The sequence below is a fragment of the Corvus hawaiiensis genome, chromosome 3, assembly GCF_020740725.1.
Source record: "Corvus hawaiiensis isolate bCorHaw1 chromosome 3, bCorHaw1.pri.cur, whole genome shotgun sequence".
NCBI classification, from domain to species: domain Eukaryota; kingdom Metazoa; phylum Chordata; class Aves; order Passeriformes; family Corvidae; genus Corvus; species Corvus hawaiiensis.
Genome location: NC_063215.1, coordinates 25,642,316 through 25,703,263, shown reverse-complemented (window position 1 = coordinate 25,703,263; position 60,948 = coordinate 25,642,316). Strand labels below are relative to the sequence as shown.

Below are 60,948 nucleotides of genomic sequence, written 5' to 3'. Positions count from 1 at the left end.
TACCTCCATTACTGGCTATTGCTCACTATTGGGTTTATTTCTCCCAGTGATTATTTTAATTTAAAAAGGTATTTCTTGAATTTTGTAAAACTAAAGAAATAAAACCATAGGAATATTTGCATCAAAAATATTTATTTTTGAATGAAAAATATTTTCATAAAAATTACCAAATATTTGTCTTGATAACCACATTTCACCACTATTTAGCTTGATAACCATAATCTCTGGCAAAAATTAGTTAAAGCTCTCTAGCTATCCTTAGACTTTCAAATCTGATATAACATCTGGTTGTATTATTTGTGTCTGAAAGATATGCTATTTACTCAACAAAAATTGTCCAGAGAAAACCCAGAATCATTTGCTAATGAATGTCTCATCTTTTATTTATCTTCTCCACAGAAAAAGTACTGCTAAGTTAAAGTTGTGGTTAAAAGAAATTCCTAGAAATGTTGGAATATTTTAATTTTGGAGATCTAGGTGAAAATAAGAAAAGATGAAAAGAGAACAAAAGATATGATTTCTTTTACAAAGACAAAATTGAGGCCAGAACCTCCCTTTCTAGCATGGCACAGAACACCTACAGCCTCCAAAAACTGCCACTGAGCTTTAGTGATGTTCTTGCCTCAGAACTAACTTAGCTAACACAATTTATCCCCCTGGCAGCGAAAAGAAGACAAATTGTGTCAGCCGGTGGTATTCACCCCCTCTTTAGAAACATGCTACTTAGGATTTTTCCATGAGTATCACTAACACTGATATTTTAGTTTTTTGTTTGCTGGCCCAGGTTAGGAGTACTGTACCCTTTTGCTCTCTGGTCATCTCACAGGGATCTGGGCAACACACTTGACAAGGCATAAAACTTTTGCTGGCCTTCCACAGTGACCCATGAACTTTTATTTTTGAAAAGCATACATACTCCCCTCTCATGCTGTCCAAGGTTTCTTAAATAACCATTGCTTTCTACATTCTTTCTCTTTCTTCAAGGAAAAGCTAAAAATACTTTTGCTGAAATAAAAATATAGCTTTGCCAAATTTGGACATAATTGACATTTTTCAACCATGGGCTGAGATATTTCATGTCTCAAATAAATGATTACTGATAATTATTTTGCAGCTGGGTTGCTATACTAGTTTTTAACTTTTTGACTATTTATTTGCTTATATATAAACAAAAGAAAAACTTACAGTACTTTTAAAATTCCATTTTCCCATATATGTAATGTTTTAATTCAGCAGCTGTTTGTTCAACCATTTCAAACTATATATATAAAAATATATATCTTGTTCCACACTCTTGAAGAATTCTGCATTTTCCATGGTTGAAGAGAAAAATAGCCTTCTAATGGTAAAGGAATTGCAACAGCTATGAAATCAAATCCTGCTGTTCTTTCCACTGTTATTTGGGTTTTATTTTCTTAGAAGAGACAAAATGAAATAATTTCTTGAAATAACACTGACATAAAAGCTATACTTAAAAAATTAAGCTTACACATAGGAATATTGAAATTCCTACTATTTTATTTGATAGCTAAACATTCTGTCCATTTAGATATTTTTCTTTATTCTTTTTTTAATTAAAAAGGAGTATTCTCTTTTTTCTCTTTTATTAGAAAACTTTAATATACAAATGAATGCAAATCCTTTTCTCTCACTTAACACCAATGTAAACTAGGAGTAATTGCAACAATGTCAAGTAAAACAGCTGTTGGGGAAGGCTAAAGCATAAAGTGATTGAGCACTTCATAAATCTGTATTTGCCATGATAGATAGTACATTGCATGACATTAGGTTAAAGGAAAACCTAGAAAAAATATTTACAAAAGTTAATCAAATAACACTTGGTCTACTAATAATTGGCTTTATAGAAACATTTGAATACATGAGGCTGGCTTCTTTCAATGCCAAATCCTTTTTAATGAAAAAAAGTCCTCCCTCTCATCTTACCCTTTCTTTTGAAAAATCTGGGCTGAAATGCAAGCCACAGGGAAATTGTATCTCAGGTTCTGATAAATTAGCCTTTTTCTAACCAATAGACCACATTTTTCTAGAAGACTAAGTCTTCAGTGATGCACCATCTTCATCCTTTAAGGAGAAAAATACAATAGATAGTAGGAAGCCCCAGGCCAAAGAGATCATCCCATAAATAAATATTTAAATTTGTTAACTGATTGTATCTTTAGTATTAAACGGCAGTTGAGAGAGAAGTCACGAAAACGAGAAAAACTACTAATGTTTTCTATTTTAAAGATTTTCAGAGATCTTCTGGAGCAACACTTACATACATCATGGACTAAAATGAGCTACCAAAGTTAAAATGTCCTGTCCTTCAGGGGTGCTCACGCTTGTTATTCCTTTTGGCCTGAGTAGGAATTTTGAGCCTATAGCACCTTTGAGCATCACATAAATTTTATTTAAATGGTTACGTTTTAGGCACTCAAATCTGAAGAAAAAAAAGGCTGTTTAGTGTAATCTTATGAAAACGTGTGACTTTCAGCACTTTGGATTCACATCTTAGAAGCATGTCTGTACTTAGAAAAGTAATGTGGGCTCTCCCCAAATCAATCTGAAGTTCCATAATAAACGTAGAACTTACTACAAGTGGATTTGAAGAAAAAGAAGTGCAAAGTAATGCCAGAATATCACTAGTGCATAAGTAAGCATTCCTTGTACGAGTCAGTCATTTATAGAAAGAGGATATAAATAAATGATGTTTGAGACTCTTTCAAATACTTAGATTTCTCTATATGATACATTTTAGAACATTTCACAGCATCTAAAATATATAAAAATAAATATCTACATTATTTACAAAGTATGATACAATCCAATCTTTAAAAAGAATTGTAAAGACATGTTCTTTAGCTCATACTGAGGTAAGTAGGTTTCTGTAAGACTGAGAAGAAAGAGGATAGGCAGATATTTTGAAGGAATCCCTTTGTCCAGGTGTAGTCTGTACCACAGCTTAAAGCACATGACACTCTCTGGCAGTTGTAGTGTGTTGAGCCAAAATCATCCTTGCTGTAACTCCATCGAAGTAAGTTTAGTTATGCTAGGGACGAATTCAACCCAGTCTGCATTCTCTGTTTTGACAGTGTCTTCTGCAGAAACCCTCATGGCTTCATCTATGTTTGAAGTCATGTTCATCCCTGGTATGTGGAGATGCAGTTCCGCTGATTTCAATGGGCTGAGCATAGCTGGGATATCTGTAGATAAAATAAAGATTTTAAGATCATTTCACTGTTTGTATCAGGTGGCTGACTAACTCACTTACTGATTGTCTCTCTCTGGACACTATGCAGGTGGTAATTTATTAACAAAATGGTCTTTCAGAAAAAGTTTCAAATTGCATTTGAAAATTTTAAGTGAAAACTTCTTGATTGAAGACTAAGGGCATTTCTGATGCATAAATCTTGATTTTTTTACTTTACAACATTTTCATATGTTCTACTACTTATTAATATGCACTACTTAGTAAATTGTCCTGTGGTTCCTTATCCAGATGCCCCTCTGACCAGCAGAGTGCCACAGCTTCCTGTTTACAAGTCAATCATGGAATCATCAATAGTTTGGGTTGAAAGAGACATTTAAAGACCATCTAGTCCAACTCCCCTGCCGTGAGCAGAGGACAGAGAGAAGAGAATGATGATAAATGAAAAGCAAAGGGTAGAATATAATTTACAGCCACACTGTCATATTTGTTTCATATTTGTAACTTTGCTTGTGCCATACATAAAGGAATGGCAATGCTACTGAATTCAGGCAAAAAACTCCATTCCTTCTACAGTAAGTGAAAAGTGGCTTCCCAGCTGCTCCTGAACACATGCAATAGCCTACCTAACAGGAAAAAGAACAGAAAACGTTGGAAAATAAATTAATATGAATTTCTTATTTGATCAGCCTAACTCACACCAGAATGCATGCTAAGCAGATGATTTGAAGTAGTAGTTTATCATCAGGTAGTTTAATCTGTACAACCAATTTTGTAAAATATTTGTTATAAAATATACCACAACTACAGATAATTAGATCAGAGTAGAATACAGCTGTTTATAAACACAGTCCAATGATAGAGAAAATGATTTTCATACTTTCAGGTACTTGTTCTTTGTTTACTTAGGAGTCTAAAAGAAGTAGGGATCCAAAGAAAATATTCGTATAAAATATGATTGCTTTATTGCCTCCCTATCTGCAACACAACTTTTGAAATAAATGTGATTAAATTTTCTTTCATCAATATATAATCAAAGTTATGGCATATTCTATAAAATATTTATTTTAATTTTCTTACAATCAGTTCCTAATTTTAAACACCCTTCTCTCTTTGTGCTCAGATCCCAATATTGATGTATGCACAATTAGAATTCACTTCTGTGGGATCAAAAGGCATAGGGACCAGATACTAACAGTGGTAATAGATGCAGTACCATTTGATGGAATTGTGTTTATGTTGGTCAATACAACGTGTTCTGAAAGTTTTGAAACGTTATCAAAATTGCTGATCTGGGTGGTCAAGGATTTCCGACTCTCTGTACTGGCACGACCTCTGGTGAACCGTTCGTCATGGTGGCTGCGAATGCCAAAGATGCAACAGGAAAATGCTGCTTTAAATTCTTCTCTAAATTTCCCTGTCAACCACAAAAATGACTCATGAAAATAATTGTACTATAAACCGCACTTCATCAAACTTTATAGATTTGGATATAAAGGAGTTATCTAAAGCAAAATTAATGCAAACCACCCAGATGCTCTTCTAATGCAGAAGTAGAAAATCACAGTTTAATCATCTTGGAGAAAGACAGAAAAAAGATAACCTTTCTAAGAAGATATGTGAAGTGTGATGTGAAGAATGAATTATTCTTGGCTAGACAGAATGGACAGACTAGAACGATTAATGAAATCAAGTCATAGATAGTCTGCTAATTAATTACATATGTAACAAAAAAAATAATTGAGCAAATATAGGCTTAAATGATTGAATCTTTACTTGACATATGAAATGAGAGAGCATGGCTAATTTGTGTTTCATCATTAACAGATTTTAAAAGGAGATTCACAATGTTTGAGAGTCCCATGCTTTTGGGGCTCAGAGGAAATTGTACAGATCATTCTCATACTACACACCACAAAAAACTAAAGTGGGCCAATATGTAGTGAGGATCAATAGGTTTTGCCTCCCTGTATTTAGCTGCAATACCACCATTTCAGGTTCTGATTCTGCTCTCCAAGCCAAATGACACAAACTAAGACAAATCTATGCTAGTGAGGAAGCAGCATCCTGGCTGATTCTTTGAAGTTGAACCTAGATGGCACAGTCTGGTCATGCAAGTACTATGAAAAAATCACAGCCTCCAAATCCCAGTACCTGCATATAACATGCCTGTTGGGGACAGCCCCTGGACAGTGCTACCTGCCAGACAGCATCTAGGGAGTGTTTAGAGGAATGGTAATTGTTTCACATCAAAGTCATGCCAGGAACTTCTCTATCACATTAATGTCATGGACAGTCACATTCTAGCACTTGGACTCAGGCCCTGGCAATGTCTAGGTTACTTATAGGTAGATAGCCTGAAGGTAATGAGATACTTCAGGCAACTTCTTCTAGGAAGAGGATCTAGCTCTGACTGGAGGAGCTGATCTGATGTTACACAGTCATTAATCTTTGCTATGGCTCATTACATTCAAATTATACATTAAACTTGAATTCTAGGTAACTGTAACTTACCACTGAGGAAGTTATAAATAATAGGATTGGCTGCACTGTTTGCATATACAAGCCAGTGTGAGAACATGAACCAGGCGTATACAGTTTCTCTGTCATCAGCATGATTAAACATCCCCAAAACCCTACAGAAAGAGAAAAGCAAACCTGAAAGATGGCAAATTTAGAATTAATTTTAAAAGATTTTACAACTTCTAGCCTAATTTTATCTCTAATGACCTATTTACAGTACCACAGAAAGGCTGATTCAGCAGTGCTCTCTTACTTGAGAGAATGAAATCCTTTCCCCATTCCTCAGCCTTCTGTCTTGGTGGTTTAGCACAACAGAGACTTTACTTTGCTATGGTGAAGGTGCACAACTTTTCTACCAAGTAACCAAAGTCATCTGGTGTCAGATAAGCCAAGAAAAGACAGGAAAAGTTGCTTTTGATGTACTCATGTCACTGAGGTTCCTGGCTCTAGGCCCACTCTCCAGTACACTCTCTAGACCATTCTCCAAATCTCTCTGGAATTGAAAAGGCATTGAACAAACCTGAGACCACTGTAGCAGCTTCTGTCCTCCAGGGAAAACTGCATTTCCCAGACTCTTTACACATTACTTCTGCTTTTAAGTGAAAATCTAACTCCAGGCCTACTCTGCTATTGTTGCTGAGGCAGCCTGTGTATTTCCTCTGTTTCAGGTTATAGGTGCCCTGAACCATCTTCTGGAAATAGTTTGCTCCCTACATTTTCTATGAAGGGACTTGAGAATGAAAAGTATTTAAATTAGGCCTCAGGAAAGGGCCAGAATTGAGTGAAATGTATTTAAGCCTTGAAACTATCCCTTAAAAACGAAAACGTTCCAATAACATTCCAATTAAAAAAACACGAATAACATGCTCGTTATTTTTTAGGATGTTCAAATCTTCTGCTATATAAAAACCAAGAGTGTACACAATTATGTACCAAATTAACAGAGAGAAAAAAAGAGAATACAGCTTCATAGGACCAACTGAAGGGTTAGCCTAAGGCCTCCAAACTTTACATGAGTAGCTTAGGTTTGAACTCAGGATTTCACAGTCCTTGGAGCCAAGCCACAATACTACACTCTGCTGCTAACCTTCAGCTGCTGCTTTAGGTGACTGCACTTCCATGGGGGCATTTACAGCAAACAAGCTGTAATCCCATGTAAATGATGAGGTTTAATGAGGAGATAGGCTAGATCATTTTCATGAGGAAGATCTTGCAAATAAGAGTTCCATAATCTGGCCTCTAGTTTAAGTACTATGGATAGGTGATATATAATATTTTCTTGCAATTGTATGCTTATTTTCCACTTCTTTATCATGCAGTAGGTAAACTTATCCTTCAAAAGTATCTTCCAGAATAAAAGAAATCTTGTAACAGAGGATTGGTTTTAGACAGAAAGCTTTAACTAAGTGTTTATATTTGGGGATAAACTTTACCTTTTCAAGACATTGAGGATGCTAATTGGTAGATAGCAAAGTGCAAAAACCAGAAGGACAACCATTAGCATACGTGCTGTTTTCCTTCTTGCACGAATCTGTTTTATTTCAGCTGCCACAGCACTAATCTTTGACTTTGTTGATTGTCCCAGACCTCGGGGCTGTGCTGAGGGCTGCTGAGGCTTCCATTTCTTCTGAACAACAGAAGAAGTACCTGGGATCTAAGGAAGACAAAATAAGGGGCATTTTGAAAAACATTTTTAAAAACTGATTTTGTCTGTAGATATAACAAGAAAAACAGACACATTGACATACACAATGTAAGCTCACAGGGATAAAAAGGATTTTTAAATTAAATTGATTGATGTAGCTGCAAGAAACAAACCAAATTTCAGACACACTAGAGGGACTGCATAAAAAATTGTTTTATACACAGGTATCAACAGATGTCCTCAAATTTTCTTTCATCCCACATACCTTGCCTTGCTTGTATCTTCAGACTATCAAAATTGCCAACCCTATTGCTGCAAATTATGTTGCTATAAAGTTCTACATTAAAATTTTTGTTGTAGAGCAGAGTTTTTCCCATTAATATGCTGCTAATATAAGATACTAAACAGTTTTTCAGTACTGGAAAACAAGGATTTAAAGCCTGCTTAGCTTTAAGTGCTATAAAACTTCCATACATGCAACCTAAATGACGGTGAAGTAGCTAAAGAAATCACAGCTGAAGTGTGGATCTCTCTGCAAAGTTCTTCAAAACTGAGGGAAATAATGGAAAAGTGCCAAGACGCAGTAAGAATTAGATTAGTCAAAGACATGTTGCAATGAGTATGTGTAGCACCATGCTATTAAAAAAAAAAAAAATTGGTTTTTGTTTTCTGTGCCCTCACAAAAGACAAGCTAAGTAAAACAATTTTGCTTCAGTTCTTCTAAATTACTTCCTGCCTGCAGTGAAATGTGAAAGACTGCAGATGTCAAGGACTTTCTCAGAGAATTCTATTACTATTACATCTAAAATGTTTTCAATGTCATACAGTGTGAAAACCTTTTGGCTAGAAATACAGTTTTATTTATGTGTAGTACAATTGTGTGTGGGGTGACCAATCTCATGTGAAATATTTCATGTTCAAAAGTATCTGGAAAGGTCACATTGTCTATTGAAACATTTAAAAAAAAAATAGGGCTCATCCACACAAACTGATCAGAAAAGGATGAAATTTTTGATGTTTATTTCAGAAAAATAAAAGTAAGCTAAAAAGCATGCACATTCATAATTGTTCTAGAAAAGCTACTATGTTGGGGTTTTGGTGGGATTTTGTGGGGTTTTTTTTGTTTTTGTTTTGTTTTGTTTTGTTTTCCTTGTTGTTTGTTTTGTGGGTTTGGTCTATTTATTTATTTGTTGAGGCGGGGGTTGGGTTGGTGTGACTATCTTCCTTGCATAGACAAGCCCTTAGTTCAGCATTTATGTGAAACATCAAATCTGATTTACAACTATTAGAACATTTTGGCAAAATTGCCTTGTAACGGGCAGGAAATCAATGAAGCAAAAGTGGGGATAAGTTGTAACATTTAGTTTTTCTTCTGTATCTGTGGACTTAAAACCACTCAGCCCTTGCACTTCTACTGTGGGTTCCCACGCATTCAGCTGAAATCAGCACCTATCAGCTTCATAATTGCACGTGTGTCCTACTGCAAGGGATTTACCCTACTAAGCTGTGGGGTGTAGCAGAGAAGTGATAGAATGAGAGGAAATGGTCTCAAGTTGTGCCAGGGGAGGTTTGGATTGGATATAAGGAAAAATTTCTTCACAGAAAATGTTGTCACGCCTTGGAACAGGCTGCCCAGGGAAGTGGTTGAGTCACCATTCCCAAAGGTATTTAAAAGGTGAGTAGATGTGGCACTTAGGGACATGGTGTAGTGGTGGACTTGGCAGCGTTAGGTCTATGGTTGGATTCAATGATCTTAAGGGTCTTTTTCAAGATAAATGTTTCTATGATTCTGTATGTACAAGTATACACAAGTGTACACATGGGAGCATAATGCATATATTTGCTTGTTGGTAATGAATCAGTCACAGAGATACTTTTGAAGCATTTGTGTAATTCCAATGTTTTACGAAAAGCTGTTTTGCTATTAGCTGTGAATAAACAAGTACTACAATTTAGAGTTTCTTATGCACCTTTTCTCTATCCCCTCAGATAATTATTAAGGGGTTTATAACCAAAGAAAATTTCTCAAATGTAGTATCAACTTGCAAAGATTGGAAGGGCATACTTCAACTTCCAAAATGAAAATGGATAGAGTTCCTAGTTATTAATACAGTGGGTTTTAGTGTCAGTGCATCTGGACATCATTAAATTGAAGCATACTTGGAACTTGATAATACAAATTATGTATCAACATAAGTCCATTCAGTTCTATTTGTTCAGAAGTTGTTTCTAATCTACTTAAAATCTTCACAAGAACATAGACTTCTAAATCACTGCTTCCTTGCTAATAATTAAATTACCAAAATTTCTAGTATTTTTTTGCATGATTGTTCTTGTCTTTATAAAGGTGAATCGTTAATTCAAAGATCTGCTTGAATTACACAGTGAGAAATTTTAGGAGCTCTTACACAAAGTATGGTAACAATAACTTGTAAATCAATCATCCAATTTTCATCTGAAAATTTGCATACGCAACACATTATATTTTGAAAAAGAACCTTTAGAAAAAATGTAGGGCATAGAAAGCATCTACTGTTTGTTGTGTTTTTTCTATCATATGCATCTTAAAATTTCATTGTACCTTGAACTAGGATCACTACATTTAACTGAAGTTCTGGTAAACAGCATGATTTTTTAATTGAAACTGTTACCAAAGAATACACTTAGAGCACTGCATTCATTTGTGCTACATGACTGATTACAGCACACCTGCTGCACTTAGAAAAGTGCCTGATGCCTGCAGCCAAGTCACGGTTGATAATAGATGTGCAGTGGTTTTAATTTCACTTAGTGCAGCCTCTTATACATAGTGCTATCATCTATGCCAGGCAAAGAGACATCTGTAATTTGGCACCACTGATAGTACTAAGCCTGCAGTAGAATTTTTCTTTTCACCACTGAAAAATAAAGGATCATCCTAAACTTGTCAGCATGCAAGACAAATAGGGAGAAGAAACCTTGTGAAGAACAAATAGACCAGCTAAAACAACTGGGGAGTGGAAGTGGGGGAGGGGGGGGAAACCCAAAAAAGGTTGGTTTTCAGTCATTCAACTTCTGCTCTGCATCTGAGCCAGCATTTTCAAGCTCTGTGTAGGTCAAGAACAACTGCTTTTCATTAACTTAGTTAATTAAGAGCTTGACAGGGTAGGCAGACTGTAAAGAAGGTACAGAAGAGAAGGTTAAGAGGGATTCTGGTGGTAAAGTCATTGGGTGATACAGGACGGATTCAGCAAGGCAGAACATATTAGAGCTATGTTAGACTGAACTTAATTTCAAAACTAAGCAAGAAATCCTTTGTTCTGGAGAAGAGTCCCCTCAAACTGTAAAGGTTAAATTTTATCTCCAAGCTATCTTGTTATTTAATCTTAGCAATCTAAGAAATTAAAAGCAAAAATAATAATTTAAAGCTGACGAGCACAATAAACAGAAATTTTCGTTTAACCTAATCTGATTAGAAGTGACAACAATTGCTGTTATGACTTATGGATGATAACAAAAAGCCTTAAAGTGGATTTGGTATTTCCTGTATATGAGTTACCTGCAAGAGATATATTCTGTCAGTATAAGATCTGATTTTTAATTTTATCATATATATATTTAGAAATCTAAAGTCTATTTGTGATTTCTCTGAGGAATCAATTTGAACTGCATAAAAAATGTTGATGGGGCAGGTATTATCCCCTGCCCAGAACAGCCTCAAATTTGGATAGTATCAGACATACTGGTGAGAGAGAAATTATTCATGCCTGCATGTTGATGGAAATATCAGCCACTGTTAGAGCCACTTGAGAGGGAATATCTTGCATCATTTCTTCAACAGGAGGAGTTTATTGTCCTTTACAAAATGACAGGGCAGCTGGTGGTGGACTACAGCTATACATAAATCCTGGACAGAGCAGAAGACAGCAGAGAGTACCATAGACTGGTGCATGACAGCTTACAGTTCACACTCACAAAATAATTTTGAAAGATTCCTGGAAAAAACTACATCTTTTTTGCCACTTAAAATCAAAGGTTCTTTGTCTGTTTGACTGCTTGATGGGTGTTTTTGTGTGTTTTGTTTTGTATTCCTCTTTTCTTTCCTGTATTTTTAATTTGAAGCTTGAAAAAAACATGTTCACATTAAAAGTCATGTCAATTATTTGTCATAAATTCATATCGAATGTTACTGATAACAGCCAGCTTCACATCAGGCAGTTCCAGTCTCCCAGTTGTGACAGTTGGACCTTCTAGTTTAAATTTTGTTCATATTGGACCTGCCTTACCTAAGAAAAATAAAAATAAAAATAACAAAATGAGGTGGTCAATCTTAAATTTTGACTGCTAGAGGAGATTTTAGCAGTATAAATAAGGTCACTGAAGGTATTTTGGTAAGCATCAGATACAGTGGGGGAGATCTTTCTTCTACCTATATCCAACTTTGCTGTTGCCTTTTGCTTCCTTTCTCTCTAAGGGAAAGTCCTTCATAGACAAGAGCAAGGGGTTTACATTCTGACTGCCTTTTCAATACATCTGAATGCCTATCCAAGGTGGCTGTATACCAGCACGGATGTAAAAATCAAAGTCCTAAGTGACAACATGGGGTTTATAAAGAAAGAGGTTGTACATGGGAATCTACACAAAGGTGAAGGAGCAAGTAAATAGAGCCAGTGCTAAGTGACTTACCTGGCGACACCACAGCTTTCGGAATATCTGCAAATAGGCCAACACCATAAGACACAGTGGTGCCATGTATGTCACCAGAAAAAAGCATGTGTGATACATTTTGGGGTAAACCTCAGCTGGAAAGAGATTCAAATAGGAAAGGTGCATTTAAATATACATACATTTCAAAATCACCTTAAGAAAAATTATTCATAGAGATATGCATGTATTTTTCAACCTAATAGGATATAATGGAAGATGCACCCAATAATATCATGGTCAAGATTGCTTTTAAATCATTTCTAGATACACTCTATTAGAAACATGCTTTTTATCTCAAGGATTTCCTATATCACATTATTGATTTCTTATCATAGTATTACTTTACGTATGAAGTCTTAAGAAGTTTTACTTTTTGTTAAAACAGTGATGAATTCATTTTATCTAAAAATGAAAAATTTGTTATATAAAAATAGGTGAGCAATCATCCAATCTACCTCACCTTGACATATTTAACAGGTTATGTAATTGTCTTTAGTTTTAACTCTGCAAAGGCTGCTACGTATCCCTGAGTAAACTGCACAGTCTCTCGCCTATAAAGACTGCAAATGCAAACTGCAGCACACAGGATACTGATGGGAGGAGAGACAGGCATTTCATAAATCACTCTTTGGTGGCAGAATATATGTGATTAAGACTCAGTAATTAATTATTATGATTAAATTTAAAAAATAGAATCAATACATTCAAGAGCTTTAAACCTAGGAAATCTCCAAGATGGTTTTTGACTCAGTTTTAACAATAATGAGTTTGGTGCTCTACTTTCCCACGTATCTCTTTTCAAAAGACTACTTATGAATGTTATTTGCTTAGAAACAACCATCTCAAATGTGCTGTGAGTGTATGCAGTTTTAAGAATGTTGGATCTTAAGCTCCATCAGTAGTTTATACCAGAATGTGCAGTGCCTGAAAACTTGTCTTCTCTTTTGTAACATTAAAGGTAGTTTGCTATTATCAGTTGTTGGTATTAATGAAACTTAACATCTATGGATGGCCTCAGAAAAGGAATGAACATTATGGAGAGTAAAAATAAATAGAAGAAGAAAAACTGCACCCCATGAGCAGTTAAACTGCAAGATAATCCTAGGCATTGCATCTTGGCTAGAGTAAAGAAGGAAAGTTTATGTTAATTTCCAGAATTTCCAAATGTTTCAGGATTATAAGATCTACAAGTGAAATTCTATACTGATTGCTTTAATTAAAAAAAAAATATATACAGAAGAAAAGAAAAAATATGGTTACGTGAGATCAAAACTTTGGTGCGTCAAAATTATTTTCTGCCTGCTAAAGTGACTGAGACTGTGGACCCTATCAAAGAAGAGCATGCCAGGAGAATCTCTGAGAGTTTAATCAGACAAGGATATACAAAGACTTTCCCCATAACTCTCATAGCAGGGAGGAGAACACCATCATGTTAATTCCAGGCTCACTCTCAAATGCAGATTTGCGTAATCTCACACTTGTCATTGGACCTGAAAGTGCCAGCTGGTTCACCAGTCAGAAAAACTTCAGGATCAGGGAGATGGAAACTTGCTACAGCAAAATCCAGCCAATGTTCATTCCCATCAAAGGTAATAGAGATGCTGCCACTGACATTTGATAGTTTTGATGGATCAAGGTTAAAAAATTCAGATAAGTATTTGACTTCTTACTTACTCTAAGATCCTGTAGCAAACCAGCTTACCAACTCCTAACTAGCCGCTGCAGCTACTAGCTCTTGTCAGTGTTCCTGGGGAGCCAGACCATTTGGGGCAGGTATTTTATAATTGGTGTTAACCTGAGATCATATGTTGATTGATGATCTCAAAATTGCTTCTGCATTCCAGTAAATGCAGCCTCACAACAGTCCTGTTAGCCAGGGAAATACCAACATGCATGCTTCACAGGTGGAGAGATTAAGGAGAAACTGGAGTAATGTGACTTACTGGGATCACAGGAGGTCAGAATTGAAAGTACATTCTTTCTGCTCAGGAGGAGGTGCCACCTGCCTCATCAGTACTCTGCTGGCAGCCAGACCCCTTTCAGGTAGGACGGTACATATTTAAAAGGCCATCTGGAGTTTATGACTTCCAATTTAGCATTCCAAGTAAAGTGAAACATTAAATGAGCCTAGCTATCTACAAAGAACTAAGGACCAGGTTGGAGGAAGATCCTAACACTTGCCTTTGAAGTTTAGCCACCTGGAAAGTGCCAGCTGCTAAACATCAAAGGAAACCTGTCCCCTCCTCCACCCAGGGCAAAGCCCTTTGCAGAACTTTTCCCTAAGAAGCATGACTCTGTTTAGCTTCTCAAGCCAAAGAAAAGCTTTAAAGCTGTTTGACAGTCACAGCAGCAAGAAGGAGGAGGGCTGGCTAAGGATACCATTCATTTATCAAGTAAGTGAGTTCCAGGCTCCTTGAATGCAAACATCAATCAGTCTGTGGTCCTGCCTGATTGGGATGGATGAAACTCTTACTGCCAAGCAGCAGAGGAGAAAAGTGTCCTTGCCTTCCATGGTCATGAAACAGACTTCAGGACAGGGGAAGATTGTTCTTAGCTGGACTAACCACCTCTTTAAGAATAAAACAGTGACTCTCATGTCTCTGGCTGCTGTTGTATTGAAAAGAGAGAATAAAACATAAAGCAAACAGGTGTTCATAGGGGTTGGACTGGGTTCAGATCAGCATTCCTACTCAGCTTCATTCATAAACTATAATTACCCGATAAAGGATCAGTAGGTTAAAACAAGCTTTCTTCTGTCTACTGCAGGGGTTATTAAATAGATCTTAAAATTTTCTAAAGCTCTCTTCTCCACACTGTCTTCCATTCCCAGCCTGGCATTGGTAGATTGAAACTACAACTTCTGGATTTTTGCCAAAATTTTACTATATTTGTGTAAATACATACATACATGCATATATATATTTATTTAATCAAACTGAAATAAGCAGGCTCAAAACATTTTGATATGTCTAGAAAATGAAACTGTCTCTTAAGCCACAGGTGCTTAACAAAATTGGTACTCATGACAGCTTTCTTAAGAGTAGGGAAAAACAAAACTATCAAGTTTGTTGAGCGTCAGTAGAGTTCCCAGGTTCCCTAGTCTCAGGAAGATACCTGTGAGGTTTTGGAGTTACTAATATGGAGAAGCAATGCAACTAAAAGTGTATATTTTTAAGATAAAGCTTAATAATTAGGGATGTTAGGAAGTGGGTGCCCACAGCAGAGAAAAATCAACCACACAATGCAGTGGTTCCAAACTAAGTTCCTATGTCGGAGTACTTACGGTTAGCTAATACTAAAATTACATCTTGAAACCTGATATATTGTGCTTGAGTTATCGACTTACAATAACACCAAGCATAATTTTAGTATTAGAAATATTCTGACTTCTTTCTGCATAAAAATATCCCATGAGTTTTTTCAGTAAACTCTGAACACTTTGATAAACAGGATGTATAAAGCTTCTTGTAGTACTGCAATTTCCAGCTATTTGTTTTCCAGAATTAAGACAATGTGTTTTTGTACTATTGTATGAGTAGTCTAAGAGGAAATGGAACACAGAGTCTTCCCTTTGTTTCCATTCAAGCATGTAGTTTTGGGAAAGGATTATCTCCATATTCTTTTTATCATTTGCAAAGGGCTTGGCTAATGCACTTTGGCTAACACTCTCTTCTTGAACAGCTCTAAGACAATGTACTTAGCTGACTTGGACACATGGTGAACTCATTTTAATAAACTTTTCTTTTATTTTGGCACTTTATCATCAAATTCAGCACATAGCAATTACAGGCTATTATAGAACTGTGGCCAACTCTGGCTCCTTAAGTGAGCCTGCATAGGTCACATGTTGGATCCTTCTGCATTCCCAAATAAAATATTGTTATTAGACAGTACTCAAGATGAAAAACTCTTAGCCTAGAATTGGCAATGAATTTTACATTCAGGAATGCCAGAAGCAATTATAAAGAAATTGAGCCCTGTTTTAGGCTGAACTATTGCTCCATTTGCAGTCACTGGCAGTTCTCCAAGAGCACACTCAAATCTTATTAGTCAGGGTGGCGACTATTTGTTCACCATTAAGGAGCCCAAGTGTCACAGTGCTGATCAGACCTTCCCTCCAGACACTCATCAGACTTTTATGGTCTTCAGCATGTAGTCCTAAGTCTGTGTAGGGTACAGTGTTCTCTCCTGCTTTGGCATCTCTGACATCTTCCTGGACATGGATTCCAGTTAGTCCTCCATAGCACTTCATGTTTCAGTGGCCCTGGGGTCCCAGAATTAAAAGAGACTTCCAAAACACTTTGGAAAGTCTCATTAAGCATCCTCTTTTTGCAGTGCCAATCTTGAACATTCACAGTTTAACATCCTTGGAACATGTGGTGTACATGATACTCTGCAAAGATTTTATCAGATGTACTCTAATTTTAGACAACATTAATTATATGCAGCTCTAAACAAAGCAATAAACACCCAAATACAATCCCTTTCTCTAAACTGACTCTCTTATAGGACTTTCTCAGGGTCTCTTGAGTGTGGGCAACATCTACATCTCCATTTTCTCTTTTCAAATACAGGTTATTTGTAGCAGCATGAATTTTTTTCTCCTTCAGCGTCCTCCTAGTTAGCTCTTTCTTTGACCCTCTATATTTGCATAGTCAAAAAAGGCAAAACAAAATCCAACAAAAATGCAACTATTTTCTTTAAAAATATTAGCTCTTTATTTCTTCTTCTGGCTTTAAGACTCACCAGTCTTTTCAAAATGCTGCCTTGTTACCATGTTCTTTTGTCCTTTTTGGGGGCCTTTGTGATTTCAAACCCTATTTTTCAGTAGAAAAACTGCATATTCTATGCTTTGGCCTAACTCAGAGTCCTTAGATACTTTCAACAGATTGGAAACTATTTTTTAATGATGCTCGGTTCTCTATAGTCTGAAAGGGATGTGTGTATATATGTATATGTATATATATTATCCTCATTGATAAAATATGGTTAACTCTACTTTTACTAAGCAATTCCATGATTTTGAGAAATCTACTTGTAACTTAATGCATATAAAGATTCTTCTTTCAAGTTACTGTGATAAGCTATTATTAGAACATGGAGATTTTTTTAAGGATATCTGAAATGCACCAGCAGAATAACTAGCAGTGCCATTATAACTAGCATTGCCATTACTCATCAAAGAACTATTCACTAAAAGAAGAATTATTCATTAAAAAGGCAGCAAGATAAAAATAAGATTGTTATCTTTCAGTGGAGCGAAAAGCTTCCAATTTCAGAAAACTTTTTAATATAAAATTATTTTTTTCATGCTCTAAATAATAATTTTAAAAAATTGGAGTGTTTGAACTTCCTTTCTGAAGTCACACACAAAAAAATTGATTCTATATGTACCTTGTTATAACCCTCTCTGTCTCTCCAAACATCCAAGTGAAAGCTCACATCATAACCTGAAGACCAGTAGATTTAAGTTTAGACTAATACACTCCATAGGAGTAGAGTCTTGCAAGCACGTGGGAGGTTGGGTTGGTTGGTTTTTGTGGGGTTTTTTTATAGAGTGGGTGCTTCCCCTCAGGCATATCTTTGGACTGCAACTACTTCAGCACAACTGAACAAGAGGCACTCTTTAAAATAGTTCTAAGCCAACTACAGACTCTGTAGTTCAAAAGCAGCACTTTCCCATTGGGAATCAAAAAGTGGCCAATACAGATCTGGAAATTCTGAGATTAAGTTCCCTGATGAAATGCTCTCTTGACTTCCTAATTAATTAACCACATCATTTCCTAGGTTGAGATTAAAAGAATCTTTGCTGCAGAATTAACCCTGAAGTGATGAAGGCATGAGTAATTGGTTCTGTGCCAAAATGAGTGGACAAAAACTGTACTTGGAATGAATGCTGTGAAAGAAAATAGTCACATAACTACTGCAGTATCCTGCAGCAGATAGGGATACAAAATTGCTCACAGATGAAGAAAGAACACTAGAAGGAAGTAAAGAGCAGATTTGTCCTCGCCAATGAAAGACCAAGTACAATACAGCTTAACAGAGGCTTCCTCTAACCTAAAAACCTAAGAGCTTTGTCAGCAATGAGTGCCAGCAAGCTAGTGGCCACCTCTGCCCCCCTGCCTTGTCCCAGAGGACTAACTGGGATGAAGGAGATAAAGAGCAGGGAATATGATATGCAGTGTCTTCTCATTAATCCTCTGATGGCTCTGTGAAAGCTGTTAGCAGAGAAGGAACTTCCAGAACAGCACAGGGAAGAGCCCTCAGCAGTTCAGGCTGTTTAAGCTAATTTATCATGATAATTAAGTACAGGTGATCCGGTTGTATTTTATCATAATTGTTCACAGGACTGGAATCTTCTACAGAGACAGCTCTGGGAGAATATCTGATTGTGTTTTAGTCGTACTCAAGGCTATTAAACAGGCACCTTTCAGTTATATGTTTTGGCAAACTTGGCTTTATTTTCCTGTGTGTGAATAATGGCATTACTGATGGCCATTATATCCAGTGTCAGAATCACAGCATGTAACTCATGCACTCTGTTAGCATTGGAGGTCTGCCAAGGCCCACCAGAGTCGAGCCTTAACCATTTGGGTGGGTGGCTCATACCACTTGCTGTGAACAGAGACAAAATAGAAGTAGTTACTCCCTGGCAATCCTTACAGCTTCTTACAGCTGCATTCAGATACAGAACATGTTAGATTCAAAGCCAATCTGGAAGGGCAGGGTTACACTTCTTGTATAGACCAATTTGTAACCAATTACATTCACAAAGTTATTTAAATTATTTTGCCCACGACAAGTTTGAAATTTTGGATTAACTCACTACCCCATATTGATGACATCTCTGTAAATTCTGCAATGACCTGTAATTTGCATTGAACTCCCAGGAGATGTCTATAAAGACTAGTCAAATGCCAGCAATTAGCCAAATATCAGGCAAACAGAAATCTGTTCTTGCATAGTTACTTCTTAAGGCTAAATACTTAAGTCTTTGTAAACCTGCAGTGTCCACCAGTCACAGAACTATGAAAGCATTTAAGGGTGGGAACATCTCTACCCTCTGGGAAGCATCAACATGATCCAGACACAAGTCAGCCTCATTCATTTAAACTTGATTTAAAATGTACTTTAATTCTCAACAACACAAAAGAAATGCAGAGAAATTTCACAGAATTTGAAAAATAATACTTCCGGGAAATGTTATATAATCAAGATCATTTTGTGTTATGTTTATACAACTTGACTTCATATTAACATCTCCTGGTATTTTGATTACTTTATAGCAGTACAAATTCAGCTTGTATGGTCAATGACAGACTCACCTCCCCAGTGCTCATCACACACTGTGAACAAGGTGGTTTTATTGGCTAATCCTGGGAACACACTGCTGCACTCCATAACAATAGCCTGAGGAATCATTATGATGCAGGACACAATCCAGATAATTATAATGCTGTTCCTTGCTCGCTTGGCTGTGCTTTTAAACATCAAAGGGTGACAAATTGCATACCATCGATCCAAAGCAATGCAGCTGAGGGTTAGGACAGACACAGAGACTGAAACTGTCTAAAGAAAAGGAAATATTGTGTAAATGTAAATATAGGGCTTTTTCCCAGAGTTTCAAAAATTATTTATTGTACTTTTCCCCCACAGTTTTAAAAATTATTTGTATTTTCAACATAGTTCTTTATCTGCAATTGTCAAATAGACTTCAAGAAAAAAAAGACTCCTTTTAAAATAAGTTCTTACAGAATTACAACAGATATCCTCATCTGGTGTACTCCTACTAGAATCCACAGGACAAGTCACACATTAAAATGCTAACTAAACTGAATAGCTGTAGCAAAATCAAATTTTGAAATAGCAAATTTAATCAACTGGGAATTTATAAAACTTTATCTGAAAAAAAAGCTTTAAAAACATTAGACAGCAAATTTTATCTTTTTTTCTTTGTAGAAAAATTTATTTGCTGGTTTCTATGTTATATTAACATACCAGAGCCATCATTTTGCTTTTCATTTTTCATGAGAACAATGAAACTCAGGATCTCCTGAAAAAGTCCTTGACAACAATCAGTTTAAGGTAGACTAAGACATTTTACCTTTTATTCAGGAAATAAAGTTTTATAAAGCAAATAACCTAGCACTTCAATTTTATTCTTTCAATCTGTATGCTAGGTGATCACTCACGCTTCAGATTTTCTTTCACTAGAATGGAGGTTTTGAAAAAAAAAGTTAGGATTTTGATTGTATCAAGTAGAGCTCATAGCTGCTGGAGAACTGTTGTCCTTGACAATGTGGCTCTTTGGCCATAGAGGTATCTTCTGAAAATATAAATTGTGCTGGAGGCACAGAGCTGATGATCTATCTGCATACACTCTGAATACTGCTTAATTCTTCTGAATTTTAATGACTACAAAGCCAAGCACTTGTCATTCCAGTTTGCCCAGTCAGTTCATCCAAACACCTATTCTTAGAAAAGGTATTTGTCAATCATTTTGATGCAAATGATTTCAAAACTAGTTAAGTCCACAGGTAAATGAGTAGAAGCAATTATTGCTTAAGGCAGACGATCTGATCAACTCCCAGTGAACCTGGATACTTTGACTATTTCTGAAGAACACAAAATCAGTAAACACAAAAAATGCCCAGACTGCCTTCAGAAGTAGTATTCTCTGTCCTGGACACTTGTATAGCTGTTTATATCCACACAGAGAGAATATTAATGACTTTATTTCTATTTACAGACATTTTTATTGCTTTAAATCCCTTCTGAATCATTAAAAAAGATCACAAAAAGTAAATAGCATCAGAAAAATGTCCCAAAAAGTGTATTGCTGAAGTCCAACAATCGGACCAAAACCAGTCTTTATTAAGCATAATCATATTCCCAAGTGGAAGAGTCTTTTAGGCCTCAGCGTGTACCCTGAGATACCTACTCAGTATCAGGTATAGACTTTCATTGGATTAGTAGTATTAGGAAGATGCTATTGTTATTTCTGGTTTTCATAACATGGGTAATGTGTACACAAACACAGAAAAATAATACCTGTAGGTAGGGAATCACTTTACAGAGGGTCTGCCCAAAGAACCACGTTTCTGTGATGTCCACAACTAAAGTTGCTGGAAGACAAGTAATTGTGACCAGAATGTCAGCCAGAGAAAGATTCACTATGAAATAGTTGGTAACTGTCCGCATGTGATGATTCTTCCACACTGCAAGGCAAACTGAATTTGGAAAGACAAGTTAGTGAAATGGAAATGACTTAGGAAATGCTTTAAGAGGAAAACATTTGACTTTGCGGAATTAAGGAAATGTTTGTGTCCTTGGTTTAATACAGAATATTTGAATATGCAGTTCAGTGCAAGAACCATGTGTTTTCTTTTAGAGTGGAAACAAGAGAGTACATGTAGAGAGATTCTTGATACACAAAGAATAGCTTTCCACAGACTGCAGCATGGAAAATAATCCAAGATATAAAGCATCTTACTTTTCTGCTAGTTAATCTTCACTAACTACTCATACAACATTCTTTATTTCTCTTTCAAGCCATTGGCTCTAGTCTACAGAAATACACATCTATTTCTGTAAAAGTTTATCTGTTTTCTTATGATAGCATGATGCTTAAATCAAATTGCTACAACACAGAATCTTGTAAACTGTACCAAGTCAAATATAATTTTATAAAATATTTTGCTGGATTTAATATATCTATTGAATCTGCAGGGAATCTGTAATAATTTTCTGGGTAACTGTGATTTGAAGTAAGTTAATTAAAGTAATTTTTGCTGTATTAAATGTGTTACATTTTTGATGATGATCAAAAGCAGCATGTAGCAGGCGCTTTATAAGATGTGCCTTTAAAGCTCATTTTGTATATTTTATGTCTCTCTTTTTCAAATTGAAAGACTTTTAGAAATGAGGCAAATCAGTCCTTTAAAATCATTACACTGAATTCATAAGCTGCTAAATTAAAAATGCCATAATTAAGTCTGAGAAAGTAGCCCAAAAGTAACTTCTAAAATAATTTCAGAAGACAAACCCTGAGTAACTTTAGCAATCGAAAGCTTTTAAATTATTCAGATCTTTAAATTAATTCACCCGAAGATCTTTAAAAAACTGATGCAAATTTTCCAGAAACACCCACAAGACTTCTTGTAAGACAAGAATAAAATTCATGGCACATCAAAGGGTCTTCCCTGCAAACAATTATTCATCCATCATGCAAATCCAGATGAAGGTTCAAAGTCTCCTAATCTGTCAGGATATAGCATAATGCTTAATTTAGATATATTAAACAGATCAGAGAATGTCAAAAAATTGAGTTAAAAAGGTCTTCAAGAGATTGCCCAAATCTAAAATGGAATCTGCCAGAGTTAAGCCACTCTTCTATAGTCATTAAACTAGCTAAAACAGCTGGAAAAAATACACAGACTTTAAGGCACATAAGCTCTTGAGATCAGATGCTTCCTTAGATCCTAAGAAGGATGATGTGCCTGAAAGCTTCTGTCTATCTTCCAGCTGTATCAGTTGATCTAATAAAATATATTACTTCATTCCACAAATCTTGTGTCTTTAGAGCACCAGAACTACAGCAAGACTACAACTAAGCAACTGTTGGCAAGTTTACATTTTAAAATGTTTCATTTGAAGACACCACACATCTCTTAAATGTGTTGCACTGTTTAATTATCTTCTCTACCAAAAAAATTCTTCTCATGTCTAATCAACTTTTATTTTGCCGCTATTTATATAACTTTTTTTTCTGCACATAGGCAGGAATGAGGAAGAGTTTTTTCCTGCAGCAATGTTTCACATATGTAAGGATTTTTGTTATGTATTTCCTCAGAACTTCAGAGCTCTTTATCTTTTATTCTTTTTTTAAAATATCTTTTATTTTATTTATTTATCTTTTAGTCATTTCTAGAACATCTGCAACCATCCTTGTTGCTGCTCTCTGGACACTTTCAGACTGAACTGAACATTTCTGGACCAAAATGGGCAGAATACTCTTTCAAGATCTTACCAGAGCTGTGGCAGGAGCTGAGATTGCAGTACTTCTTCATGAGGGCTATGTTTAGACATTTAGACTAGGACATAGAGAATGGGAGAGGCTAAGTGCCTTCACTTTCCTCTAAGACCAGGTGATTTTATTACCTATCTTTTTAAGATATAGACTTCCAAGGTTCATCTAAAACCTCTGTTGTGATGCAGCATATGTTCTTCATATATTTTAATGTGTTGCAGAGATAGCTCTGAATTCTGTAGCTTATATAAATTTAATTTTTGCTATATATGTATCATGCTCTCATAAATGCAAATGAAAACCTCTCTACAAAGATCTTCACTGTTCTTGTACTGGTTTTGAAGAGAATACAGTATACATTTCTTCTATTATTTTCTTCCTGAACACAGAATTACAGCTTTTCTTACATGTGGCCTCAGATAGCTAAAAGGCAAGGCTTATAAATTAAAGGCTTAAAGGAAACATCATATTAATTGTATTTTCTTCCCATTTGGAAGATTTAAAGTACCTAACAAAGTAGTTATTTCTTTAGCATTGCATGCTAATTAAAACGTAACTAATCAGAGCTTTATCACTGTCACTCGTGCATGGGGTTACCGCAATTATAGTCTGATAGTGCAGAGGCAGCACCTAACAGGGAATAATACATTGCTGCGCCTCTGGAATGTTGTCTGCAGTTGGAAATCCAGTGCTGGGGAAAAAATTGTAATAACCATTTCACTTTCAATAATTTTAATACTTAACTCTAAAAATTTGAAGATCTGGAACTTTACTTATGGCTGGTTCTTTAAGTGCAATTCATATTCAAAGTATGGTCCTGCCTTTTATTTAGGCAAAAGTTGATATTAAGTGGCAATGTTTTTCTGTACTTTTTATTCCTTTTATCAACAGGCAAAAATTAAATAAAATGTTGTTTAAAAGTTCAGGGTTTGGCTACTTTTTTCTCATATTATCATTTCAACAGTCCTGTGTTCTACCCAATTCAGACAAGTTCATCATTTTCAGCCATGGACATCAGTGCCTAAAGGTGCAAGGTTTAAGCAGATATGTTTGGTCTTTGACCAGGCCTATTCCCATTCCTGTGCTGGTCCATGTGAAAAAGACATGAATATAAACATTATTTCTGGTAAAACAAATCTATTAAGTTTAAAAATATGAGGTCAATCTCACTGGCAGCCAGCTGTATCAGAAACCAATTCATAGCATTCTGCATGTTGAGTTCAAAGCTGTCTATCAGTATCAGCAAATGAAGCCTCACGATACCGCAGAGATCTAAGGAATATTACCATTTTCATCTTTGACACAAAGAAAGTGAAGTGCAGAACAGAAGTTAAAGGCTGTACAGTAAATCAGACACAGAATAAGAAACTTGTACTCCTAATTCCCAGCTGTGTACTAAACCTTCCAGATCACACTGGCTTAACACAGATGGAATTTAGATGAACTTCAGTATTTGCTGTTCCTCAGAGTAATATAAAAGACTATGCTTCTTGCTACTCAGGGTGTACCAGTGTTCAGAAAAGCCAAAGTACAGAAAGTAGCCCTGAATACCTTTGAATTCTAATCCATGGGGGTAGGCACCTGGAAGGTGAAAAAGCCCAATAGTTTGCAAGCATAGAAATGCAAGATAATTTGTTACTTTATATTTCTCTGCTTATGCTTGTGTATTTCCCCTTTTGACCTCTTCTCTTCTTTGCAGCATAAAACATTTTCCATTCTTTTTATGGCACATAGCACAAGAGCACCTTAATCAGCTTTAAGTTTACACTAATGTTTACATACTACCATAATAATTAAATATCCCAGAAACTCATTCCATGAATGTATATATTTAAAAAAAAAAAAATAGATTGTGAAAATAGCCTCTGAAGAGGAAGTATTCTAAAACCAAGTCAGCTTTCTCTGCCCTCGTTGCCCTCTGCTGTTTGAAGTACTGTTTTCAACCTGCCACAAGCATTGGTAATGTTTTCTTTCAGTGCAAGGCTAAAAAGCTGTGAGAATCTGCTACGAGTTATTTGAATAGGACAGAATGATAGAAAGACATAAATAGGTCCTAAATGACATAAAATTATTTCAATACATTCCTTCCAGATTCGCTGTTTTTCTGAGTTTACTACAGCCCAAGGTTATTCAGTAGTCTTGGACAATAGCTTCATTGATAGTGTTCTAGCAGCTCATCGAGAAAGATTCTCTACCTGTACCCAAAACCTGCTATTTTATAGGAGTGAAAAATAGTTTGACTATGCCACTGAATATTGTGCAGCTAGTTAAGTGTCTGAACAAAAGAATTTCATAAACTCTCCACTTGCACTCCTTTAATTACACATTTTCATCTCAGGCAGTTTGTATTACAGAGAGGCACTCAGCTCACATATAAACACTCAAGCAACATGCTAGGGAAAGAAAGCTCCATGGAGTGGAAATGCCATCTGCCTACCCAAACAGAAATAGCAGAGCTGTGACTTTCCACTTAGAAGAGAAGAGAAGAGAAGAGAAGAGAAGAGAAGAGAAGAGAAGAGAAGAGAAGAGAAGAGAAGAGAAGAGAGGAGAAAAGAGAAGAGAAGAGAAGAGAAGAGAAGAGAAGAGAAGAGAAGAGAAGAGAAGAGAAGAGAAGAGAAGAGAAGAGAAGAGAAGAGAAGAAAGGATAAGAAAGGTAGTAAAGATTCTCAGTTGGGAGTGTATTTTACAAAAAAGTACTTCAAAATCATAAAACAGGAGATGAGGCCAGCAACAGCCTACTTAAAAAAACTTGGGAGATACCACAGTGCTAACAGAATGCCTGTTTAGCTGGGGCACAGAAGAGTGGCCCAAACTGAGCTCTTTAGACCTCCATTAAAAATCTGTGAAATAGTAAAAATAATTGAATAAAACCTCAATTTAACATTACATGCAAAGCTTTTATGCAACCTTTGATGTTACTTATGGCTGGTTTTTATGCAACATGGCTATAAATGGGACTGAGAAAGAAAGTGGGGAAAGCGGTGTTAACACAGACACTGAAGAAAAGAGAATTAGAATAATTAAAAAAAAAAGATAAATTTAAAATAGCAATTCAGGAACATGCTTCTGCTCTGCATGATTTTCCCTACTGCTAATGGAACCTAATTACCTGCCCAATGTATTGTATTATTTTCCATATTTTTGCTTTTATTTTACAAAACCACTCAGAGTTATTCCTGCAAGTGCAAACACGCAAGCCAGCTGTCACAAGGAGCAGCTCGTTTTCTAATGGCTGTCCCAGCTCCTTCATCTCACCTTTCCTTTCTCCAGACTTCAGCAGAGCTTTAAGCAAAGCGCTTGCTGTTCCGACTTTTTCCACAGAGTGTCAGTGAAGGCTCGGAAACTAGCTGGAGCCGCCAGACTAAAAGCGTTTGGAAAAATTTGTGGAGGCTTTCCATAAGCGAGGACAGTTCTGTGATAATGAAGCTGGTTTGTCAACCCATCCTCCAAACACTGACGATCTCCCGTTCCCCAAAAAATTCTCTCAGGAAAGTCCCAGAAAGGACAAAAAAATAAAAGGTTAAAATCAAAGTTAAATTTAAGACGGTTGCTGTTATAAATCCATCAAGAAAGCTTCACCTCATATTCCTGAAGAAAAAAACCCTTTCTAATATGACAATATAGTGAGATTGGTATTTTTCACGTACAGATTTAGTCTCTGTGGTTTAGTGTCTTGAGGCATTTTAATTAGAGGCTGTAATGGTGTTTAACCAATTAGCACAGCTCATTGTATCTCAAGCTGAATATGAAAACAATACAAAGGCTCCATCTGGTATAAAGTGCAGCTGCTTGCCTCCTGGAAGATTTATGCTGTCTTGAGCATATTAAACACTGTGCTGCAGTCCTTCCTCTGGTGGACTGCTGGGTCAGCTGTCAATTTGTTTTCTACATGTCAACCCTAAATAATTTCCCTCACACTCCAGAAGTCTTCTCAACTCCTTATTCAATGGGTCATCTTTCAGTGCAACTTCCTGACCAAAATAGAAATGTAATTTCCATAACCAGCAGTACCTGACATTTTCATATGTAAAGGAATTACTTCATCTCTTATCTAATTTTTGATGAATAATAAATCCCAGATGGATGTAAACAAAGAATTATCGTTTTTCATACTAAACCACAATGATTTTATTTTGCTTTGGTAATTCAGTCTCACAACTGTTTGACTAAAATATCAAAATATGGTCATCCAGAAGTTATTTGGAACTGATGCTGTGATTATAAGACCTGGTAATCAGCATCTCCAAATGCATTAGGCAGAAAGCTTCTAAAAATCTTTACTTCTTCACAGTATTTTACAACTAGTGACAAAAAATGGGATAAATAGTTTTGAATTATACATTATTTATTCTCTATCTCCTAATCTACCCACCCCCCCAACTGTTTTCCCCTCACAATTAATTGGTTCTCTGTATGGAATTCTTCCTCTTGTTCTCTTTTGGTGATAGTACCTGCTGCAAATCAAGATCTGAGTGGTGGGATGTCAAGCAACACAATCACGGAAGTTTGAACGGAAGGCTAAGTGGATATGCTACCAAGGAATTGTGGAGAGCTAGAGCCCCTGTAAAAACACTGAATGTATACTGCTGGAAGGAAGAATGCTGTCATTAAAACTACCTTCATTATGAACGACTCCTGATTAAGGATTCTTCTGCTTTGACTTAAAAGTCTAAAAATTAGGTGCCTATGACTAAGCTTATTTTATTTAAGGAAGGCTTTCCTTCCAACAATTTTATTGATGATCTTGATTAAGGGGAAAGAAGCACTTTAACTAAATTGCAGAGGATATTTGATTAGGGGTTTTTGAAACCAGCAATGAGAACAAAAGATCTAAAACAAAGCAATATCTTCTTTGAATAGGGAGATATCTAATCCTTAGGCTGTCCATCTCTTACCCACTATTAAGCTCTAAACTCACACATTACCTCATTTTTACATAACTAATCTTATCTGAAAGAAAGGAGACCAACATGAGACCAGGCTTACATTGAAAAGTAATAGAAAAAATGACACAAAGAAAATACACTGTTTTATACAATGTTTTTAATAACTGAAATACTGAAAAAAAATCCTGTATCTGGTAACAATACCTGGCAGATAAGAACTGTCCTTGAATATGTGGTGCGATAGCTGAAAAGACAGACAATACTCTGAGTAAAGGAATTAAACAGCCTACCAGTGAGGCAATAGCTCCTCATCAACAGGAAACAATGGATGTGTTCAAACACATATTTGAAGGAATTCTTAAAAACATGACAAAAGGAGCAGGTGGCTAGGTCATGCTCCCTGTGTATCACATATAAACAAGTGTGTATGTGTAGGTTCTATCACACAGGAAAAATACCAAAACAGTAAAAAATGCACTTGAATAACATAGAACACATGAGATCTCAAAGTATTTTGTTGAATATCAGCTCCACTGGCATGTACTAATGGGGAACTGTCACCCACAAAAGACAGTGAGGATCTACATAAATAAAGCAGATATACAGCAGCTAGCTTGCTTGCAGCAGTATGTTTTCTGAGGTTTTCTACCTACCACATGTTCTATCGTACTGAAGGTTTTAAACAGACTTAAGAGTTGAGGGTTGTGGGTTACTCATGTGCTCCAGCCCACTTCTACATCTTAGGCACTGGCACCAGAGAAGAAAACAAGAACTGAATTGTGTGTGCTGGAAGCTTATGTCTACAGGTCACAACTGTACAACAACCATCTAATTGGCACAGGATTCATTTTCTAACTCGGCCACATTACATAATCTTAGGCAATTAACAATCTAATGGAAATGGGAGTTATTAGCAGGAGATCAGCTATGCTCTAAAAACAGACTGCCCAAAATGCCAGGTTTGATCAGCTCTGGAGGAAGTGAAAGGTGACATCAAAGAGTTTTCCTAATCTAACTGTATTGATTAAGACAGACGGATTGGTTTAAAAGGTCTCACCACACACACACAAATCATTACCAGTATTAACTGGCAAACCCAGTCATCTCTGCAGAGCTGGCTATACTGATTGACCAGATGTTTCATAATAATAATTGATATTATTACAAATAAAGCCTACAAAATCTTTATCCACACTTCCTATTACAGATGGAAGAGTCAGAAATACAGCTGTCATACTGTATATGACACTATGATAAAAAGATTTCACACTTTGCTGATTAAATTTAAAGCTGCATGACATTAAGGTGTGCTTCACAGCTGAAATGGTGTGCAACTTTGAAAACATATTGTTCAAAAAGCACGCATCAGTCACTGCAATATGGAGTTGCACGAGGAAAAACCTTTCCATGTCTATGTCTGTTTCCAATGGAGATGTAAGAGTGCCTTTTCCGCAGGATATACAAAGAAAACACAATTCACTATGCTAGTGACATGTTCCAGCAAATATCTTCCATATTATACAACTGAATCTGTATCATGGATCCTCATGTCAATGTAATATTCCACAAACTGGCGAAAATCCTTGCAGTCCTACTGTACTAAGAACCAGGAGACAGAGCACAGTTCTGTCAGGGCTGAGTGCACCCCCAGGCTCTGCAACCTCTGCCCCCTGCTCAGAAGCTAGCTGCCCATGCTGGAGGCCAGGTCTGGTATGGCGTGGCACGTAAGCTGGGACCAGGCTTTGGGAACAGAGCCTTTGTAGTTTTGGAGTACTCTTTTGGGAGTCAGCCTTTTGCCCCAGAGCTGCATTTAAGCTCAGGCTCTCACACCAGGCTCAGGCAAAGACCAGGTTGCAAGTATGCTTTTGCCTTGCTGAATTTGATTGTAAAACTCATCCACTGACTTGGCTTTCTGGCTTAACCTCAGACCTGTTTCATCACTGTGGATTTGTCTGGTGACTGCTGGGAGGTGACTGAAACCTGGTAAACATCTTCAGACCTACCAAGCTCTCAGGCACTGTGGGACTGTGTTGGTGAGTACACTGCCCTGTCAGTCTTGCTGCTGCCCTCAGCTCCTGGCACCCCTTCCCCTGGGGAACAATCCATCATAGCTCTTTTCTGACGCATTCCACTTGTGAGATAGAAAGTAAGTCAGCTGCCTATGTCCAAGAAAACAAAGAAGGTTTCACTTGACATACAACACAGAAAATAAACTATGCTTTATAAACAAAGAAACATCCAAACCCTTCAAATTTTTTTTATTTTGAAAGATGGTGAGTAATCCCTGTATTGTGCAAACACCAGTGGACTTCAACTGATACTCGAACTCTTACATAAATTGAGGTCATACTTTCTCTTAGGTAGATAAAATATATAGATATTGTATCATTTACTATGTGCTGTCTTCTTAACAATGATAAAGCCATTCTAGTTATTATTCATCCAACAGATAAAGGTGACTCTCATGCTGATATTACAAAGTCCTTTCAGTGTTAGATTCCCCAACTAATCTGAAAGAAAAGAAATGTAATAATTTAAAAGGTAATTAAATGAAATATGCCTGATCTACAGCAATGAAATAGGATTCATGAAGATCCTTTAAGAGAATACATGACTCATCCAATTCTACCAACACAAGCATGTATGCCTAGACCTCAGTATTCACTGGATATCTTTAAAATTATAACAGAGCAGCATTTGAGAGAGTTGCCTATTCGTAGGCATTGAGCAGGATTCTGGTTAGAATTAGAGCCATACATAGATTTTCTTTCTTCTCCAACCCTAAAAAAAAAAATCGAATTAAGGCTGTTGAACTCTATGAGTCAGACTGTGAACTCTTTGAAGAATGGACCACAGCTGGGTTCTGTACAGATCTCAGCACAACTAGCAGTTAGTGTAAAACAGGTAATAAATAATACAGCTATCCAGAGAAGAGTAATTCTCTCACAATCTCATTCTGAGTTGGAATGAAAAACAAGTATCACCAAACTGTGTGAGTAAAGAAAGTTTCTGAGACTTCTCACTGATGTACTACATGGTCTCTTACCCTTGGAAGCCAGCAGCGTTGAGGACTTTCAAGCTGGGCACTGGCAGCCTGTATGTGCTAAAGATTTCAGCCCCTGCCAGCTCTGGGAAGGCCTGCCAAGAGGCCCAGCAGCCCAGCTGGTGGGATGCAAGAAGGTTGGTTGTTTTGCCTTCAGTCTTTGATCAAACCAAGTGATCTCTGCTGTACATTTTAATTTTGTTGAATGCATGTTCCCTGAGAGAAACCATTTCATCAGAAAAATCCTGACCCATGTGAATGAATAACTTCAACAAGGACCATTTGCATTCTTCATATGTACAAACAGAGTTAAATATATGTAGTTGTACATTACTTTTTAATCCTTTGCTGTCTTACTCCAGTTATTAACTACTGCAGCTGATCAGTCTGGAATGGTGTCAGTAACCAGAGACCTCCAGACATCCTAAAAATACCTGTCCTTCTTTAATTATCTAGTTTCCTATTTCCAAGCAATGTTTTTAATGACACGTTTTCAAATAAAGAAGAAACAGATCTTTACAGTCAACATACATCCTACATTAAGAAGTCCTACATTCTGTACTAGATGTGCAAAGAAATTGCAAGAGTTTCATTGCTCTGCAGTAGTAAAGAAAATTTTTGGTCTTATTGCAAAACAGTTAGTCCTTACCCTCCACACTTATTTCTGCTTCTAGTGATAAATAGTGACCAAGTGAAGAAGAAAATAGGACAAATCATACCAATATTGCCATCTAGATTTCAGATTCCCTGAATGTTCATGTAAATATGTCATAAAGTCATCTTAAAATCTGTTTCTTTTCATTGGCTTACACTGAAATACCCAGGCATACAAGAGAATCATTGACAGGAAGCACTTGAGTGCAATACTGAAACCTGCATTCAAATACAGAGACTTGCTAATATTTTTCACTTTTGTCATGGGTTAGCATAGCTCCAGAAGTGATTTTCTTGCAAAGAGGTGCTTACAGCTTCCTCGATGACCTGACAGAACCTATCAGCTGGCCAGTTTGAATATTGACAATTTTGTAAGCCACTTAAAAACTTTGACCGCCTCTGTGGTCCACATTTAAGAATGGACAAACCCCGGAAAAGCTCTCTCTTGCTTCCAGCCTTGGGACAGGCAACTGGGCTGGGCTGGTGCAGCCCAGCAGGGCCGGGCCGGGCCGGGACACAGCCATCCTGGAGCTGATGGGCCCTGTTCCACCCATGGCCCCGCCACAGCCCTGTTCCGTGCAGATGGTGTGGCCTGGCTCCCCTCCCCACCTCTCCAGTGCGGCCGAAGATTCAGCTGAAGCTGCCAGCTGCCCGGCAAAGATCATGTGACCAACAATGATAACCAAATTCCAGCTGCAAGGCCTAGGTGAAATTAACCCTTTCAGTGCTGTAAACTTCCTCCAGAACAGATGAGGCCTGCAGACATTAAGTAAAGAAGGAAGAGCTGAAACCCTGAGGGAGGAGAAAGAGGAGATGCTTAGAAGCTGAAATTCTGTTGTGAAGCTATGGTGGTGATAAGACTATGATACATCAGATATCATAGATATCAGTTGTAATTTCATAAAAGCATGGGGGTGGAATGTTCAAACTGCACTTGTGAGCAAAAGTACCTGTGCTGAAACAAGCAAATGCTGAAGCAGCTGTAATCTGATGAGAAGTTTGAACAGGGAGAGATGGAAGTGATGAGGACTCTTGCTCCAAATCAGAAGGAGAAGACCTCTGTTCCGAGAGATGCTCCCAGAGATAGTCCTACAGATGAAGATGATGAGGACCCTTTGCTCCCAGGGAAGGAGGAGGGCCTCTATTCTTAGAGATGAAATGCTCCCAGAGATGGGTGAAGAGAACCTTTGTTTCTGAACAGCTCAACCTTAAAATTGTACCCCAGTAGCTCAAGACTGGACCCTCAAAAGCAGTTGTGGGAAAAGCTGTAAATCAGGGGAAGGGATTCTCACATGTGAGCAGAGAACCAACCCGGGCAGCTGTCTCGTGATACTGAAGCCATGAGAGAACGTCTTGTGGAGATGTCTCCACAGCATGAGCAAGAGAGACTCCTCTCCCTAAGTGAACTGAACAAGGCTATTATGGAAGTGGTAAACTGACTGAAAATCTCAAGGGTTGTCTTTTTACACTGTCAGTGGGAGAAGGGAGAAAGGTGGGGGGAGGAGAAGTGTTCTGAAGGTTTGGTATGATTTTTTTTTTCCTTTCTTTTAGGTGTGTTAATTAACCTCTTTATATTCTTTCAAGTTTTGTGCCTGCTTTGCTTTCTCCTAATTCTTATCTCACAGAAAGTAAATAAGTAAGTAATGAGTATTTTGGACAAAAACCACTACAACTTTAGCTGGTTCGTGCAGCAGCTCAGACAATCTGTGTCAACTCTCCTAATTAAATTTAAAGCTAAATAGCAATGCAGACCTTGTTATATGCTACTATTCGTGGAATTCCTGCTGTGTATCTCACTCAAGAACCCACTAGATGTCAATCAAAGTTCGAGCTGATTGTACCCTTGGTTTTTAATTAACTGTCAGAATGCTTCAATCCAGTTTATTACTAATATCTGAGGGATGTGCTGTGCCTTCCACTTGCACAGATATAATTTCTGGGACACTCCTAATCCCATGTGAGTGCACAAACCAAAATAAAAAGCAGAAATGTAATTTTCAGCACCACATACGGAAAGAGAGGGTCCTTCCTGGTTGCTTAAGTGTTATTTGGCTAGGACATGTTAAAAATAGAATCAAAGCATTGACTCCACATGCCACGAGTCCTGCAACACTGGGCAAACATAAGCAAAAGAATGCAATGCATCATTAATGATGATACTATAAAGCACCAGTAGCCACTTCTCTTTAAAAGCACTCCTGCTCCTCTTTGAGAAGGTCCATGACTAAATCCCAGATTAACCTTGAATACGGATTTTTCAAGTAGCAGAAATCAGCTTCTCAGAGAAATTAACATGTGCAGAGTTCTACATCAGATTTCACTGGTAGTAAAAAAGTTTCTTAAAAATGTCTTTGGAAAGAGCACTAGACCACGTCCATTTCTCTCCTCAGAACCACATGAGCCTGCAATCAGTGCAGTGTGAGCTTTCTCAAATAAAGATGAGACAGTATTCAGCTAACAAGCACCTGCACCTGCAGATACCACAAACAGAACCAGCAATTTGGAGCAAACAGCTTGAGGAGGATCATAGAATCATTTAGGTTGGAAAAGACCTTTAAGATCATTGAGTCCAGCTGTAAAGCTGAATTACCTATTGTAGGATTTACTGTGATTTAGAGGAATGGATAGAAAAGTGTTCAGGTACTTACTTCTCTGTCCATTTTAAGACAGAGATTTGCTACCATGTACCACAACTTGGAGAGAGAGATTTTCAGAGGACAAAAAGTGGACATTCCATCCAGTAAAATGAATGGTGGGTGGACAGCCAGATGCCAGTTTCCATCCCAAGCAAAGAGTTAATGTACACAAATGCAAGGAAAGAACAGCTGCACATCTGCATTGGTATCATCTCTATTTGTGGCTGCACAGAGAGGAAAGCTTTTCTCCTCGTGGCTTCGGGGGGAAAAAGTGTAAATAGAGTGAAAGCTCCTACAGCTGAAGATTTGACCTTGAATCTTTACAGGCAAGAGGACAGCTTATTTACATTGGGTGGAGGAAAATATGTTAAGCACAGATGGTTCTCCTAAAATAGCCTTTGCTCAAAATCAGACCAAAGGACAGTTTTTTTCCTAATTTAAAATACAGCCTCTTTGCCAGGGCTGCTATCTTTACACTGTCTATCAAGCTGGCTGCCGAGCAATGGACTGAGCAAACGTGCACACAAGCACTTAGTGCAACGCTTCAGAAATACTGAAAAAAAAAGCGCATCATCAGTCCGTTGAAATTTTTAAAAATGCCTTTAAAAATGCTGCCTTTGGCTGCAGTTTCATTTGCATGTCACTTCGGGAAGCCTGTAGAGTTTGCAGTGACAGCCCTGACACGCACAATTCCGTCTGAAAAACATGAATGAAAGACCCGTATGGCGGGGCGGGGCCCAGCGCGCTCCGTTCATGCCAGCACCACGGATGGACCCAGGGAATGCCAATGGCCGTGACTGCAGCCCAGGGGGTCCTCCTGGCGGAGCCGGCTCCCAGCGGCCACACCGTGTCCATTCATAAACGCAGAACTGCTGAGGAGCAGCACCTGCCCCCCTCCCCCAGCCTGGGAAGGCACGGCCGCGGGGAATGGGGGCACGGCCACGGGAAGGGGGGCACAGCCACGGGGAATGGGGGCACGGCCACGGGAAGGGGGGCACAGCCACGGGGAATGGGGGCACGGCCGCGGGAAGGGGGGCACGGCCGCGGGAATGGGGGCACGGCCGCGGGAAGGGGGGCACGGCCGCGGGAATGGGGGCACGGCCACGGGAAGGGGGGCACGGCCACGGGAAGGGGGGCACGGCCACGGGGAATGGGGGCACGGCCACGGGGAAGGGGGGCACGGCCGCGGGAAGGGGGGCACGGCCACGGGAAGGGGGGCACGGCCGCGGGGAATGGGGGCACGGCCGCGGGGAATGGGGGCACGGCCGCGGGGAAGGGGGCACGGCCGCGGGGAAGGGGGGGCACGGCCGCGGGGAATGGGGGCACGGCCACGGGAAGGGGGGCACGGCCACGGGAAGGGGGGCACGGCCGTGGGGAATGGGGGCACGGCCACGGGAAGGGGGGCACGGCCACGGGAAGGGGGGCACGGCCACGGGGAATGGGGGCACGGCCACGGGAAGGGGGGCACGGCCACGGGAAGGGGGGCACGGCCGCGGGGAAGGGGGGGGCACGGCCGCGGGGAATGGGGGCACGGCCACGGGGAATGGGGGCACGGCCACGGGAAGGGGGGCACGGCCACGGGAAGGGGGGCACGGCCGTGGGGAATGGGGGCACGGCCACGGGAAGGGGGGCACGGCCACGGGAAGGGGGGCACGGCCACGGGAAGGGGGGCACGGCCGCGGGGAAGGGGGGCACGGCCGCGGGGAATGGGGGCACGGCCGCGGGGAAGGGAGGCACGGCCGCGGGGAATGAGGGCACGGCCGCGGGGAATGAGGGCACGGCCGCGGGGAAGGGAGGCACGGCCGTGGGGAAGGGGGGCACGGCCGCGGGGAATGAGGGCACGGCCGCGGGGAAGGAGGGCACGGCCGCGGGGAAGGGAGGCACGGCCGCGGGGAAGGGGGGCACGGCCGCCCGGGCGGGTGTGCGCACACGCGTGGCCGCGCTCCCCTGCGCCAGCACAGGCGCCTGTTCCCACAGTCCGGCGAGAGCCACCGCCGTGGGCGGCAGCGGGCTCGGGGGAGCGAAGAGGAGCGATGGGGAGCGGCAGGCGGGCTGCTGACGGCCAGACCCCTCTGCCGCTCCCACACACCGCTCCTGCCCGCCGCCCCAGCCCACCCGGGCCTTCCCTCCGTCCCTTCACTATCCTCAGCTCTACGCCACACTCCCTTCGAGGCGGCCGCCAAGCAGCCCCGGTGCCCCCGCCGCCTCCTTCAAGGATGAATGGAAGCGGGAGGAGGCGGGCTCCAGCAGAGGCACCGCCCCGCCTCGCTCCCTCAATGAGCGCCCGGGAGCGGCCGCCTCGCCCCCGCCCCACGTCCCCGCTCCGCTCCAGCCGCGGGGGACAGAGCGCGGCCGCTGCGCCGCTGAGGAAGGAGCCGCGCATTCTGCGCCTGCCCGCAGCTGAGGGGACACCGCCGGCTCCCGTCACGGGCCGGGCGCCGTCCCGGGCCCCTCATCCCGCTCCTCTTATCCCACGCCCCTGATTCCCCGTTTCTGTCCTGGGGAAACACCCCGCGCTCGATATCCCCAGCGCGGCGCCGGGCTCCGCCGGCCGGGCCGGGGCTGCGCGGGGGGAGCAGCATCCTCCCGAGCGGGCTGGGAGGCGGGGCCGCCGGCCGTGCCGGGAGGGTTCAGCACCTCGGCCCGGGGGACAGGGGCGGGAGCCGGCCGGCAGCCGCGGCTTTCCGCCGCCGAGCCGCCCAGGTGCGCTCCGCCGCCCCGCTCCCCGTGCCCTGCCCTGGCCCCGGCAGCGAGCGGCCGCCGCCGCAGCCCCTCGCCCGCGCAGGGGAGCGCTTTCTAGGGCCCCTTCCGCGCAGCCTGAACTTTCCCCCTCGGCTGGGGACTGCCGCCTTTCCAGCTGGGTATGCGAAACCCACCCCGGTTTCCAGCCACCCTCCATGCAAAACCCATCTCGGGATGGGAGAACGGGAAGTTTGGGGGAGCTCGACTCACCCAGGACGTTCCCGACGAGAGCCACAATGAAGACGACAATGTAGCCGGCGATCAGCGCCCATTCATATTCCTTGGGATGCAGATACTCCTTCCAGAGATATCGCAGGAACTCCTCATCATCGTAGTCGGAGGAAGGGGTTAAAAGAGCCTCCCGCGTCTCGTTTAGTTCCGACCCACTCGTCCAATTCCTGTACGGAGGGGAACCATCCTGTGGTTGAATCCCGGACATCCCTAGTGGTTGTTCCGGGGGCTGGGAAAAAAACAACCAACAAACCCAAACCCAGACCCTTTCAGAGCATCCAAGCTTTCTCCCGCCCGTCCATCGAGGCTTGTGGTTGCCAGTGCGAAAAGCGGGGTGTGGGGAGAAAAATGACGCGGGAACTTACGGGAACCAATGCGGGAACAGGCTGGGGATCCGCGTCGGTCCCCAACCCGCCCTGACCAGCCTTTTCCCCGACCGGGCAAGGGGTCCATCCTCCCCCGCGGAGGCTGCACCCCCTGCACCGTCGTGGAAAAGGCTGGTCGGGGTAGGTTGCATGCCTCAGGTGCCAGAGTGCACCCGCCCCCGCTGGAAAAGTCACGTCCGTTTCAGACGATGTCGATTTTTGTTCCGCACACCATGCACACGCGCCTTCACACACGCCCGCATCTCTGCATGCCTCCTCCTCCACCCCCCGCTTCAGCTCATCCCCAGGTCCTCATCTCTCCCCCCAACACTACTTCCAGCTTGCTTATCCCTCTTCTGACACTGCTTCTCCTCGGTTTCTCACCCTCTCTTGCACAAGCACTTCCCTTTAGACCTTTCTACAGTGTATTCCAGATATATTCAAGATATTTGTAAATTAAAAGCTGTGGAAAGCTGCGGTGGAAAGAAGCACAGGGTTAAAGGAGCCATTAAAAAACAGTGGCTAATGAGGCTGTCTCCTTTCTGTGCTGCTTTGAAAGTTAGGCTAAAACAAGAACCCTGTGGGCTTCCCAACCCTGGTGGGAAAATCCCTAAGAGAGATGAGCAGACAAATGTGAGGTTTCACTGGATTTGAAGATTGTGACACCTCACTGTGGCTTGCATTTAGCACGCATTCACTGTGTTGAGGTTGTTTCAAACATCCAGCTTGAAATCTCAACATAGCAACTGCCCCTCAGCTATTCTGAAATGAATAACTGGCAGAAGGCAGTTCAAGACAACCCAGAAGTGCTAGTTAAACAGCATGATAGGATTCCTGGCTTCTGGTCATTGCTTCTTGAAATATTTTCATACTTTGCCAAGTGTACAGTCTCTGAAAGAGAAGGGATAGGTCTGGACTTGTCTGTTCACTTCCTATCTGAATAATTTAATGAGTCTGATAAAAACACCATTTCTGCTGTGACATGGCACAACTTGCTCAGTGAAGCATTTCAGTGCAGGGTCTGCACCTCCGTAGAAATGGAGGAAGTATTACGATACAACTCTACTTCCACCACATAAGCATAATAGAGAGGCAGATATTCATTCACAAACACCATGCTTAGAGTGCTTAGCTCTTGACAGTACTTTAGGCTACCCAATTGTTCTTCATTGGTGTGCAGCCTTCTCTGCAGCCTTCCAAGTTCAATGCAGCATACCTACACCTGGAATACCTCCTCCTATTTCTATAGACCTGCTCACTTTGCTTTACTTCCTTGTAAAACAAAGAAAAAATTTCTTTCCTATTCCACAGGGAACTTGAGTGAACCTTTTAGTCTGTAGGTTATAGAGTGAAACATGCTCAGATATACAGGTAGGATCAGCATCTGTCTTACTTAAATTAGAAGGGTAGAGTTTGAAAACACCATAAACAAAGATTAGATACTCTACAACTAATAAAAACACCTAAGGTTATATTAATTGAGGTGTGAATATTGAGAAGTGATTTAAACCCTCCTGACGATGTGGGAATGCAGGATTACGTGGTATGCAAAAAGAGACCTATTTAAGGAGCTTGTCATGGTCTTTGCAAGTGGCAAAGAGATTTAGAGAATGACAATTTGGTATTCAATAAGAGAGAATCACACTCATGCTCCAGCTTTTTTCCTATGCTAAAATGTTTGTAATTCCACTATTTGCTTCCAAATTGCCAAAAAATCAAGTGATGTCTTTTTTGACACAGAGTTTCTTCCTCCCTCACCAGTAGTGACCCCACCTGCAGTGAGGCATCCAGCTCTGAAGTCCCCAGCACAGGAAAGACATCGACCTGTTGAAGCTAGTCTAGAGGAGGGCCACCAAGGTGATCAGAGGGATGAAGCACCTCTCCAATCAGGAAAGGTTAAAAGAATTTTAATGCTTAGGCTGGAAAAGAGATGGCTTAGGGGTGACTTAATTGCAACCTCCCAGTACCTGAAGAGAGCCTACGAGAGAGATGGAGAGGGACTTTTTACAAAAATATGCAGTGATAAGATGATAAGACAAGGTGGGGGATGGATTTCACCTGAAAGAGAGTAGGTTTGTATTAGATATTAGGAAAAAGTTGTTTACTGTGAGGGTGGTGAGGAACCTAAACAGTACCCAGATGTCCCATCCCTGGAAGTGTTCAAGGCCAGATTGGATCGGGTTTTGAGCAACCTCATCTGATGGAAGGTTCCTTGCCTATAGTAGAGAGGTTGGAACTAGATGATCTTTAAGGTCTCTTCCATTCCAACACAAGCCATTCTATGATTCCTATGAATAGTAAGAAATGGAATTTAAAAGGCATAAATATTTGAGAACAATATGAATTTATGAAAAACCTGTCATAACACTAATTATTTTTTTTAACAGGATTACAAATTTGATTGATAAATACATAAATAATTGATTATGCAGATTAATTCGCTGCCTAAATTTGGTATTCCTAGAGTACTGTAAGACATTTGCTTTGATTGATACCACACGTTCTGATTAGGGAGCAGGCTAGTAAAAAAATCAATATATCACACATTATAAAGATTAAATATGGGTTAGCTAACAGATCCCAGAATGAAATGGTAGACAAAGAATCGTTGCCAAGCCTGTGCATTCCTACTGTCAATTCTTAGTTCTGTTATACTCATTCCTCAATGACCTTGAAGAAGCTGGCAGATGACCCAAACGTCAGGTGTAATCAGCTAAAAACACATGCTCATCATGAATCTGTAGCCAGAAAGCTTCACTTGATCCTTGATTGTATAAATGAGTATACCCGTGAAAACAGATTAAGTTTTAAAGTATGAGTGAAACTTAACTTCGTGAAAATATTCACCATGTACAAAACTCTGCTACAGTTCTCAAATGGAGCCATTTTTGCTATGCATTTTAAAATCAAGATCAAATGCTTTTCTAAAAGATAAGTGCTAGATGAGATGAGAATTAATTCAGAAAAATCACATGATGTGGAATGCAAGAGGTCAGACTAGATGATTATGGTTGTCCCCCTCTGGGTTTCCAATTTGTGAAAGTGTGTTAGCTAAATCAATTCCCCTGATGAATTTTGGTTCTGATTTATCTTTTCTTTTAATTATACTCTCTGCATCGAGCTTGGTGCATCAGTTTAAATCTGTTCCTTTCATATGAAAGTGTACAGCAAATGTTCAAAATTATGTAATTCTTATTTTAACTGGGGGTTTTTTTCAGTCCAAAGCCTGCTTAACATGTGATGTTACAAACTTCTACAACCAAAAAATATACTGGCAACGCAGCACTTAAAAGAAGCTTAAATTCAAGTGTATATCTATTAACCCTCTTATCTCAGGGAAGTACTGTCTGGTACTTTATTTAGCTAAAAGGTTCACATACATTGATATCTCTTCTAATCCATAACTTTCCATCACTAATCCAAAAATACTGAAATTAAACTACCAACCCTAGAAGATATGTCTTGTGGCTTTCAATATCACTTATTATATGATATTAGACCATGTGAATAGAAATCAAAGAGAATTTTATGCTTTATTGCATCTGATAGGTCACAGGAACTGACATTCATAGAGAATAAACAAACCTTACTTCAGCATCTAAGTTTATTGCTTTGTCAAACACATTTCCCCCTCCATAATAATAATTTTATTGCAGACCTACATTTTTATTAATCACATAAATAGGCAGCATTTATTTTCTTCTGTCAGAGACTAGCCCTTTCATTTTAAAATCTATTTGATTCAGAGGATTAATTCCATAGTAGTCAAATACCATATTAAATTAGGAGCCCTTTTCTCAGACCAGAATTAATTTAAAATTTTTTGCAAACTTGGTTGAAGAGGCAGCTCAGCTGGGGAGCTTCCGTTCTGCCTTTGCTGAACATTTCAGCAGATGATTTTGTTGTTGGAAAGCAAACCACATGAACCAAAGCACTTCTGTGCGAACTTCCTTCCTTCCTTCCTTCCTTCCTTCCTTCCTTCCTTCCTTCCGAATTCCTTCCGAATTCCTTCCGAATTCCTTCCTTCCTTCCGAATTCCTTCCTTCCTCTGTTCTCATTGAACATCTTTTTTCTGTTCCTTTGTCCCTCTCAGGAAATATGCCCCTGATAGTAGAAAATCAACAGCCTTACTGTTTAATTACTTGAGTCATCCTGGCCTGTCAAATTCCAGATTTTGCCTGCGAAGGTCCTCTGGTATCTTTCCTCCTATAATGGTATTTCAAGGTGGAAGTGCTGCTCCCTGGCAGCAGCACTAAGTAGTTTCTGAGAAGTAGGTGGGCTATTATCAACCAAATAGTGAAGACGACAAATGAGCAAGTAGAAACAAGCTAAGAGCAAGAGAGGAAGACTGAAAGAAAAATCCAGGCTTAGAAATCATACAGCCATCAATTTCATTGGGGTGATAAGGACAGTGCCTATGTGAGGTGCAAAGAACCACAAAATAAAAATAGATATTCTACTGTATTTTTTTGTGAACAGAATGAATTACTCAGTGAACCTTACAAGTTAACTCAATGATGTTCCATTGCACGATGCATTTGCAGCACCACGTTTCCTTTAGGTCTGTTCTTGTCTTAGCATCAATTCAGTGATGAATTGTAGCTTAAAGATTCAAAACTAATTTTAACGTAAGAGATATTACTCAAACCTGCTGCTAAATCTTTTGAACTGGGGATATGAGAAGCATTAGGAAATTACCCTTATTTAGGCAACCTCAGGCATTTTTCTCTTTGAATGTAGAAAGCAGGATCCTGTTTTAAACAATGTAAAAAGTTGCAAAGGTATTATTACACCAATATAAAAAGAGTATGAGCAACACTCTATTGATTTATTAGCTGACTAGCACCATTAAAATGAGCCAAAGATAAGATAATTTGCTTTGTTTCTAGTAGTGATCAGATAAGAAAAATTAGCTGTTGGTTAGCTCATGCTATCTTCATTATTACTATCCACCAATGCAGAACATATTTGAAGTGAAAAATTCTGATTCTAGTCTCATTCACTCTACTGGAAATTAGAAGTATCTTCATTCATGTCAGTAGAGTTCTGCTGCTAATACAAATTAGGATAATAGAATGCATGGTTGTTCAAATTCAGATGAACTGAAAGCAATGTGAGAACCTTCTGATTCTTGGTGAAAACTCTGTTGTCCAACTGGGAACAGAATTGCCTGACATCATTCCTGTATGTTACAGATATAGTTTCCAAGGGTGTCCAATGCATGTATGTAAAAAAGTACACTGCTCCACTGTGCTTTTCTTGGTCCATTTGCTTATTAACAGCCAAGTACTAAAAGGAGTTTTAAAACTTCTTTTTATTTTAGAAAAAAAATTGTTTTGATATATGAAAATTAATGTGTACCATCTGCAGTATTCTCTCCTTCACCAAGTCTACAAATATTTAAAAGCAAACACATTTAATGATCAGGGCACAAATCCAACCTGGATAGAACAAATTACAAGACACCTTTCCTGAAAAGGTCTCTGAGCTGTATATGGAAGCTGAAAAAGGGATGTCTGTTTACTCTTTTTTTAAAAATAAGACAAGGCATGCCCAATGATAATTTCAGTCAGCAAGTTTAAATATGTAAAAACCAAAAATCTCTTCTTAACTTCATAAACATATGTGAGCACTGAAAGTCATTTTTGTAGAAGCCAAGACAAATTTATTACAAGTCCATCAGAGCTGTTAAATTAAGCAGTTTGAATGCAACATTGCACTCAAGAGCTCTGAAGCCAGAGAAAATATAACGCAAAATAGAAACTAAAAAATTATTTTCCCTGGAATTTTCTTCTGACCCATTTGGAAATAGGAGAGGAGATCTGTGGTGTGATCTGAGACAAGATAGATGCTTTTATATTAAGTATTTTGAGGAACAAGAAAGAAGAGGCACAGAAGACAGCTTTTTTTTAATAAATATTTTTGTTATTTTAAAGGAAATAAAGGCCTTTCAAATGAATTTAGCACAAAAAGTTGTATGATTTATTGCAAGGTTTTCATGGTGATTAGAGCATTGGATCTGCCCTTAGCAACATGATGCAAGGAACAGTCTCTACTCTGCATTTTAAGCAGATGAGATAGATTAGGAGTGGGAAGTGAACAGTGACAAAGATGGCTTTAAGGTATGCATCACTTTGTCAAAGCTAAATGACACTAACATATATTACAGGCCTATGACCTGCATTTTTTTCTATTTGGGTTCACTGACCTACTGGCAGAAGACCAGAATAAAAGTACTACCTTGTGCTATTGCTTTCATCAAACTGGTTCTTACTTTGTTCTCTAACCCCTCCTATTGCACAAGGCCAGTGAACCCTCCAATCATGGTTACGTCTCTGACAGTGGCTGGGAATAGATGAGTAGAGGAGAACATAAAGGTAAGGCAAGTTTGCAATGATACTTTCCATCATTACAACTTCCCATCTTTGAGCAAGCTGCAAATTAGCAGCTTCCTGAGGCATTATGTCTGGCTAATGAATAGGTCTTTATGTGCTTTTCCCAACAATTTTGCTTAATTGTTTCCTGAGCCCATCTGAACCTCTAGCTTCCACTGAAACTAGAAGCAATGATTTCCAGTTTGTTACAGTGCTCCTCCTTTGCTACCTTTAAAAGCGTTCCTAAATAATTTTATTTGGTTTGCTGCTCATAAAGCGTAAAAAATGAGGTATTTCCCTTTCCAGTTTTTCCATACCATTTGTGATGTGCTTTTCTTTAGTCAGGTCCTCTTTCTCCATTTCAGCAATGATTTTATTTTTGCTAATTAGCATAGCATAACAGAAAACTTTGTTACCTTTTATATTCATGCCCTGAATAATCTCTGACCTATTTAAATAAGGTACAATTAATTCAGTGGGTCGGGTTTTTTTCTGTCACTTCCTTGCATTTTGTTTGGTTTGTCCTGTACACTACACTTGATTTGAGTACAGCATTCTGTAACTTCACTAGCAGATGAATCATCTCAAATGGTGCACTTTGCAGCACGTTGGCTTTCAGATAGTAAGCTGAAAAACTTACTCATTTTTGTTTTAAGTTTCATTAATAGATTTCTTTTTCCTTGGATAGACTATGTCCCTAATATCAGTTTGATCTTTTATTAAAGTTTCCCCCGTTCTTAATAAACTGACTGCTCTTTATGCTGTTTCTCAGACACATACTGACACTGCCCTCTGTCTCGCCCTGTTCATGATAGTGAGAACATTTCTCAGGGCATCTTTACTCAAATATTTTATATAATCTGTTGCTACTATTCTATAATATGACCTCTTGAGATTTCCATTTTAATGTTGAGTTTTCAGAGAACAAAAGAGAATTATTTTGTCATGAGGATTGTTCACAAAGCATCAAAAGCATTTGTTTCCAAGTCATTGTTCACTTCTTGCTATTTTGTTTCTTAAGGTGTGATTTCATATTCTGTTTAGATATGGGTATTTTCACATGGCATTTAAAGACTTCAATGCTAGCTTGATAGTTTATTCCATGCCTGCTTTTTTTCTTCTTTTTCCTAGCTTAATAAAATACTTCAGTTAGGTAACAGGGGGAGCTTACTTTCCTCCTATTTATATGAACTGGTGTGTGAAATATTTTTCTCATTCATTCAATGAGCTTGTAGGTGGCTATACACTACTTTGGACTGCAACATGCAGAACTTTCCAGTAATTTCCCTTGTTATAAGGTTTCTTGTGAGAGAAAAACATTTTTTATGCATCAGAAATTGAAGACATTATGGCATTCAATTTCAAAAGAAAAATGTAGAATTTCTTATACATTTTATCATAGAATCATAGAATTGTTAAGGTTTGAAGAGACCTCCAAGATAATCAGAGCCAACCATTAACCCAGCACTGTCAAGTCCACCATTACACCATGTCCCTAAGCACCACATCTATGTTTCTTGAACACTTTCAGGGATGGTGATTCCACCACTTCCCTGGGCAGCCTATTCCAATACTTTCTCACCCTCTCAGGGAAGAGATTTTTCCTAATATCAAATCAAAACATCCCCTGGTGCACTTTGACGCCATTTCGTCTTGTCCTATCACTTGTTACCTGGGAGAAGAAACTGGTCCCCAGCAGTCTGCAATGGTCCTTCAGTTAGTTGTAAAGAGCAGTAACATCCCTCATGAACCTCCTTTTGTCTGGGCTAAACAACCCCAGTTCCCTCAGCTGCTCCTCATTAGTCTTGCTCTCCTCAATCTTTCAGTCTATGGGGAGAAAGTGCACTGTTTCACCAGCGTAAACTGCACTGATTTGTTGCTATTCTGCAGTTTGCTACTGCATCTGTAAAATGTATATTTACTAGGGCTATTGTTAGAGAGAAGTCTGAAACTCGGCACCAAATCAGTGTGAGGAACTTGATTGTTCATATTGTAAGATATGCTGGGCCAAAAATAAATAAATAACAGAAGTTGCCTGTGCTACAGGATTACTAAAACTAGAACCTTTAGTGGTCTTCGCCAGCTCCCCAAATATAGGTTATTGCTTTCTCTTTTTGTCTCTTACTGTCAGTTGCATGTTTCAGTAAGTCTTACCTTGACTGGCTGTGCATTAAAGAATATTAGAATATTAGAATATATTTGAATATGTATTAGAATATTGTTACCCAATGTCCTATTAGACAGTGGCTGGCTCAGGTATTTACTCTGCTAAACACCATAAGCCAACAATTCAGCTTGAAAAAAGAAGAAAATATAATGAAATACAGTGCCAAAAAGTGTCAAAAATAAAAGGAAATATTAAAATTTCTACATACAGATCAACATTATATTACAGAAATTAGCCTAGCTGAATATCAGATGAGCCTTTTAGTGAATTAAACCCATATTTTTTCATCTCAGTCAAGTCACCTTGCATTTTAGAAGTCAAATCTAGCTTCAGTTCTCATGCCTGAGAATACCAGTACTTATTATCATGGGCAGATTTTTTGTCTTCCCTTTGCCAACTTGACAACATTTGAGCCTCAGATAATTATAGTTCTGCCTTTCCTACTGTAAAGATGTGTGTATATTTTGGAGGAAGGGCTTATTATCTATGGAGGGGTGAAGGAAGAAGTCATTTAGGGACCATCTTTGCTACTGGTAAAGGCAATTGTGGAAGAATCAGACCTGTGACCAAGCCTATGCAGACTTACCCACCTGTTGTGCAGCAGCACATCGGGGCTGGCAGGAGCCTGAATGGGCTCAGATGTGTGACAATACAGATATCACTGTTGATTTGGGCCATCAGATAGAAACCCGCTGGCACAGGAACTTGCCTTGCTTTTTCTTGTGTTTATAAGCAAGCTGTCAGCTGAGAGTCATATTATTAAACAAACTGTTATAATCTCCCACAATGCTGTTACATGTTGGGGAGCCAACACTGAAAAGGAGAAACACTTATTTTCCTGTGAAGTTGAAAATGTGAGGCAGTGCTTAATATGCTTTGAGTGATGAGTATGAGATTGTAGCAGTCCTGCAACTTTAGGTTTCTTTCAGGAAGGCTTTAGGAATGAGGATGTCTCAGTCTCTGAAATTCTTCCAGTGATTGTGAAGATAAATCATCCACTTCTGTGGGATTTAAGACCTGTCTTGGGGTGACTTTATGATGCTGTATCCCCTATTGCTGCTCTATGCCTACAAATTAACTTTGTGCCTTTCTGTGCCTTTAAACAGAGCCCAAGAGGGGGGAGAGAAAAAACCAAGCGAACTTTTCAAAACAGTTGTTCAAGGACACAGATACACACTCCTCTTTTTCTGCAGTAGCAAGAGTGGAGGAAGCACCCTTCTTGCTTTTCAGCCAGCTTTCAGCTCCTTTTCTCCAGAGGGAGATGGAGAGTTGAACTTTGTTTTCCTGGGACTTTGGTTTTTCCCTTCTTCTCTTCTGGACTGTTTCAACATGAGAACACATTGGGAGAATTTTCCACCAAGGCCACAGAGGTGGGCCCACACCGACCCAGCTCCGAGGAGGAGAGAGACTACATCTACAGAAGAAATCTGAAAATTTCCCAGGTTTCTCTCCAAAGCGAGAGGTTTTATTATTTAGCATTATTATCCTTTTCCTGTGTGTTTGTTAAATAAATAGTTTTGTATCTCTTTCACTTTCCTCCGAGGAAAATTTCTTTTTCCTGAACCTGGTGGGGGAGGGATGGTTGTAACCTGCCTTCTATCAGAGGATATTTTCTTCCAAATTTGTCCAAACTGGCACAGGACTATAAACAAGACTGAGTCTGTGATACTTTTCATTCTTTCCTCTTCTAAAATGTAATTATATTGGCTGCATATTTTTCATTTACAGTTATAAAATAGCTTGAAAACATGGCATCCTTGTCTCAGTTTAATTTCAGCTGGATCAGATTAACCAACGTCTTCAACTAAAAATCTAAATATCTCATGGTCAAGCATGAGCAGAGCTTGGAAAACTATAATTTGAAAAAGCATTATTCACTTTTTTCTTCCAAGTTGGCTGCCTGTTTACATACTTAGATCTTCTCAGATGTTTTTTGCTGTTTCTTTAGTGCCTTTTTCTTCTGACCATTTCAAAACTTAAGATGTGAAGACCATTTCTTGTGAAGCACAGCTGAACTCTTCGCATTTTCAACTTTGTGAGGATTCTGTATGTTTATACGCATCATAGTCTATTGCTTGCCTATAGAAAACTCGGTCATCACTTAAACTCATCTTCTAGTTACTCATCTACAAACTGACTTCACAGAACTTCTTTAGTGTGAATGTCTGTAAAAACTTAAATTTTAAGTGCTATAAGTGAAGGGGGTGAAGGATGGCAAGTTTAACACCTGAATTTATATGAATTACGTAAATACTGATACTGGTGCACTGAAAATATCCAGACTAAGTCCACTAAAAATTAAATGTCAGAACTTGAGAAATCTTTGCCTTCCTTTAGTAATTTTGTTTCCTTCTGTAAATTTGCTTAGTCATTCAACTTGTGTAAAAAACCCCTCAAATTATTCTGGCTTCAGTATATCTACTCACATCTACAATTACCTAAACACAACTGATTTATAACCTGTGTAAATATATATGTATTTTTTTACAGGATTTGTACACTGCTCCTTCATTTTCCAATTTTCTCCCAGAGAAAAACACTCAGCTGGATCATGAGATGGAGAATCTATATTGAGAAATGAGCTGTTGTAAATTCACCCCAAATGATTTGTTACTTTGTTGTTAAATTTTACTGAAGGTCTCTAATTAATATGTATATTAATTAGGGGCCTTCAGTATAATTATTAATAAGGAGAAAGGACAATTTGTGGAAAAATACAAGAGTATGGTATAATTAAATAGATCAGTGTTGTCCCATCAATAATGCTGTTGGAAGTGCTAGTGAATCTATCACTCAAAGAGCACACTGCAGGTCTTGAAGATCTTTGTAAAAAAATGGTGAGAATGATAAACACCATGAAAATTGCTTTGAAAAATTAGAATATTTTACCATAGGAAACAAATCAGAAAGAATATCAGTAAGTGTGTCAAAAATGAACAGCAAGAGGAAGGCAAACTCCATGGTTCTGCTCTAACTCATGGCACAAGAAGGAATCACCAAATGCAAATAGTAGTGAGAAATAAAGACTAGACCAACAGCTTTTCTTCCAACAAGGTAAAAATAGACCATAAAAGCAATTAAGGTAAAAAATTTAACTACCTTTTAGAAAGTCTCATAATCAATATATACAACAAGAATATCCAGACTTGTCACTGCTAATTATAACTAAAAGTTTGGCTTATCTTTCCTAGATATTAGGTCAGATTTCTGAAGTTTCCTATGGAAATCCTGTTGCCCATAAACTAACACACTATGGAATTCACTAATAATGTAATAAGATGCACCTTAAGATGAGCTGAATTTCTTCTCTCCACAAAACCAGCTTACTGTAAACAAGCCAATTGTACCCAGATAAACTATATATCTCCTGTTGTCACAAAATCACAGTAAAGATGGATGATTACAGTTGAACTGTTTTTCAAGTTACATTATCTTTGAAACAATTTAAGAAAAGTACATTCCTTCTTGAATATAAAATTGCAACATCTGAGAATAATTAAGAAAACAGGCTTCACTTTCTGTTGAAGCTGAAAAAATGTACACATCAGAAGGATGCCTAAGGTTTTCTGCTTTTTATATATTTTTCATATATTCGTATCTCTTTAGACTATTATTGTACAGTTATATAATTTCTTAGCTAACTCCATTACTTTTCCCACCCTGTTAGACAAACACATTCCTGGAATCCTATTCTAATCTTGCTTCTTCAATGAACCAAGGCCATGTCACTTTCCCATGTATTTAGACAAAAAAATGTAGGGCTAGAAGCAAGGGGGAGGCTTCAGTAGGGGGCTGAACCAAGGGGGGAATGACTTAATTAACTGTCCTTCTAAATGGGGATTCTTGTCTATTATGATAATTTGTTAAACTTTTAAAGGTGTTGAAGCCCTGTATCACGCGTGCATTTTTGCCATAAGTGCATCTGGAGGACCTTCATTAAATGGTAACTACTTTTTATAGTCTTAATCTTGTTTGCCTCTTGATTTTAGGGACTATAAGGCAACAAGAACATAAAAACTTCAACTCAGGTATGCAGATTAGCTCCCCCCCCCCTCCCCCCCCAAATTTGTACCTATGTCATAGGCAAGACAATCTCACAGAGTTACAGTAATAATACATTCTTATACTTGGGTCTTACTTAGCTCTCCTTCTACAGAGAATATGAGAGGCTAGCATAAATTACCTGGAAACTGTCCTAAATTGCTCTTCAGTAATTCAAGATACTTGCACAGAAAAAAGTTTCCTTCTCCTAGACCATTGACAGAGTTTAATATTGTAGGCTGAGAGCACTCACTGGATAGAAAGAAAAAGGGCTCACACTGCCTCCCGTACATCAATCCATCTCCTAGGAAACTAGTATTTAATTCATTACCCAGAAACTGTTCCCTCACTCTACTAGAGACAGCTTAGTCAGATAATATTTTTCCACTCTGTGAGAAGGAATACAGTTAAGAGGGAATATGCTTTACCTAGAAGCCAAATACTTCCTTTTGCTATCAATGCCATTGCACGCAGCATTACAATGTTGGGTTGTACTTTATTGCTGTAACACTGAACTGTATTATCTTGTGACTTACAATACTTTTTCTTTCAGTCTGTAGCTGAAGATTTGCATTTCCTACGTATTGATTATTTCTTTTGTTTAAATACTGTCATTCCCCATGCCCTAAGAAACACAGCTTCTTTGCTGGTCTACAAGCTGCAGCAGTCTCTGTTTTTATACACTAAATTATTAGTCTGTAACTCTCCTAGTGACCAGTTTTTGAACCTAAATTTTAGATATTCTCTGTGAATAATGTTTTGCTGGAAAGTCATTCATACCCAGTTGAAAAATAAAATTAAAAAATTATTTGCATTTCAACAAAAATACCAAACTTGAATGCTGAGGAACTGCCACTTTTTATCAGAATTTATATAATTTTGGAAAAAATTACAGTTATCTCTGCTGACTTCTGTTTGTATTTTTATTTTAAAACAATGATTTTTTAAGCAGTAATAAACAAATCAAACATGAGTTTTTAAAGATTAACAAAGTACTCAAAACTGCAGTACTCAAGTGATCTCATTTTCGTTTTAGAATTAATTGTTTGAACAGACATCTGGAAACTGTATCATACATTCACAGGGATGTACCACAGATCAATGGTAGCACCTTTCAATTGTTCACCTCTGCTCCACGTGTTATGCTAAACAGTTGTTAACCCGTTTGAGAAAAGTTCTGCTGCTTAGAGTAGAAGCTGACTTCAGATGAGCAAAGCATTTATAACCTGCTTGTCTATGTGCCTGCCCCTGTAGTTCCTATGCACGTGTTTTACTAATAAGTGACACACTGAAGGCATCTATAATTTATTTAAACAGGACCAGAGGCTGTTCTCTGGTCCTGAGTTAGTGGGTCACCAGCTAGATACGTCAACACTACTTTGGTCTCAGCTTTGGGTCTGTTGACTGCCTCTCTACTGGTACTGGCTGCATCTATACAGGAAACTAAGCAAAACCTTTGCAATGCCTGAGTATGATTTGGAGGTTAAACCAGGGCAGGAACCATTTCCAACACAGAGTTTTCAGGACATCACACATTTTCTGAGAGAAGAGTTTATCTCTGCTGACATGAGCCACTCCAGGTTCCTGGCTTGTGTATTTGTCCTTGGATCTTCCTTGTTGCACTTCTTGAAGATAGATGTAACATTTTTTATTTTTACAGTCAGTAGAAATCTTCCTTGGTTGTCATGACTTTTTAAACCTGATAGAGAAATGAAATTTGCCAATCAATGAAATTAGCTGGTTCCTTTGGCATGACTGGATTCATCCCATCCCAAGAAATTGAATTCGTCTGAGACTTTCTTAGCTGTATCTTCCTCTGCTGTAAATAGAGTCATTCTCACACCCTCTCCTACTAGACACAAAAGACCTGAGAGCAGACCTTGCCAGAAAAGGCTATGCGAATAATGCCATTTAATACTTTTGCCTTTTCTGTGTCCTTTGCCATTAGATGAGCACACTGAGTAGCAAACCCACATTTTTCTTAGTTTCCTTTCTGCTGAACATTAAGAAACTCTTATTTTCATTAATGAACTTCACCAGTTTCAGCTCCAGCTAATATCTGACTTTGCTAGCTCCAGCCCTAGATGTTTAGGCAATATCTCTATAGCTCCTCAAGTAGCCCATCCCAATTTTCACCTTCTTTGTATTTCCTTATTGTTTGGCTCAATACAATGGCAAATCTGCTTTCAGAACTGGACATGATAAAAATGTTCACAGTCACCTGTGAAAAGCTCAACCTGTACAAACACCCCTACTTCAAATGTGCTCATAATTTTTTTGAGGAGTTTTAAGTTAGGTCAGGAATCATCATTTTTTCAGAGCTAGCATAAAACATTAATAAATAACCCGCTACATAGAATCACAGCTTCATCAGAACTGAATTCATGTCCTCATTTTTCATCTGTGTACAGCTAGTACTGCCAGGTGACCCAGCAACACTCAGATCTTGTGTTGATAATGGTTGAGCCATGGCCTACAAGAACCTGAGAAGTAAGCAGGGAGCTGTTGTCGATTCCAGCTGCAGGTTGATATGTCAATATTTATTTGCTGCTGGAACACACACTGTTTACTTACTTAGGATGGATTTTACTTGGAAGAGAAGTGCCTTTGATGTTTTCTGTGACAAGTACTATATGCATTGTGTTTGGACTCAGTTTTCAGTTAAATGAAACTAGGCAGTGCAGGTAATAAATCATAGCCCTTGAAAATTAGAAAAACTGCCTTGTTCTTCTTCCAAAATGCAGCACTTAAAAGAAAACCACAGTAGCCTAGAAAACATAAAGAAACAGAATTAAAAGAAAACTAGTCATCTCTGAAGAAGTTATTATGGGAACAGACACAAAAGAAAAATGTGGGAGGACAAACAGGAAAATAGAGATGTGCAGACCTTTCTAATGACCCAAAGAGAGTCACTCACACTGTTGGAAATCAAACTCATGTCTCCCAGTTTCAAACTTTGTATTTTGTACAGCAGACCTTTGCATCTCAGAACTACAAGACTGTGACCATTGTGGCAATGTGGACCATTAGAAAAAGACGCATTCACAAGCCCAAGCATTTTAATACATTCTTTACATTTGAAAGTATATTCTTTCCTTGAAGTAGTGGATCACAGCAGAGCTATGACTGTGTGCCGTGTTATTTCAGCTGCTAATCAAAGCCTCCATGCCCTGTACTGGATACCTGTTGAGGGTTACACACAGGGGAGGCTGCTGGAAAGGCTTGAACAGATGCTGCTCTTAATCAGCACCTATTAAGTTTTCTCCCGAGCTCAGTTTGGCTCCTTGGAACACGGAGGAGTCACTTAGCTGTGTCTAGGTCAGGTGCTCGCAGGGGTGATGTTTAAATGTAACACATCATAAGTGCTGGTACAGAAAACCACTGTGCTTCAGGGCAGGCAGCCAAGTACCATTGCCAACAGCTCACAGCCCTTTGTGGGAGCTTCCATCTGAGTAAACAAGTGGTATTTATCATGAAAGTGAGGCTATGCTTATACTAATAAATCAGTATTCCGGACACAATTCTCCAGAAATTGCATCAATACTACTTAAGTATTTTACTCTTCAAATCAGGACACCATGTCCAAACTGTATTTCAATTCACTAATATAAGCCCAGGTACAGTCTGAGTGTGTACAGCTCCTGTCAGTTAGAGGTTCCTGGAAGTTTGATGTAATTCTGAATGAAGCACAAAGAATCATTTGTGTTTGAAGAAAGGTGTGTGGTGCAGCATTACGTGAATATTTTCATGGATGGATGAGCATGACTAGACAGATCAACTATTATAACTCAATTTCTGTTACACAGAAACTCACCAAGGTTCTTAGAGCAAGAGATAGCTTAGGACCATTCTTAATTCTCCCACTTGCTCATAGCCTCAAGCCTTGTTTAATACCAGAAATTAGAATTGCAGGAATGTGCCAGTGGAACAAGGAATTGCCTTTTATAAATATGTTTCTTTTAAAAATCAGGAAACATTCTAAATGTTTTGACTTAAACCTGATTGGTTTTGGTTCATATCCAAGCATTCCAGAAATTTTTCTTCAGTGACACAAGAGATGGCACAAAGTTCCTGGAGAGCAACTTGAAAAAAATTATAGTAGTTTCAACTATAAGGAAGGAGTACTATAATCTGTGCTATAATCCACATATTTCTCACATTTATATTGCTCCCAGGAAACAAAGAACTGTTATCAAATTCGTTGAAGGATTCTAGTTTACTTCTTACAAAGATGTGAGCTAAATAAACCAGCTATGGGAGGTCTCACCTTATCAAGTACTGGCAAAGATGGAGATGGTGCTGATTCCAGTAATGTATTTCCTTCTGGGATATAAAACTTGAGGTGATGATAAAATTGATGGGGAATGCCTTAAGGGAAAAAAACCTGTCAGCAAAATCCCCAATAGTTCTTCACTTCTAGAAAGGCATCAGATTTGACAGTCACAGCTCTAGGCATAGAAGAGTGTACATACTACATTTAGCACACTGAGATTTACTTCCCCTCACCTCACCTTCCCTTAATGATTAGCCAATAGAGCCTGAAACAATGAGCACACTTGCAAGGGTGCAAGTGACAATCTTATTTTATCTGGAGTGAATAAGAAAATAAACCTTCTAATTTTCTTTGTATTTTATGAGTGATAATGTATAAAAGAGGCAACAGAGGTCTAAAAATAAAAAGGACAAGGAATCCAAAGTGATTATGTATCGGGCTGACAGCAAAAATTTGCAGCCTACAGAGTTTCTGTGTTATGCAATAACACTCCTGGATTACAGGTGCTTGGGTAGAGTATAGACGAAGATTGAAGGAAGCACCATCAACTCATGGGAAGCTTACAACATATTTCTATTTGAGAAGAATTTGAAAGGTTTCCAGCATGCTGATGGCTGACACATTTCAGACCCAACATTACTCCATTTCATTTGAAAATAAAATCTCTTCTTTACATTAGGATACAGGCTTAGAAGAGCAAACTGTTGGTTAAAAAATTAAAGAAAGATCTCACCTAAGCTCTCCATGACAAAAACTATTCAGACTGTTATCCATGCCAATGTCTGAGTCCAGGCACTGGAACCTGAATGTCCACAATTCAGTGGTTAAAATTGTTCTGGACCTGGTTTTTACTAAATAATTCCTCTGCTAAAAAATTCTGGGGAATAGTTCAGCAGGTAGAACACACAAATAAATATTCCCAGTAGAGTCTACGAATAAAGAATCCTCCTGTCCTGCAGTCAGCTTAACTATACTAAGGAAGCCTAATCCTGCCATTTCTCTTTGGGACTGGAAAATGAACCTGGACATTGTTACTTTGCTGACACAGATGCAACCCGACAAAATTTTGAACATATCACCAATGCAGATTTATTTTGAACCTTTTTGTCTAGGAACTGGCCCTATCTGCCATTTGTACTGATACACAGAAAAATTACTTTTCAGATCGTCTGTGAATATGTAAGTAGAATCTGTAAATAACAGTTAAAGTAGCTGATAGTTAAGATGCTTCTGTTGGAGGCAAGGAGATCTGATCTCAAGGGATCTAACCTTATCATTAAGATAATGTCATTTAAGTATGAGTAAAACAAACCCTTGTAATTCTCCCACCTTCAGCAGAATTATATTTCAAAAATAAGGTTCAAACTGTAGCACGTTTGATAGTATGTGCTAAATAATTTGCTTTCTCCACTGACAACAGGCACTGACAATCACATACTTTCACTGAATTATTTCCTAGACAACCTAGTGAGAGTTCTGTGATTTCCATTATTCATTACTTTTCTGAGCTGATAGTCAGTAGACAGGAACTCCCATGGCTGTCTTCATTCTGAGAATAAATGAATGATAAAAATGGGATTTTTCTTTGTCCTACACACAAAGCCTGTTTTCCCTCACTACAAGAGGTAAAGGACCTTGCTTTTAGTGTCTCTGGTCATCTTCTCAGTCAGTTTTGCATCCAAAGAACACCCTTCATCAAACCAGGTGCATGAATGCTTTTCACCCTTTTTTTCCTCATGGGTGTGCATTCCACCAAGTCTTCATGCCTCTTCAGTTGCACCCAGTCAGAGGGAAACCTCTCACAAAGTGTAGCTCATTTTTGTCCTGGCTCCAATATTTGGCTAAATTTTTTAGGAGTTGTCCTGTTAATTTTTATAGCTGTCAATCTGTAAAGAAGGCTGAACTAGATGTGTTTTGTTTAAACTGAATTTGTTATTGTCTGTTGACCCATTCACAGAAACCAGTAACACCTTTCAGTACAAGAAACATCTATACTGATCTCACTATTTCCTGTGAGTATTCATGATGCAAGAAAACCATTGCAAGTTTGCTGATAGTTAAGTTCCATCCTGCCTGATGGAATTCCAACATGGCAGTTCTGCTGGCATCCCTGCTACTTGACCCAAACTTGAAAACTCCATCATTTTGTGGTCGCTGTGCCCACGAATTATCAGCTGTGAACCAGCTTCACAAGCTATCAGCAGAAAAAACCTGGGTAACCTGTGTGACTCTGAAGGCCATGTAGGCACCTACCGCTGGGGAAGTAAGAATAAGAACCTGGAGCATGCATGGGGGTTGGAAGAGTTCATTATCATTAAAGTCTGCTGATTTCTGTTTGCCTTAAAAGTTAATAATACTAGCATTCTCTGTAATCAGAAATTGAATGGCTCATTGCTTACACAGTCACAACTATGGAAGCATTAACAAGAGATCCTCTGGGCAAGTAGCAGTCCTTTGACTCCACAAGGAGTGCAGGACACCCACAGGAAGTGTTTGAGCTGTGGCAGAATTAGTTAAGGTATTTGCCTCTAAAGATAGGACACACATACCAGATACTGTTTAATAGAGGGTGTCTTCTTGCATATGCTTTATCTATGGCATGACAAAATAATTTAAATGCTGAACTGGAACATCCAAGTCAGGACTGTCATCCTCCAAGGGTCAGAGTGGAGAGAGATAGCAAGGAAGAAAAGTCTCTAGAGAACTGAAATCTTACAGACCCATCTGGAAGCCTTCCCTGACCACAGAAGGAACTTGAAGAACCTGTGTTTCGAACTTTAGTGTCTTTGTCAGTTGCTTAAAGATAGGCAGAAAGGTTTTACCCTAGCATAAGGCTTGAACAGGTGCTGAGTAAAAATAAAGGCTTGTTGTGTTCCTTCTATCTGGAACTTTATGAATTGTAATCATTAGATCCCAATGTGAACTTGACACACATAACTCAGATCATTCTCAAAAACAAAGGTGGAACTTTCTAGTTTACTAAGCCAATTCTTACTAAGATATTAAACTGCGGAAGATAATGTACCACTGAATCCACTCCAGAAATATCTTGTTTTTCTATCCTGTGCAGAAAGCTGTATTCCCTTCATTTTAATCCAGAGATACCAATGTAAGATTTTCCTTTTCCTTCTGTTAACTCTTTATGTTTAAAAGATTTACCATTTATGTAAGTCTGTTTGTGAGATTTGGATATTTGAGTTAAAGAGCTACAAGCTGCACATTAAATATAAATGAACACAAATTTAATCTTTGAAATCAGATCTAATTTTATATTTTCAAACTAAGATTCTAAACTACTTACAGCAAATATCTTTTTCTCCCATCTTTTTCATTGTACTGCTACACACAATTTGGCCAGTTACAGCTGACAAAATAGCATTAGACATTCTTGTTTATTGCAAGACTATTCTGCTTTTTAGATGTGGTGAAGTCTGCTGTTTCAGACAATTTTAATTAGCACGCAAGACAAAATACTGTACAAGATAAGTAGATGTCTTATCATTAATAAACCAACTTAATAGACTGTGATGATTTTACATCAACTAATTCTTTAAAATGCAAAATAATATGTACAGCATACTCCTGCCTGCTAACTTGTTCCTTGAATTTTCATTGTTAGTACATGGAGGCTAAAAATTGCTTTGATAGGTTATAAGGTATTGCATGGTGTCAGGATTTCCAGGATTGTCCCGGGATTAAAGTATGCACGAGATGTCACTGAGATGATTTATTGCTGAATCAGTCTCATGTTTATTGAAGGGTGAGACAGAAGAGTCCTTACGAACAGCATCTCCAATATCAAAGGCAGTAGTTACAGTAACAATAGCAGAAGCAGTAGGCCTGGCAGCTGCAGCAGGTACAGATGCCAGGTAGCAGCCATTCAATGAGGTAGCAACAGCTTGCTGAAGAAGCAGCAGCCCGCCTCACTATATCTCTACAAGGCTTTTTATAACTTTTTTAGCCAATAAGCAAATGCCACAAAGCTTGCTACACATTTGTACCAATCAACACTGTATAATTTGCCGCAATGCGTATTTTCTTATCCAATAAACACATTGCTATTATAGTCTATTGCACAAGCTTGCACTAATACATCTTAACTTTTTAGGAAAGTTTATTATTAAACTTATTATTAAACTCAAAACTCTTTACTCTTTTATTTATCACTATTATTTCTTGTATAAAGTATATTTTTACTACATTTCTATTCTTATAAGGCATATTTATTTCAAAACTACAAAACTGCATTTGCTTTAGTTTTGTAAAAGCTTATTACTCTAAGTCAGGCAGTTTTCACCAAGGCCGCAAATCGAAACGTATCCATTTCTATCTGCTCAAGCACAATGTCGTTTATGTATTCTGTCAGCACCTGCGGGCTCTCTGTGAGAGAGCTCCCTGCAACTTCATTTCCCACAGCATGGTCTTACTTCTTGATTGGTTTATTGCTATTTTTAATATTAGTATAGGAATTTGCAGTCTGTTCCTCTCAGTATTTTGTCTAGGTTTTATTTATCAAATAGTTAATCAAGAAAGTTAATTGCTATAAAAGAAATGGTAGCAGAGCAAACCTAAGTGCAGAACTACTCAGAACAAATACAGAAGAGAAGTATTAGCATCTGAGAGGTTTGCATCATTCTTTTTGTTGCCTGTAGTAAACTTGTACTAATCCTGAATCATGAGACAACTTTTACCATAAGCAGGTGAGGAAAATGGTCAATAATACGAATGTGTTGTACAAGTTTAAGCATATCTATAACTGATAATGCATTTGATAGAATCTGTGATCTGCCAGTTCCCTGAAGGTAAAGCATTGTCTACAATGAAAAATTCTTCCTTAAAAAAAAAATTAAAGTCATGGAACAGAAAATAAAATAGGTGCAAAATGAATAGTAGGGTAAATATTAGGAAAATTACATGCCTGCAGACCTTTGATTATTTATATCATTTGGATATCTGCTTGTCTTATCAGTAGACACAATGATTTAGCCATGCAGATTTTCGTATCAAGAAACAGATGCTGTTCAAACTGGAGTTAAAAATAACCAGTTCTGTTCTGACTGTGATGTTTGTTTTGGGGTGTACTTCCTGAAAATGTGTCATTAACACAGTGACTTGAAGGTAACACTGAGATGTAGGTGGCAGGGAATTATGCTCATATAATGTAAAAATAAAACAAAAAAAAACCCCAACAGCAACAAAAAAACCAAACAAAACAACAACAACAAAAAAAACAAAACAAAAAAACCCCCAAAAAATCAATACCATCAATATATATACATTTGCCTTCTTTGATGTTTTCAGAAGCAGGTTATATAATGCAAACTTAGTAAATATCTGACATTGAGAACTAACTAATGTTCTCTGATGCATACTATGCCATTTGAAACTTTTTAATTGCCAAAGTGGCTTAGTGTATGTTTAGTGACACCAAAAGAGAAAGATTATCATTATCTCTCTTTCTCTTTTAATTTTCCTGAGGATTTTTTTCCATGTTTAAAAGGTATTTTTATGTAAGTACCTCTATTTTATTCATCTGTAGCCTGGCAAGTCTTATCCATGTTCATAACACATCAGCCCTCCTTAGGGTAAAATTTATTTTGTGGTTGTAATAATTCTCTGGTGTGTAGAATTTGGACTTCCTGCTTGTCTTTTATGGTATAATATCTCAAAGAGCACAGATGTGGAACCCAACTCACGACATGTAAGCAAGAATCAAATTCTGTTTTCTTTTACATCCAGACACCCCAGGAAAGCCAACAGAATGAATTACATGAGTGAAAGAAAATTTTATCAGTAGCAAATTGCTTTAGGAAGGCATTCTGACCTCACTGGATTACAGCTGGTCCCTCCTTGGATACAGCTAACACTGATGGATCATCTAACTCTGTCAACAGAGCTCATGGATTTTCTGAAGTTCCAGAGCTGATCCCTGCAGGTAGCAGCAGGGTTGTCTCCAATAAAGTGACCTTACATTACCTATACATTACATCACATATGTATGGCTAAGTGCCACAGCCGGGGTCTACACGGTGCAGTGGAACAAGAACACCAGTGCTGAGGCAAGGTCCCTCCGGTGTGGTGCTCTTCCTCAGTTGCTGACAGCAGATGCCCAGGAAGAGTATTAGAGTACAACAAGCATATAATTATACTTCTCACACATAATCTCCCATCTTCTAGTGATTCTTGAGCTAGATTATTTGTATTCAATAGCACATTGTGTTTTGTTCCATAAATATTGTCATTTAATCCTACTGTATTTTCAATGTGCACTGTCTGCTTTGAGAAGGATTTCCTTTCTTTACAGCTATACTACAAAATTATTGAAGTTACTCTGTGAAATATTGTGTGTAAATGCTCTATTTATATCCTGTTTAGGTCTATCAGATATCCTCATGTGTGTAGAGAGATGTAAGTGGGAACAGAGGAGCTGTGTCTATGAAAG

General features: G+C 38.8%; 1 protein-coding gene across 2 annotated transcripts; it reads right to left on the bottom strand.

Moving 5' to 3' along the window:
* Positions 1-874: 874 nt before the first annotated feature.
* HCRTR2 (hypocretin receptor 2) lies at positions 875-37,861 on the bottom strand. 2 transcript variants are annotated; one of them, XM_048299438.1, is made up of 9 exons: positions 37,652-37,861; positions 37,266-37,453; positions 21,117-21,295; positions 19,391-19,634; positions 12,042-12,157; positions 7,165-7,385; positions 5,723-5,844; positions 4,425-4,625; positions 875-3,203 (listed from the first exon to the last, which is right to left on the bottom strand). In XM_048299438.1, the coding sequence occupies exons 1-9, from the start codon at positions 37,801-37,803 to the stop codon at positions 3,010-3,012; spliced, it is 1,617 nt and encodes a 538-aa protein (XP_048155395.1). In that variant the 5' UTR covers positions 37,804-37,861; the 3' UTR covers positions 875-3,009. The 2 variants fall into 2 exon arrangements, with proteins under 2 accessions (XP_048155395.1, XP_048155396.1); XM_048299439.1 differs by lacking the exon at positions 4,425-4,625.
* Between the last annotated feature and the right edge of the window lie 23,087 nt (positions 37,862-60,948).

What these genes read in the sequence shown, in the direction of transcription:
- HCRTR2 (XM_048299438.1), bottom strand. Translation starts at nt 37,803, where the DNA reads ATGCAACCTACCCCGACCAGCCTTTTCCACGACGGTGCAGGGGGTGCA. An exon ending in ATCCTCAATGTCTTGAAAAG is followed by an intron (nt 5,845 to 7,164) that starts GTAAAGTTTATC and finishes CTCTTTCTGTAG; the next exon opens with GGTTTTGGGGATGTTTAATC. An exon ending in TATTTATAACTTCCTCAGTG is followed by an intron (nt 4,626 to 5,722) that starts GTAAGTTACAGT and finishes TGTGGTTGACAG; the next exon opens with GGAAATTTAGAGAAGAATTT.